The sequence below is a fragment of the Sorex fumeus genome, unplaced genomic scaffold, assembly GCF_029834395.1.
Source record: "Sorex fumeus unplaced genomic scaffold, SorFum_2.1 ptg000169l, whole genome shotgun sequence".
NCBI classification, from domain to species: domain Eukaryota; kingdom Metazoa; phylum Chordata; class Mammalia; order Eulipotyphla; family Soricidae; genus Sorex; species Sorex fumeus.
Window position 1 is genome coordinate 6918300 of NW_026606226.1, and position 72089 is coordinate 6990388.

General features: G+C 42.6%; 1 protein-coding gene across 1 annotated transcript; it reads left to right on the plus strand.

Moving 5' to 3' along the window:
- Positions 1-23709: 23709 nt before the first annotated feature.
- Positions 23710-30483, plus strand: BTG4 (BTG anti-proliferation factor 4). The gene is made up of 5 exons (XM_056107548.1): positions 23710-23882; positions 24345-24482; positions 24798-24996; positions 25409-25592; positions 30440-30483. The coding sequence occupies exons 1-5, from the start codon at positions 23710-23712 to the stop codon at positions 30481-30483; spliced, it is 738 nt and encodes a 245-aa protein (XP_055963523.1).
- The last annotated feature ends 41606 nt before the right edge of the window (positions 30484-72089 follow it).

The window sequence follows — 72089 nt, forward strand, 5'->3', positions numbered from 1 at the left end:
GACCCCATGCACCGCAATGTACTTTACGTCTGTGCTATTACTCTGGTCCTTTAGTGGTATTTTGTGGAGGAAAAGACTTTACTATTATATAAGGAATGGACAGCAAACTGAAAACCAGAGAACAGTCACTAAGAAAATTTACATTTGGCTTGAAAGACAAATAAGCCAGATTATCTTGAAAGCGATATTTTCTTTTATCTTCACATTCTGGCAATGATACAGAGGAACTTCTCTCTGTCTTTGGTTTGGCACTAGTAAATAGACTTGAAATTCTGGGCATACCTCTTGCTTTGAAATTGTAAGATGACAGAATATAAAGTTTTCCACTTTTGTGATTTAGTATCTGAAAAATACAACTTTGTAACTTTTTTTCAACACTGTTCTCATCATAATATGACATAATTCTGGTTCATCGGAGTTCCATAGCAAACTCACTTTGGAGAAGACTCCCAACTATGGTCAGTACTGGTGTACAGGTTGTATGATAGAACAGATTAGACCTCATTCCCAGTAAAGAGTATGTTTGGGATGCAGTTTAGAATGTTCTCTGCAAAAGCATGTAGTTTGTATTGACTCATGTTACAACTTTGATCCCAGATGAATATTTACAAATGTGTCATTTATATATATATATCCTTTAATAGACTGCTCTGATCTCTTCTGTCTTCTCCCAGCAAATGAATTATTCATAATTCTTTTCTTAAAGAGATAATCAGCTAAAGAGCTTTCTTAAAGGTGGCAAAACTAAAAAGCAAATTAGTTTTATGATTTCAAAAAATTAGCTGACTATTCATTTATTATAATGTTTTCAGGCTACTTTGGAACTCTCAGAGGAAGAATAATGGTTCAGTATAGTGCATATAAGGTTTCCTTTATGGACAGAGTAAGCCATTTAATCTTGACAACTCAATTGTTTTTGATTTTATGCCATGCATATCCATCACAGAAATAGTAGTTGTGATTAATAGCATTTTGTTCACTAACCAAAAGCATTTATAATGTATACCTGGAATATATTCCAAAATGGAGAATAACATTAAAGTTTAATAAAAGTTCAACAACTGAAAAATCAATATCATCAGACAATAGAGCTAAAAGGGATTTTTAGGAAAGATAGATTTTTATATTTACATTAATTTTAAGGAGAAAAGGGAAGTAAAAATCTGGAAGAGAATCAATATTAAATGGTTTTTTCTTTTCCATTTTAAGTTAAAAGTTATAATAGAAATTTACTTCTCTCTATTGCATATGATCAAAATGCATAGACGATTCTCTTAAATTAACTAGGCCATATAATTTTTCTTAGTTAAAAAATATCCACCTGGGCTGGAGCGATAGCACAGCGGTAGGGTATTTGCCTCACAAGCGGCCAATGTGGTTGACTCGGGTTCGATTCCTCCGCCCCTCTCGGAGAGCCCGGCAAGCTACCGAGAGTATCTCGCCGCATGGCAGCGCCTGGCAAGCTACCCATGATGTATTCGATATGCCAAACACAGTAACAACAAAGTCTCATGATGGAGACATTACTGGGCCCGCTCGAGCAAATCGATGAACAACGGGGAGGACCGTGACCCCCTTTATTTTCTGCCACTAAGATAAAAATTCTAGAATGATTTTGGCCACAATGCATAGTATAGTCTTAGTAAAACAGTAGTATACAGGAGTATACTTTTATTAAACTTTAATGTTGATCTTGTGTTTCAGTACTTACAGTCAAATGTTTTCCCCCTGCATAAAGACCCATGAAACCAAAACAAGACTGAGAAGAGAGATCCTATGTTAAAATGAATCCAAAGAGACATATAAATGTGCTCGTATTACATTTACAAGCAACTGGAAATATGCTTACAAAAATTTCAGGCTAGAAAAATTTGTCAAATGAATACATGTGGAAAAAGGTAAATTAAATATGACATATGTTCAATTATTAATGAAATTATGCACTTATTTATTCAATCAAAAATAATCAGAAAGGTACTAGCTTAAGCAAATAATTAGTGATCCCTGCCCTCACACAGGAAAAGAAACACGTATATGTAGAATCAGGCACTTTCTACATATCAGCCTGAGATGTCTATTATTCCTAATTTTTAATGGATGAAGCTGAGTCCCACAAAAGTTAAATTGGTTGGTTGTTCAAGGTCACACAAATAGTATGTGAAAGGGTGACAGTAAGTTCCATGCCCAACTGATCTCCAAAGTCCATTATACCATGGTGCCTTTTTTTCCAATAGGAAAAGTATCTATGTACACCAGTACCTATAACACCAACCAAAAGTTGTGGTAGATATTATGAGAGTGATTTGGTAAATGTGATTTGCTATGGGAGCACTGAAGAGGGAGCTATTCATTATGCTGGTTGCTAATTCACCTCTGATTAGCATTGCTAATTCAATGCTAGAGAACCTGCCAGAGGTGAATTGATGTTAGAGGGTCCAGACGTTGAAGGTGTCTAGAATGTGAAGAAAATTTTTAGTGGAAACATGAATGTACAGGTTGAAGAAATCCCATCAAGATTATAAAGTGTTCCTTGTATGATTGCAGCAGTTTGAATTTTAGACTATTTGGCAGCAGTATCTGTACAACCCGATGACCAGTAGTCAGTAAAATATACCAAGTCTCATTGGTTTTGGCATTAGAACACAGGCTTTATATCTAGGTTCTGACACTTATCAGTTGCGGAAACTTTTGAAAACTTACCAACCCTTATTTGATTCAATGGGGATAATCATCCTGCAGCTCTTTTAAGTGGGATATAGGTTATTCCTGTAAAGTTCTTAATGTAGTACACATAGCCTGAGATGTCTATCACTAAATTATGAATACCACATCACAATAATATCTGAGAGCAGCCTCTTATTGTTTGGGGGATCTTGATTGTGTATTGCTCATGACCATGTTTGACTAGAACTGTACTGCGTAGCACTGACTAAGCTGTCCTTTATATTCACAAGATATAGTTTTAGTAGCTTTTCTTTCCTTCTGCTTTCTTCTGTCTTGTTAGATCTCTTTTACTCTAAAATAGATCTTCCACACTGCATTGCAGGGCCACCTGACAATGTTCAATTTGGCAGATATTACAGAATTATGTCTATGTTTTGCAAAAAATATATATTTAATCCAATATATCACACATATATATATATATATATATATATATATATATATATATATATATTTAACCCAAGCCTGCTTGGATTGGGACTGGGCCTCCTCCACCCAGATCCTCCATCTTCCAGTATGTAGGCGTTACACCCACCAACCCACCAACTGCCCCCCCCCCCCCCCCGGCACTGTGTAATCCCATCAACGGCCAAGCCCCAGAGACCATAAAACCCAGCTCCGGGAAGCATCTTATTACCTAGTTCTTACTTTGGAGAACCTGGCAGGCTACCAAAAGTATCCTGCCCACATGGCAGAGTCTGGCAAACTCCCTGTGGCATATTCAATATGTTCAAAACCAGTAACAATGATGGGTCTCATTCTCCTGACTCTGAAAGAGCCTCGAATGTGGCACTTTCTAAAATCTCAGGACTAGGACGAAGGAGACGTTACTGGTGCCCGCTCACAGAAATCAATAAACAACAGAATGACAATAATACAGTGATATATTTAATCCATTTACCATTTTGATAGCACATATAGGGTGGATACAAAGTGTACCCTAGACTAGTGATTGAGAACCAACTATGAGAAATAGACTTTAAGGGTAGGTGAGAAGTAGAGGAGAGTGGTAGGAAGAAGTCAGTGAGGTTGGAAAGGAAGAATGTCAAACTGAAGGGATTGGTTTTGATCGTGCAGAAATAGAGATTCATGGAAAAATATGGAAAAAAACATAGAGAAATTCATGGAGAAATAGAGATTCATGATCACTATGGATAAGTATACTGCATGCTGAAAGTTGGTAAAGGAACATGCAAACCATCCTAAAAAGAGGAGAGAAAGGGGGAGAGGGAGGTAGAGAGAGGGAAGGAGGAAGGGATAGAGAGTGGGAGAGGAAGTGAGAGAGGGAGAGGGAGAGAGAGGAAGGGAGAGAGGGAGGGATGAAGGGAGGGAGGGAAGCTGGGCAGGGGTGGTAAGAGGGAAACTGAGGACATTGGTGGTGGGAAATGTGTACTGGTAGAGGGATGGATGTTGGAACACTGTATGACTGAAACCGGATCATGAACAGCTTTGTAACTATGTATCTCACTGTGATTTAATTTTTAAAAAAGTAGGTCTATGAAGTGAGTTGTGTTTTTCTAAGATATTTAAATTGAAGCTCCCAATGTAATTGTGTATGGTCATAGGGTCTTTAGGAAGACTAGTTTTCTTTTTTAAAAGCACTGTAGCACTGTCCTCCCATTGTTCATCGATTTTCTCGAGCGGGCCCAGTAACGTCTCCAATTTGAGACTTGTTACTGTGTTTGGCATATGGGATATATCACGGGTAGCTTGCCAGGCTTTGCCGTGCGGGCGAGATACTCTCAGTAGCTTGCCGGGCTCTCCGAAAGGGGTGGAGGAACTGAACCTGGCTCGGCCGGGCTGGCTGCGCACAAGGCAAACGCCCTACCACTGTGCTATCGCTCCAGCCCCACCCTTTTTTAAAAATATGATTTTATTTTATTTTATTTTATTTTTTGGTGTTTGGGTCACACCCAGCAATGCTCAGGGCTTACTCCTGGCTCTGCACTCAGGAATCATCCTGGCAGTGCTCAGGGAACCATATGGGATGCTGGAAATCCAACCCAGGTCGGCCGCATGCAAGGCAAATGCCCTCCCTGCTGTGCTATCGCTCCAGCCCCAACAATTTCATTTTTAAAGTGAGATCACATAAGTGAGATCATAAAGATTAAGAGTGATGTCTTTTAAAAGGAGACATCAAAGCTTGCTACCTCTGTTTGAAAAAAGAAAGTCATTTACAAGCCGGGAAGAGAGGCTTTACCAGAAATCAGTCCTAATGGGCACCATGATTTTATGCTTCTAGTCTTCAGAACTACAAGAATACAAAGTTCTCTTTCTTAATCACTAGCTTCAAAATGAAGTATGTGTAACCCCCCATGTTGGGTAATGAATACGTGAGGCATGAAAATTTTGTTTTTTATTTACTTGCAGCAAATATTTGATTTATATATCAATTTTATTACTTTTTTTTTGGAAAGTACACCAAATGATACATAGATACTGCTCCCAGCTTCGTGTTTGGGGCTACCTATCTGTGGTATTTTTTTTTATGACCGTAATAGTAAACTAATAACCTAGGAGAGCAGCATAATCTATTTTGGGTTTGAGGAAGATATTTAGTGCAGCAAAGAGAATTGCTTTGCATATTTTGGTGATTCAAACGTTCTTTGAAGCTCAGCTCTTTTAGGAAGATTTCTTAATTCCTTAAGTTTCATCATCCCACATGTGTGGGCATATTATATAACATATTATAATTCTTCGCCCATTGGAGAGTAAGCTCCTTGATATTGAGGACCACGTCTTATTTTTGATTCCCATTATCTAGTACAGTACTTAGCACATAACAGGATTTCAATAAATATCTGTGGAATAAAGTAATAAATTAATAAAAAAGCAAGACAAACCAATTCTAAGACTAATATTAATAGTAGTCCATTAGCAGGACCTTCAACGTATAATCTATAATCTTGTCTAATTGTTTGACAAAAGATAATGAAAGTTGATGTTTGTTTTTAACCTTTTGTATATAATCCTTTTCTAAATTAAATTAAATGAAACAAATTCCAAAAGTACAGAAGAAATTGTCTTTTTAATTTATGCCATTAAAGGCTGGCATAAATATCCTAATATCCTAAAGAGACGAGAAAATGCTGACTATTTCTAATCACCTAATTTGTTTGGAGGAATCGCCAATAGCAGACAAAGTGAATTAATGTGTTCAGCAAATCCAAATGTATTGTTCTGTAATTTATGTAGAATTCCCGATAAGTCTTTCAGAGTTTGGCAATATGTCTAATGATTAGAGACATTAGGCCCAAATGAATCTTCTATCTTTGCTTCTATCTTTATTGTACAGAAAGAGTTACAGAAATGGAATTTATCCATTAACCAAACAAAATGTTTGTGTGAATGTTTATGAAATATTGAGTTAAAAGTTATACCGATATCATGTGAAATGACCAAAAAAATGTTTTCCAAAAGTGGTGTATTTATTTGACAGCACCAACAACACCTAAGTCAAAGTGGTTCTAGATGACACTCATTCCTTAATCATTTAATTTTAATCAATCATGAGAGCCAACTCTGACAGTTCCAATTCTCACAGTATTTTTGCTTTTAGAGCATTGTATCTGTTTTGGAGTTTATGTGATGGGAATTGTGTACATCCATCTTTCCCCATTTCCCTCTCATTTTGACATTTCTATGTTTGGCTTTTGCAGAGACTGTAGTGGAATTTATTTTGGAATTTAATGGAATTTATTGATCTTCATTAAAATTCCAGGGGCCAGAGTGATAGTATAATGGGGTAGGGAGCTTGCCTTGTATGTGATCGACCCAGGCTCAATCCCCAGCACCACATACGGTCCTTCATGCCCTTCCAGGAGTACACCCTGGTGTGGTTTGAAGCACCTGGTGTGGTTCAAAAAACAAACAAACAAACAAAATCCCAGATATTTTCCAGTTGCTCAAGCTGTGATACCAGAAAAATTATATTTAAAAGAATGATTAAGATGATTAGAAAATTTAGCAAAACTCAGGTGATCTTTTGAAACATTGGAGTACTGCTATTTATTCAGTCACTCATTAGCTGATTGAATTGGGTATGAACTCCACCTTATTTTTTTTTCTTTTCATAATTTTATTTTTTTTCTTCTTATATTTATCTATTGAATGACTGTGGGAAAGTTACAAAGCTTTCAGGTTTAAGTCTCGGTCATACAATGATCAAACACCTTTCCCATCATCAGTATTTATTTTTCACCACCAACTACCCCAATATACACCCCTCCCACCCCTCCCAATGACTGTGAGGCAAATGATTTCTACTTAACTCTTCTGTACATTGATTACATTCATTATTTTGAAAAAAGATGCACCATTATTGTTCAGAATTCCCCCCCCCAACAATCAGAATTGCTGAAAAGGCATTGTGAAATACTTTGTTTTCTATAGTTGGTTATGAGAATCATATAATGATTTTATATGCTCTTTTCTGCAAAGAGCCAGATAATTACGAGATTGGTTTCTGTGCATCTGGCATTATGGTTGTGCCAGAGAGTTGCTCGTGGGGGGCAACTCGTGGCCTCGGTTGGGCATGAAGGACGAGCTGGTACCGCCCCCCTTCCCATGAGACTGCAGTTGCCCCGTCACTGCCGGCTCATACCTGACTTTCCAATAAGCTCTGAGGCAGTGGCCACCTTGCTGCCGGGGTGGGGGGCGGCGGGGGGGGAAAGGTGGAAGGGAACAACACCTTTTCCCTCCCAGGGAGGCATGGTGCCATAGTTTAATGCATGGTCCATTCACTTTTTCTGCCGCAAGCTTCCAGGCTCTGGACTAAGTTCTTTTGCCTCTGGAGCCATGGCCGTGCCGGAGAGCCGCTCATGGGGGACAACTCGTGACCTCGGAAGGGCGTGAAGGACAAGCCGGTACTGCCCCCCCTTCCCATGAGACTGCAGTTGTCCCATCACTGCCGGCTCATACCTGGCTTTCCAATAAGCTCTGAGGCTGCGGAACTGGCCTACCTTTTGGAGATAATATTCTTTCTTCTCAGCTTCTTGAATCTGTATAAGTTTAGTTTTGATCTCTGTTTCCTCTAAAGGAAATAAAATCAAGTTCCGGTTAAAACAGTTTTATCATGATTCACAATAATTGTGATATAAAATTGGATAGTGGTTAAAAGGTGTAACAGAGTAAGAGGGCAATCACATATGTACTCTCTTAAAACCCGATGAACAGATTCATAAATAATTGGAGACAACTGAGCAATGGCTGCAGGGAAACTATTCTCTTTAGAAAAAGAGTAAGCCACTTGTGTAGAGATAAGAAAGCATATTTCTTTTATTAAAATAACCTGTATCCCATATAAAATATTCTAATTTCTACATTTCTACTCACTGTATATATGAACTTAGGCATTTTTCTCTGGATAAACAGGGCAATCCCTGGGTAGGATGTTGGTATGCAATTCAGAGAGTTATTCCAAAGAATAAAGTTATGTTCTTAGACTTATTACCTATTATTTTGTGAAGACCCTAGGAATTAGGATGTTAAATGAAATAAAAATTGATACTTACTGTCTTTATCAAAAGGAAAAGGCTGGAGGTAAAGTTTTCCTAAAAAAGTAGAAAAGAGAAGAAATCACTGGAAAAATTACAACATTAAAATTATTTAACATTTCTCTACCTGTAAAGATTGCTTAATTATAGTTTCCACATCTTGGAGCGTAGAAAGGCAAGGCCTCACAGTTTAGGTTTCTTGGGACCTAGTTTTGATACTGCTGTCATTCAACTTGTTCCACGACTTTCATGTTTGAATTCAAGTACATAAACTATCATTTTAATATTCTTCCAGCCAACATTTCCCCAGATTTTATACTTGTTAGTCAGATAGATGCCATAAGCTAAAGTCTACTTGATGATGTACTATTTTGGTGGGGGTAGGGCTGCGGGTGGGGGTGTCACAACCAGCTGTGCTCAGGGCTTACTCCTGACTCTTAGGGATGTGTACTGCTGGCTCCGGGGATAGTATCGTTCCAGAGATTGAACCCAGGTTGGCATGTACAAAGCAAGCCTCTACACACTATGCTATTTCTCCAGGCCTTGGACTTTTTGTTGCAACAAGGTACTGCCTATATTTTGAGGAGGAAGCGATGCTTGGAAGGTTTTTTTGTATAGCACAGTTAGACATTTGAAAGATTTGTATTTTAGTATTAGGTTTGGAATTTTCTCCACGAAGGGGCTCTGGTATCTTCCTGGCTGGCTACTGGTGGTAGGAGAAATCCACCACAGGCGGTAGCTACTCACCAGGCCTGCTGCTTGAGGATGGCGCCACGGGCAGCCGCTGAGAGCTCCCTCCCGTCACTGTCAATTGAGATTCGTTGTGAGGGTACAACGACGCCGCAATCCAGAACTGTTTAGCCAAATTGGAGTCCTGTTCCGAAGAGCCTGAGAACTCCAGTAATCCAGGGATATCACTGGACTCCTTTTGGTTGCAGGGACTCCTTGCCATGGCAACTCAGAACGCTTCCCCAAGCTCCCGTGTATGCCCCCTGCCAAGCCCCAGCCCTCCAACGAGCGCCAAACTGGCAACAATCTCTGCTGGAAGCTCTCAATTTCCTCGGCAGTTGTTGGGGTCCAGCAGACTCTTGTGGGCCTTCAGATTTAAGGACCAGATCTTGGCAACCATCAACGTTGTCGGAGTATCATTACCTGTTGGAGCCAGTGGGGGAACATTCTTCAACCTTTTTTTTTTCAAAGAGCCTTAGCCTTTAGCTTTCACTCTTCTCCACCCCAGCTTCTCTCTGCACAAACTTCCTTGTCCCCCGCCTTTCAGCACCCCCCTCCTCGCAAGACACAGATAAGACCCTCAATTCCTTAACTCAAAGCTTCCCGTCCTCACTTCCACACCAGGGAAGTATCCCCAATGGTGAATGTCTATTGGTTGGAGAATACCTTACCTGCCTTAGACAGCTAAGGGCCTACCCTAAGAGGGAGAGAGAGAAGTAAAAGACAGATACTTTATGTGTAGGGTCTGTTAATAGCCCCACTAGGCATCTTAGAAACAAACCAGATTTAGATGACTACATTCACTCATCATCAGTTTCACTGCTACCCCAACTACAGTAGTTGCAAATGATTAATTCATATCTGATGACTGAACTCTTCAGTCCCTTCATGAAAGATGTTAATGGAGTCCAATAAAAATATTAGCAAATGTAAACTAATGGCTTTTCAGGGAGCTCTTGTTAAAACGATTTAACCATTTCAGCAGCCAGGAAAGCATAATTACTGTGGTAGGAATTGAGCTGGACATAAAGTCAGTTTAGAGAGGAAAGTGAAAATATGGTAATATCCACAATTTTTTTTGTCCCCAGGCACTTTATTCAAATTAATAGAATGACAGATACTTTAAAAGTTGACAAATATCAATTTGTGCAAAGACAAATATCAGTTAAGAAATCCTGTTTCGCCTATGCCTGAATATTTTTTTTTATTAATTCCGAAGGAATATTGAAGAATTACATTCTTATTCCGTTAAATATGTCAATGAAGATGGTTTTCTCTTGGCAGCTGTTAATGCGCCAACAGCAGTATTATCTCCAATACCCCCTCCACTTCCAAACACAGTTCTGTGCCCAGGTAGCTCTTTCGGATGAATTCCCAAATCTTTTTACCTGGCCGTGTGGTTAGTGATTGGTATTGCTAGCAATCAGCTAACTACACTGCCTAGTAACTAGACTCACAGAGAAAAGGGTCTACTTCGTCATAAACTGCAGTCTCCTGCCGGTGCCCAAACATTGCGGTAGGCAAGGAGTCGGCAGCTCTCAGCTGGCAGGTTGGAGTGAGTGAAAAGTGGGCGCGAAGAATCCCAGCGCTCTGCACTAAACGTTACAGAGCCGGGCTCCTCCCAGCGGTCTAAACGCTTTTAGTTCGAGCATCTGACAGGGAATGCCTAAACCCCACACCGACTTCGCCTTCCCGACTGGTGGCGCTCGGGGGGTCCGAGGCGGCCAACAGCCCAACGGACCGCAGGCCCCCGCCCCGAGGTCGTTTCGCGCTGGGGACCAGCGCGCTGGGGCCGCGCTCGGCGGGGCGCGCGCTGACGCAGCAGATGCCGAGGCGCGGCTCTCGGGTGTCCCGGGGCGGCGGGCGACGTCCTCCCGGCGGGGCGGCGGCGGATGCTGTGCCTTGTTTTGTTGGCAGTGGAGTTAGTGATTGCAAGCACCACCGTACAATCAGCTAATTACACTGCCTACAAACCGAGCACCGGGGCGCCGTGGGCTGGAGCGGTCGATCCGACGGTCCGCAGCCGCGCCGACGCGTGTCCCCGAGCTGGCCGCTGGAGGGGTCGGGGCCACTCGGGGCGTCCTCCGGGGATCCTGCCTGGGCCGCGGGCGTTGCTTCGGGTGGGGTGGGGTGGCGATGGCTGCGGGGGTGAGGTGGGGGAATCTACGCCCTCCTGCACCCTCTTTCCCCCTCCATCTCGGGTGACTCCCAGGGGCGTCCCACCGACGCGCTGGGCCCGGGCCAGCAGGTCCCCGCGCCCGGCCTCCCCATCCCGCAGCTTCTCGCACCTCCCTGGACGCTCCCCTTCCTGCCAACCCTTCCCCTTTCCTTCCCTTGGCCTCCGGCTCAGCTCCCACCGCCACCACTCCCTGCCCAGCCCAGAAAACTCTTCAGTTCTCGGCCCAGGCCCGTCTGCCGGCTCTCAACCCGCGTCCTGCGGCTCGGAGTGACCGTGGCGGTGGACGATTAACCGCCCTCGGAACCCCGCGGGCACCGGGGGCGGGGCGGGCGCGAGGTGGGCGGGGAGGTGGGGGAGGGGAGGAAGCAGCCGGGAGGGGCCGAGAGAGCCGACCCGGGAGGGAAGAGGAGGCCCAGAAGATTCTGGAGAAGTTTCTCTTCCTGATGTGACCTGAACGACAAAGGGCAACTCCTCCCATTCTTCCCCAACGTCCATCTCCCTGTCGTCCAACCTCCAGCTCCAGAAGCCCACCCAGTTTCATGCACATCACAGTCAGGACAAACATCTTGCTGGTACCTAAATTGGTGGACTTGAATTCTCCAAACGGAGCTTGGGCTGGTTGACCACTGGCAATAGCATTGCCTTTCGGAGTCCTGCCTGCGGCCTTTCCTCCCCATGGGTCCCCCCTTCTCCTCGTTGGAAGCCCAGCACTGAGGTGGAAGGCTGGATCTTCTACCCAAACAAGTCAGCCACCTGGTAGTTAAATCTGAATGAGATCTCTTGCAATAAAGGCCAGTTTGGTTCTCTCGAAGTCAGCTTTAGGCCAAAGTATTCCTACTTTCAGCAGTATCTCAGGCCATTCATTCTACCCTCCATACGTCCAATAGAAGTGGTGATACAAAGCAAACACTTTACTACTCAAGATGGGTAGAATAGAAGGGACCCCTGGGGAACTGTAGTTGGTCAGGAATGCTACAACATGGAGGTGACCATGAGTAGTAGGTCCTTGCAATGAGAGCAAATTTAGCTATTCAGGGTATAAATTGGGCAAGGCAGACAGTCACAGATTTCTGAGATACACTGTTAATTATTCTTTTCTTTAGAATCCCCTCAGAATCACTAGAGGATAAAGAATATTCTCTCATCAGACACTTGACACTCAATTGGAAATAGCTCTCATCTCTCCACTATGATCTTCCTGCTTCCCAGAAAGAGCACTCTCTTGACTCTGAATGCTTAGTTTTAAACGTTTTCTCACAGAAATTTCCCAGCTACAGACTAATTCCCTAAATCTAGCAAATAATTGATGTCGCTAGGAACATGAATAGGGGCAGGTAATTGGAAGTATTCAACATATATTCCAAACTCATACTAATAACACACCAGAACTTCCCAAGGAGGAGTTTGAGTGAGGTATAGCACACGAAAGAGAATCTTTAAACTTGGGGGTTCAAATTCATTGTTCTTTGAATATCAAAATGAAGAGTAGAAATCAAAGTAAATTATAATATGTGCAGTATAGAAATATTAAGTGTAAAAATTAACTTGTAAAATTAAATTGCCAAAGACAGGTCATTTACTACTAATTGTAATTTGTAATCATCTTTTAGTTTGTGAGAGGTAAAATAGTATAAAACACGTTATATAAATCACTCACCCTTCTTTAACATGTACAACATACCAATCTACACCAAGCAACATGTTTAAATCAGAATTTATTAAATTATGTGTTCTCTAGCGATAACTATAGACCTAAGTTTCTATTTTACAGTTAAACTACGTATATTAAGTGAGGAGTAAAATAGTCTTCATTTAAATAACAATAAAATTCTTGATTAAGATATAGTTATAAAAATCGGTTTTTCTATTTATCGGTCATTTTTTTACCTTTATAAAATATTAAAGCCTTTAGTCTGACTGATGTTTTAAGATTAATAGTTGCATGAATGTGTCTTACCTGAGCTGGATTACTGCTACACAGGACAACGATTGTAGTAGATGCCTGGAATTTATGTATATAAAAGTTCTCTTCAAAGATGATAAAAAGAATATAAAAAATTCATCAATATGCAATGTCTATTGAAATATTTTAATGCACTTTTGAGAAACAGGTAGTGCACCAGAAAAGTAAAACCCCCCCAAAATTGTGTGTGGCCTAGTTTTGTTTGAAAAACCAAGAATGCTTGTTCTTAGGGTTGCTGTTGATTTGGCCAGCAGTTACTAGAGAAACTCCAAGGATCTCATTCCCTTTACGGTTCATGTCTAGGCATGTCTGGAGTCCAGGGAGACCCATGACTTAATCTAAGTAAGAATGCTTGTGGTGTTTAAATGCCCAAACAGAAGATTGCATTTGTTTTAGACAGAACCAGGAAGGTACCTTTCAGGGGGGGATTGTTCAATGCTTTATTTAATTTCAAAGCATTTGGTGATTAGGAAAATACAGAAGGAGCACCAAAGAGAGAAGGTGGGATTGACAATTAAAAGGAAACCAAAAAGAGTACAGAAAACAATTAACTTTGGCAAACGTTACTACTCTTGAATAGATAAAAGACTAGAGTCATAGAAATTGGGAATTATGAAAGATGGAGACAGTTAACTCTCTCAACAAATCAAACTCTGAACATTTTCTATCTTCCATAGCTTTTGAAAAATAGAAAGAGTTAGATTGATTAGAAATTGGGGCCAAAGGAATAGTACAGGGGTTAAAGCGCTTGCTTTCCATGTGATAGACCCTGGTTCTAATTTCTCAGCACCACTGGGCCATCTTCTGGTCCTTGCCAGCAGTTTTAATAATTTTATAATTCTGATTTTATTTCATTTGTATTCCCTGAAAGAGAGCACCAGAATCTTACCTAGCTTCTTGCTTATGTCTATTGATTAATCAACTGTTGTTCTCAATACGAAAATATTAAATTAATTTATATTTTAGTAAATCAGAAACAATCTAAAATAGCCTTCATAATTAAAGTTGCTTTTATCTTCTTTAGAGAACATAGTCTAGGGATTTGTGGTCTGTTTGGAGATAGAGACAGTTTTATATAAAGATAATAATATAATAATGTTAATGCTAATATACAATACAATTTATATATTCGGAGTACTATGTATTTTTTTTTTTTTTTTGCTTTTTGGGTCACGCCCGGTGATGCTCAGGGGTTACTCCTGGCTCATACACTCAGGAATTGCTCCTGGTGGTGCTCGGGGGACCATATGGCATGCTGGGAATCAAACTTGTGTCGGCCATGTTGGCTTCATGCAAGGCAAATGCCCTACCCACTGTGCTATCGCTCCAGCCCCAGTACTATGTATTTTTATATTAAATACCAGAATGGTTAAATCAGTTGGTGCTTTGAGAATTCTGGCTACTAATGTTTCATTGTTGCTAACATTTCAGAAAAAGAAAAACCACAAAAGTTTGGGACACAGAGAACACTATATGGAAAATAGGGATCAATAAGCATCTAGAAGGAACAGTAGAACATGGCTGAAGGTAGAAGAAGGAGAGTGACTATTAATGGTATAGATATCAATTGCGAGGGAAAAACATACATGGCCACTGGGAAAGCAAAGAATGTTCCTGTTGGAGAAATCAGATTAGGTAGATCATGAGAAACGTTAGATGATAGATCAGATGTTGGGTCTTCATCTCATTTTCTGACTTGTCAAAAGCAAATGTAGTTAGAGAATAACTATGTGTTAGATTAAGGAGCGCTTAGTTTTTGGTGATGATATTAGATCTATGTGGCAGAAACTCTGAGGAAAGCCCAATATGAAAAGAAAGTAAAGTAAAGTAAAGGCCCTCCCGTTGATCATCGATTTGCTCGAGCGGGCCCAGTAACGTCCCCATTGGAGACTTTGTTGTTACTGTGTTTGGCATATCGAATATGTCACGGGGAGCTTGCCAGGCTCTGCCGTGCGGGCGAGATACTCTCGGTAGCTTGCCGGGCTCTCCGAGAGGGGCGGAGGAATCGAACTCAGGTCGGTCATGTTGGCAGTGTGCAAGGCAAACGCCCTACCGCTGTGCCATCGCTCCAGCCATGAAAAGAAAAGTGTTAAAATTCTCAAAGTTCTAATTTGGAGGTTTCCAAACTTACTTGGCCTATCACCCCTATCATTCAGTGCCCTCCCTCTGGAAATCTACACTATTAAGGTGAAGAAACAGAGAGTGCCTACAATTGTACCTGAGGCTGCTACTTGCCAATGCCCCTGACCTCCCCCCCATCATTCCAGCACCCTGGGGTGGGGAACAGTATTTTCCATTTTGGGAAACTTGTTTCTAAGCGTTGATGGCTTGAAGACTAATGAGATCTTCAAGAGAAGTACTTTGTCTTATTCTTCATTGACCCACTAGCTCCAGAGAAGGTAAATAAGCAGCAATGTGGTTTTTTTTAAAAAAATATTTATCTAAAAAATTTATTATTTTTTATTTTAATAAATCACTGTGAGATACAGTTACAGACTTACAAAATTTCATGATTGCGTTTCAAACAATGTTCAAGTACCCATTCCTCCACCAGTGCTCATTCTCCACCACCAATGTTTCCAGTATCCCTCCCTTCACCTCCACCTCTTCCCAAAATGGTTAAATCAGTTGGTGCTTTGAGAATTCTGACTACTAATGTGGCCTCACACTTTCTGTGGCAGGCACCTTCCCTCTTACTCTCTCTGTCCTTTTCTGTTTGCAATATAGGTATCAAGCGGCCATCATGTTTGGCCAGTAGTCTACTTTTAGCTTTGGTATATCTAAACAAAGGAATACTATGCAGCTGTTAGAAAAAATGAAATCATAAATTTGCATATTGAGAGTATCATATGGAGAGTATCAACATGGAGAACATTATGCTAAGTGAAATGAGTCAGAAAGAGAGGGACAGAGATAGAATGACTGTACTCATTTATGAAATATAATGTGTCATTCTTTGAAGAGAAAAAAGGAGAGAGGGAAGCAGCAACTCAAGAGTAACTGTGTCAGTGTGCATTTCTTAGCTGGAAGTTAGCAGGAGGAAGGCATCTTGAGAAGGGCTGGCCACCAGGAGCAGAACAGAGGACTCACCTAAGGCTCTATTGTTAGAATTAGCTCCTATACACTTTGGCACTTTGGTCATTGGTGTTAGAGCACTGGAAATGATCTTCAAGAGAAGTATTTTGTCTTATTCTTCATTGACCCGCTAGCTCCAGAGAAGGTAAATAAGCAGCAATGTGGTTTTTAGAAAAAATTATTTATTTAAAAAATTTATTATTTTTTATTTTTTTATTTTAATGAATCACTGTGAGATACAGTTACAGACTTACAAACTTTCATGATTGCGTTTCAAACAATGTCCAAGTACCCATCCCTCCACCAGTGCCCATTCTCTGTCTCCAATAGGACATTTTCTCTCAGAGCTTTATTCAGTGAGATGAAGTGTCAATAAACTTCTAGGCTGTTACTAAACATGACTTTCTTTACCACTTCCCATTGCTAACTAGCCTCTTTTTTATATACAAAACACCTCAGGTAGATTTATATGAAATGGCATTCATTTATATGAAATTACTTTTTGCCAGTCTCTTAATCATCACTCGATGTCTATTTAAACTCTTTTTAAAAAATAACTATTTTCCTTCTCTCCTCCTGTCTGTTGTGGTCTCTGCAACGATTGGGAGTCTTGCACACTTAGTTGTGGTATTTTCTGGGGATCAGGTAGTTGATTGTGGTACACTTAGATGGAGTACCCAGCAAGTCACACACTTTAGTTTCAGTACAGACACACTTGGTTGTCTTCCTCCCTCCCCTCCCTCCCTTCCTTCCTTCCTTCCTTCCTTCCTTCCTTCCTTCCTTCCTTCCTTCCTTCCTTCCTTCCTTCCTTCCTTCTTTTCTTCCTTTCTTTGCCACACCAGGTGTTACTCATGGCTTACTCCTAGCTCTAGACTCAGGAATCACTCCTGGTGACACTCAGGAACCATATGGGATGCTGGGGATTGAACCTGTGTCGGCTGCATGCAAGGCAACTTCCCTACCTGCTGTACTATCTCCCCCGCCCCACGTATACTTTGAATTGTATAGTCACATTTGACTGTGGTGCACCAAAGATTACTACACTTTATTGTGGCACCAGGGATTTCTAAGGGCAGAGCTACCTGAATCTCACTCAGTATGTGGGGGATGCTGAGGAGCAAAAATAAATGGCCTCACACTTGGAAGGCAGCCCTGGGTTCCTGTGTTTACTTATCATTTTATTTTTTTGAATGGTTTGGGCCAGACCTGGCAGTGTTTAGGGCTTACTCCTGTCTATGCACTCAGGGATTGCTCTTGAAGGGGCTCAAGGAACCATATTAGTGCTGGGGATCAAACCTGAGTTGGTCATGTGCAGACCAAGGGTTTTACCCAATGTGTTACTCTCCAGCCCCTCTTACCTTATTCTTATTTTTTTCATTTTGCAATCCCATTTGTCAAGTTAACTTCCCCCCAACCAAGGAAGACCTTATATTTCGTAGGCTTAACTTTTAAAATTGAAGTAATATTGATTTACAAGAGTATAAATGTTGATACACTATATGGATATAGTGGTACCACACCTCAAGCCAAAGTGCCATTAACTGTTTACCACAGTTCACTACGGCTCATCCTTGATACCATTCATTTCATTTTATTCATTTCATTCATTAATTTAATTCATTCAGGTGAGAGTCTAGATGCTTGTTTTCATTGGACACTATCTGTTCCCTTGCTTTGTTTCTTTATATTAGCTTGATCCCTTCTAGTTAGCCCAGGTTGTCAAGTAAAAGGGAAGACTTTATTTTGTTTCTTATGACACAGTACTATGTTACTAAATTAAAAAAAATACATAATTCTCACTTGTTTTTATTTTTTACATTATATGGTATCAAGAATTTTTATCATATTTACAATTAATAAATTTTATTTTTCCCCCTTCTTACTTTACCTATAACTTGTTTAATCTCAAACTTAAGTTCTATTTTCTGGGTAACATTTCCCTTAGTGGGCTGGAGCGATAGCACAGCGGTAGGGCGTTTGCCTTGCACGAAGCCAACATGGCTGACCCGAGTTCAATTCCTCCGCCCCTCTCGGAGAGCCCGGCAAGTTACCGAGAGTATCTCGCCCGCACGGCAGAGCCTGGCCCGTGGTGTATTCGATATGCCAAACACAGTAACAACAAAGTCTCCAATGGAGACGTTACTGGGCCCGCTCGAGCAAATCGATGAATAATGGGAGGACTGTGATAGTGTGATAGATTTCCCTTAGTGCCTATAGCTCATCTTGATCTTTCTCTTTTCTAATTTTTCTCAGACTTCATGTAGGCACTAATAATACCTTACATTAGTAAAAGAATTTTATTTTATAATAATAAAATTGAATTTTGGAAAAAGTGTTTTCTCATAATAAAAAAGTGTGCTGGTATCACTGTCACTCTCCTCCCATTGTTCATCAATTTTCTCGAGCAGGCCCAGTAACTATACATTTATTGTAGTAGTCCAAAACATTATATATATGTATATGTATATATATATACTTTTTTACATCTTGAATTATTTATAGTAGGTTATCTTGGTTTCCAACTTGCTGCATAATATATATTTTAAGTGTTCTCTAGCACAAAGCTACTTACATTGTGAGTGCTCACTGATGCACAGAGAAAAGACATGAAAAATGTTTGTGGCAAATAAAATAACTGCATGGTAATTCTATGAAAAAAGGCATTCTACAATTAAGTTCCATTTACTTCATCAATCTTAATTCTGAAGTGAGTTTCACTTGATAGACTGGGGAGTTCTAAATTTATTAAGGTTAAAATGTACATTACATTATTGTAGAATTTATTTGGGAACACTAGAATATGTATTTTAGTTTTAATAATTAACATAACTTCCTTTTTGTGTGGTTTGACCATAATTACACTGAATTCAATTGTGGTTTGTAGAGTCAGATCACTGCTTTATGAAATGGTGCTACTGTCTTGCTGTTAGAACAAATATATACACAGTCCAAAGTGGGAATTTTGCTGAAACTTTTGTACTTTCCCCCTCATTTAGCAATGACTTGCAGTGGTAAACGAAGATGAGCTTCAGGTGAAAACTGCATCTAAAATGGGGCCGGAGCAACAGTACAGCTGATAGGGTATTTGCCTCCCATGAGTACCACCAGGATTAATTCCTGAGTGCAACACCAGGAGTAAGCCCCGAACATTGCTGGATGTGGTCCCAAAACAACAACAACAAGCAAACAAACAAACAAAAAATAGAAAATTGCAACTGAAAAAAGGGAAACTAGTGAAATCAAAGAGGGCTTATTTCTAAGATTGGCTATGATATGAGAATTCCAGTGAGTTTAATGTTCAGTTTAGGTGGTGCTTCAAAATTATTTTTGCCTATTTTAAAAAATAGAATCCACTACCAGCAATACTTGGTCCAGTGGTGCAAGCCTGATGGTTTGGGTCTTGGCTTGGCAGTGCCACAGCCAGAGTTTACCAGGGCTACGTGCAGCAGTGCAGGGGGTGGGGTGGGGGAGGCACATGTGCTAGGGATCAAACTTAAGTGCACAAGCACACGTGGTTGGCATGTGCTCAACCACTTGAGTTAATTTCTCGGCCCTAACATATGCAAACATGTTTCATTTTATACCTGAAATTTAGCCAACATCAAGAGGGAAATGGTATAATTCGATTTTCAAGGTTTACCTTTAGTGCTGAATCTTGTAGCTTGAAGATACTTTAACAATTAATCCTTGAACTAAACCAAACATCCTTTAGATATGGACTCTTCTACTGAATGCAGTTATTTCAGTAACATTCTCTTAGTTACTAAATGCTTGCAACTTGAAGTAATTTTTGTTACTCCTTTCTCAAACTGTGATTCCAAATAGCCAAATAGCCGCTTGTGTACGTATTTAATTTCCTTCTCTAGAATACAAATATCTTGAAAAGGAAGTTGAGGAAAAAAACCCCAAAGGCACTTAGAAGTGTGTAATATATAGTTAAGTGGTCAGTAAGCATTCACTGAGTGACTGTTAATTATAACAGAAGACAGGGTTATCATTAATGTGTAGGTAGGGATTTAAATGTTTAAAATAATTATAAACAGGTAACTGAAGGAAGTCTTGCATGATGTTTAGTTTCTATTTGATTGTTCTTTCCTGTAATCTAAGTACATTGTTATTCTACTGTTCTATTCATAACTTCCAAGGCCTGTCTGGGCCTGTTGCAAAAAATAATGCTAGGAGATGGTTCAAAGCCTCATCACTAATGTGTTTCACCAATTCAAAGGGCAATGGAACAGTAAGTATCCCGGAAAGTGAATTAATGAAAGAACTATTAAACACCCACTTTAATGTTGTAAATGCAAACACTGACCATTTGAAAAGGAAAGATTTGCATATGTGCGGATATTTATGTTGCTTTTGGTTTTGTAGCAATTTTTATTTTTAGTAACGTATGAGTGGTTGTCCTGATTTCAATTTTGTCACTTGTAAGAAATTTAGAAAGGAATCAGAGCTGTAGGCATTGGAAGTGTCCTGGCCCTCTGATGCTCTTAGAGGCAGCTCTGCCCCACCAGCTGTCAGTTTGTGACTAAGGCAATGGATTTGGGAAAAGACCCCCAACTGTCGTATACACCCGTAGGCTCTACTTGAGGGAGGAGGAGGATAGTTCCAGGCTCTTTTTTTGTGCCCACAGTGGCTTCAGGAGAGGGATTGGGATTGGAGGGGTGGGTGGGGGTGGTTAGCTGGAATTCCATTCCAGAATAGGATTACTACTATGTAGGCAGACCAATCACTGTGCAGCTTGGATTTTTCTTTCTTAACTAATAATGTGGAGGAAATTCTAAATATACCCAATTCTTTTCCTTTTTTGAATCTTACTATCACAAGTGCTTGGTTACAGAAATCTAGGACTCAGAACAATGGTAGCATGGGCTTCAATTCAGCTCTAATGTAAAACTCTCTAAAATTCACTAATCTCCATTTTTTGAGTTTTAAATAGAATCGAACTAACCTTACTAAATTGTGTCAGTGTTTTATAATCAGCCCTCCATTGCCATAATTATTATATTACCATTTCTTAGAACACTCTTAAGCAAAAAAAAAAAAAAAGAATGTAATGTAACTTACTTAGTTAAGTGGAAGTAACTATTGAAAGTCCCAAGAGAGATAGCTAAGGAATTTGTCAAAACCCTCTGCTTGGTCATTATCTAATTCAACTATTTATTATGGAATGACACCATATTATTATTATTACTAAAGATATAGATAACAGCTATCCCCAAAGATAGAACATACTGGATAGCAAAATCAGAGTCAAAGATATCTTGATTCTCTATAGTAATGGTCTGTGTAATATAATGAAACATTTGCAATGCATGTGCTGTACTGCTTGGGTCATGTCCTGGCATGACCTGGCATATGTAATCTTTGGTGTAATCTTTACTTCACCATTTACAACATTTTCACTGGATAAGAATGTAACTTACTGTGCTGAAGTGATAGCACAGCGGGTAGGGCGTTTGCCTTGCATATGGCTGACGTGGGTTCGATTCCCAGTTTCATAGTTGTTCATAATTGGGTTTCAGCCATATAATGTTCCAACACTCATAGTTCACCAGTGTATATTTCCCACCACTAAAGTCCCCAGATTTTTTTTACTAGGTACAATTTTAAAGATGAGGGGGTTGAGAAATTCCAATTTTTCTAGGATTTTCTCCTGGTTTGAAAATGTAAATGGGTTGAAAACCACAGGTTAACCCAGTGATCACTATGGACAAGTGCTCAGACAGGTGCCAGTCCTGAGAGAGAGAGAGAGAGAGAGAGAGAGAGAGAGAGAGAGAGAGAGAGAGAAAGGAGAGAGAACATACAGAGAATTAAGGATGTGGATTTGGTACCTCAGAGGGAGAAAGGACTAACTGTATTTGGAATTTCCAAAAAATGAAATGGGTTTCCTTGTAGGAGAAAGAATTCTTTCTCACTGAGAAGAACCTGAATGACCAATTATCGTGTATATTGAAGACTTACATGTCAGGTGTGGATTCTTAAAATTTAGTAGGTATAAGAATTTCCTGGAGAACTTGTTCAATACTGATTGATGACCTTACTCTGTAGAAATTTTGATTTAGTAGATGAAGGATAAGGCCTAAGAATCTTAATTTTAGTGTTGGCAGTGGGCCTTCCACTCAGAGACAGTGAGCCTAATTAAACTCTGGTGTGTTTTATACTTACTTTACAAATAAGCATTTTAGTAAAAAAAAAAAAAGTATCTAGTCAACATAATAACTATGCAAGAGAAGATTGTCTTAAGTTTGATCAAAGAACCAAGACAAAATTCCGCAATATGTTGACAATATAATTACAGGTGAAATCACTGGAAATGAGAATATTAAGATATGGAAGGAGAAGGTTTGATTCTCAGTTGCTGACATGAATTGAAGCTATTAACCTTATTTGGCCTGCCACCCTCTTTTCAGAAAAAAACATCAACTCCCCCCCCCACCCCGCCCCAATGAAAATCTACTTCTTTAAAAACACAGAAAGTACCTTAAGACTCTTGTAACCCCCACTCTTACTATAATTTCACTGTGTCCCAGGAGGCAGACTTAAATACCTTGCACTCAAAAGACATGAGTTTGGTAGCAAAATAAAATTTATACCAGTTTGAAATTTTTGTTTTGTTTTGTTTTGGGGGTCATGCCAGGTGACTATGTTGTACCAGGAAACAAGCTGGGGTACCTGCACTTTGAGCCATCTCTTTAAGTCCAGTTTGAAAATCTTTAAATGCTCTATGTAGAGAATTCACTCCCCATATACCAATGGGCAATCTGATGAATGATGTGGAAAAAGCTGTCTGATTATCCTAAATAACAGCATCTGTGTAAAGTTAAACATCCATCAGGCTTTGGGACCTGGCCTAATATAAATTTAGCCTCACAGCCTCAGAGAAGGCGTGGGTGAAAGTGTCTCCTAACTCAGGTCTGCATTTTGTTGGTGTGAAAGAGCTGGCAAGTATAATATATGTTTGATTACTCTTAATCTCTGCTTAAAGTGTGCAAGCGGAGAGCCAAATTTTTAGAATTACTGTATCCTAAAACTGTTCTTGCTCTCTGTAAATGTGTTTATAAAGAGTGATTCTTGGTGTAATTTACTGTCCCTTCTTAGGAATTTTTTGGTTTGATTTTTAAGTTTTTAAGTAGTTAAAAACCAACTATTTTGAAGACTTGGTATTTTGGCTCTTTTTTTCTTTTCTTTTTTTTCTTCTTCTTTTTATTTTTGGTCACACCAGTGATGCACAGGGCTTACTCCTGGATCTGAGCTCAGGAATTGCTCCTGGCCGTGCTCAGGGGCCCATATGGGATACTGGGAATCAAACCCGGTTCGGCTGCGTGCAAGGCAGACATGCAAGGGAAACGCCCTACCCGCTGTGCTATCACTCCAGCCCATTCTTGGCTCTTTTGTTGATCTCCTGATATACTTATCAGATCCTTAAAGATTAATAAATGACTTTAAAAAATTTTGATACACAAAATATAAATGGCAGTTTGATAAATTTAGCTGATTTTTAAAAAAAAATTAATTTCTTTTTGTTTCCTTGTAGTTGAATCATGAGAGATGAAATTGCAACAACAGTTTTCTTTTTCACAAGACTGGCAAAAAAACACGATAAACTGAGTAAACAGCAAATTGAAGATTTTGCAGAAAAGCTAACGACAATTTTGTTTGAAACATATAAAAGTCACTGGCACTCTGATTGCCCTTCTAAAGGTCAAGCCTTCAGGTGAGAACTAGTCTGCAATGTGGTAAAAGGAAGCACCAAACAAGCAAAGATCACTTGCATTGATTTTGTTGGCAATGTGGAAGAAGCCAACATTTTTTGGAAGGTCTCTTTTCCTTAATAGAGCGCTTGAGATAAAGGGATGTGGTAGGTGAGAGCATAGTTGAATGCCACAGAAACCCCCTCTTATGTGATGTACATGAAACAGTTTCCAATTTGTGTTTACTGTGCAATATATACAGTGAACATCAGGTGGACTATTTATATGACTTAGTAATGCATCATGTTCTGAGTCACTGTGTAAGAAGTCCATAGTTTAGTCTTGTGAAACTGTGGCGGGGAGGGAATGGTGAGATTGATGTGGGAACTGTGTAAACTAGAGCAGTATGCCCACAGCACGAGTATCTAGCTACAGGTCCTGCCCTCATGTCTTTGTTGCCCTTTCCTTGTTATTTTTTTTTAAAGGTGTATCAGGATAAACAATAACCAGAATAAAGATCCCATTCTAGAAAAGGCTTGTGCTGAAAGTAATGTGGATTTTTCTCACCTGGGACTTCCAAAGGAGATGACCATATGGGTAGATCCCTTTGAAGTGTGCTGTAGGTGAGTCATCTCATTACAGCTAGAGTGTGCCCTGTGACCCCTAGAAATTGAAGGTGATTTGTCAACAATTTATTGTGAACCTCTTTGTGAAAGAAGGTGCTCTAAACCCTTGGGTTAGCAGAGGTTAAGATTTCGGGTGCACGTTTTATAAGACAATACTCACTTCCATTAGTGGACGAAATGCTCTTTCAAATTGTTCTTTCAACTACCTTTTTGTAAGTCAGCGAGTTGAATTTAGAAAAGAGTTGATTTTAGAGATAAAATGTGGAGAAGTTGAATTTCTAATGAATACCTTTATTTTCCTTTTCTCTCTAGATATGGTGAGAGAAACCATCCGTTTACAATTGCTTCCTTTAAAGGCAGATGGGAGGAATGGAAACTATCCCAACAAATCAGTCATGCTGTGAGTAGAGCTGCCTTAGACTACTCCTCAGGCACTTCCTCTGATGAAGAAAGTTGTAACAACGAACCACAGCTAATTCCTAAAGTCAGAAATCCAAAGAGTGTTTATCAGGTAAAGTGATCTTGTTCTTCATACTTACTTCTTCTTCAGATCCTAATTCTAAAAATTTGCATAATTGTTCTGTCATCTGGGATGTTTAAAATGGATCTTTCTCAACCAGCCTTAGATAATGATAATTCTGGTTGGTAATGGGATTTAATCTTTAAGAAATAGAATGAATGTGCTCTTAAAATATTTTAGTTGAATTAAAGAATTTATTTTTAAATGTAGTAACTTTATAATGCTAACCAAAGTGCTAATTTTAAAATTATGATTATTTATTTTGATTTCTGTCCATTTATACTTCTCAGCTTCTGTAGTATAGGCTTTACTTTTAAACTTTGGGTTTGTATTGGTCCTCAGCGTTAGTGTTTTCATGAAGAAATTTACATACTATTCCCTTTTCCCTTTTTTTCTTCCCCAGGTTGAAAATTTGAAACAGCCCTTTCAGCCTTGGTTCCAAATCCCCTGCAAAATGAATGGTCATGTGGGCCTCTTAGAAAGTAATTACTATAGGTTGCATAGGAACCCTAAATGTTATAGACCTGTTGCACTACACAGGGTGGACAGATACCACTGGGTCAACCAAAATCGAAAAAGAAGTGACTGTATGTTTAGTAGAAAGAGCTCAGAGGAGACTATATATTTCTAAAACAAAAATCAATCCAAGATTGAGAAGTCTTGAAAGAAAAAATATCCATCTCCTTAGGGATGAGGGTTTGAGACAGTAAATGATGATGCTTTTAGCTGTATTTCTAATTATTTTAAAATATTGTATGATTTTTATTAAATACTAATGAATGTACTTGATAAACTAATAGAATGAAGATAATGACCTATGATAAGATTTAATGAAGTATGAAAAGTTTAAATAAATATACTGTTTTTAAATACATTTCTAGTTAAATTTGCTGTAAGTTTTAAAAGTTCATGTTTCTTCATTATCTATTGAACAGTAGATAAACATTAAGGGTTAAACTGATGCTTATTATATTCTGCTTTCTTCTTGTACTTAAAGACAAAAGCTAATTTAAAAATTACTCTTTCAACAAAATTTCTTTGTATGTCTTTTGATAAATTTTGTTTTTTAGCTGAACCTTTTATAGAATTGCTAATTATGTCCTTCTGGGGGAGATGGATCACGCTGTAATGTGCAGAGTTTACTTATAGCTCTGCACTCAGAGATCACTCCTGGCGGTGCTAGAGGGACCATAGGGGTGCAGGGGATCAAACTTAGATTGGCTGTATGCAAGGCATGTGTCCTACTTGTTGTACTCGCCAGCCCAGGGTTCTCTTTATTATTTTTAAGTATTATTTTGGTTTTGGTGATCGATGATCAACGGGAGGGCCTTTACCTTTTTATTTTGGTTTTGGGGCCATACCTGGTGATGCCCAGGGCTCTGTACTTGGGGATCACTCCTGGTAGGGCTGGGGAAACCATATGAGGTTTATAAGTAAAAAGTGCTCATTATAAACAATTCAAATTAAGCAGAAAAAGATACCATGATGAAAAATCCCAACATCTAATTAAAGGTAAAGGTAAAGGCCCTCCCGTTGTTCGTCGATTTGCTTGGGCGGGCCCAGTAATGTCTCCATTGGAGAGTTTGTTGTTACTGTGTCTGGCATATCGAATACGTCACGGGGAGCTTGCCAGGCTCTGCCCTGCGGGCGAGATACTCTCGGGAGCTTGCCGGGCTCTCCGAGAGGGGCAGAGGAATCGAACTCGGGTCGGCCATGTTGGCTGCGTGCAAGGCAAACGCCCTACCGCTGTGCTATCGCTTATTGTTAACACAAACCTTTCCAGTTATCCTAAATGCATATACATATGTAAGAACTTCTATGCAGTCTAACAAAGGCATACTACATAAACTATTTATTAAATGTTTGTTTTTAATTGATACTGACCATTATGTTTTTTACATTTAATTAGGTGAAATATATTTAAATTTTTCTACCACAACATATTTTATGTACTGAAAGATTTCCCTAGGGTAAAATGAGGCTGGAACTATTCTTAATGCCCCCCCACCCCAATTCTGAAAAATATTGATTATTGCCCATACAGACTTTAGAACTTTATCTTAATATTTTCCTTCTATTTCCTATGCTATTACTATTGTCATGATATATCATTTATAATCTGTCCTGAGTCAATTGTTCCTGTAGTACTTTTGTCTTAGTTTTATATTTGAATTGAATGCTCATCAATTACTTTGTGTAAATGTAAAAATCTATTTGCTACATGTTTGATTAGTTGACTATTTTTAAAGCCACTTCTTCCCAAATGGCTCATAGGGGTTATATTCTGAGTTTGTGCATAAGCATCTCTCTTTGTATACTTGAAAGAAAGCTTGGCTTAATGCTAACAGTTTAGGTTAATCTCTTATACTTTATAGATCTCACACTAATCTAATGTCTGGCATTATACATTACTATGGAGAAATCTGAGACTAGATTGATTTCCCTAAGTCCCTGCCACTTGCATAGATGTGTGGACTTACTTTTATAGGTAGCTTCTTTGTCAGTATGAAAAATGTGAGGTATATGTCTTAGTCAATTATTCTGATTAATTTTTTTCCTAAAAATCAACAATTTTAGAAATACCAATGCTCTTTATCTTGTATAAATGTAAAAATCATCTTATTTCTGATAATTGCTACTAATCTGATTGCTTTAATATAAAAAAATGCCATGATTGACTTAAGACTTCTGTTAGTTTAACTCTCAGCCCTGTCAGGTCTTTGTTTCTACAATATTTATTAATTTCACAGTGAAGTTATTTTGAATTTCAGTTAGTGAATTTTTCTGTAGGTGTTATTCCTCTGTAATAGTTGTTGGACTGGAAAATGGATAAAGAATATTGGTCTATAGTTTTTTTTTTTGGTTTTGATATCAAGGTAATAAAAGAAAGACTATAAATATGCTTAACACACATATACATACACACACTATTAGCAGTTTGTAAAATTTGATCCATTCTTTTTTATGGAGAACAGTATAATGGAAGAATTGATCTAATTATATTTTTAAATGTTTGGTAGCATTATGTGTTGAAGACATCTGGGTCTGGAGATTTCATTGGAAAATTTGAAATTATGAATCCACTCTTATTAATAGAGAACTATCCAAATTATTTTATGTTGCTTGAGTTGTGTGAGCTGGAAGTTTGTGTAGCACTGTTGTCCCATTCATCAATTTGCTTGAGCGGGTACCAGTAACGTCTCCATTGTGAGACTTGTTACTGTTTTTGGCATATTGAATAGCCACGGTAGCTTGCCAGGCTCTTCTGTGCGGGTGGGATACTCTCAGTAGCTTGCCAGGCTCTCTGAGAGGGATGGAGGGATCGAACTCGGGTTGGCCGTGTGCAAGGCAAACGCCCTACCCGCTGTACTATCACTCCACAGCATTTTGAGGAATTTGTTTATTTTTAAAATATGTAAAATTTATATGAAATTATTTGTATTGTTTCCTTATTCTCCGTTTGGTATATGCCAGTTTGTAGTAACTCCTATGTTTATTTCTGATAATGATGCTTTGTCTTTTAACTGTCAATCTTACTACAAGGCTGTCAGTTTTTGTCAACATTTGTAGTGCTCATTCCAAAGATTGCAGCAATTTTATTCTGTTTTTCATTTTAAATGTTATTGAAATTTCTTTATTTTTCCTTTTGCATGCTTTGGATTTATTTTGTAAAGTTATTGAAGTCAGTGCTTATTTTATTGATTTGGGACTGTTCTTTCCAATTTATGTATTTAATGCTATACATTTTCCTCTCAGCTCTATTTTTACTGTGTTTCTCAAACTTTGGTCTGTTAACTTTTTCTTGTCATTAGTTAGATGTATTTAATTGTTTCCCTTGATTTTTTTTTTTCTGATCCTTAAGATTATTAAGAAATATTAGCTTTCTTCGCCCTTGGAGAAGCCTGTGTTCTTTTTTGAGCGCATTTCCCTCTCTCTCTCTCTCTCTCTCTCTCTCTCTCTCTCTCTCTCTCTCTCTCCCCCTCCACACCTTCAAAAACTCTCCAAATGAAATCTGTTTTACTTCAAAGGAAAAAAAAGAATTATTAAGAAAAGAATTATTAAGAAGAGTGCCATTCAGTTTCTAAGTGCTCAGATTTATTTGTTATCTTTCAGTTACTGATTACTAATTTAATTTTACCCTGATTGGAGAATTCTGTGTTTTTTGTATTTTCAATGAAATATTTTTCTTATTCCCTAATACACACACACACACATCTTGATATATGTTCAATGGGCACTTAAAAAATAATGTGTATTCTACTGTTTGTGGGAAGTGTTCCTTAAATATCAGTTATTTGAGAGCATTGAGTTGTCTTACATTCTCCCTCCACCTCCCTCCTTTTCCCTCCCTCCCCTCCTGCTCATTCCTCCCTCCTTTCTTCTCCTTCCTCCCTTTTTGCTTCCCCTTCCTTCTTCCCTCCTTCCTTCTTCCTCCTCCCTCCTTATTCCTCCCTCCCATCTTTAGTTCCTTCTCCCCCCCCCCCTTACTTTTCTCCTCTTTTTCCTTCATCTTTCCCTGCTTAATAGTTCCTGGGTGAGATTTACTTTTTAATTTTTTTTCAAATATGTTCATGAATTTGTGCTGACGTATTTTTTTGTGATGGCTCCTTTAAATATTTGTCATATTATTCTAAAATCTTTGTGATATTGGGATGGTCTCTGTTGTCTATTTTTGACTCAGTCTAATTTTTCCTTTTCTTTAAAAATTTTCCACTCACTTAAAAAATTTTTAAATTTTATTTTCATAAAGTCGTTCACAGTAAGTGTTTACATTCAACATTTCAACACCAATGCCACCACCATTACACCATCCTACCACCATTATTTTGAATTTTCTCATCACCACGCAAGCCTGCCCCATAGGCAGATGCTAAATAATTTATTTTGTATTGCTTGTTATGAATAGTCTGAGATGTCGTGTGGCTGTGTGCTCCTAGAATTCTAAAACTTTTAAAAATATTTGGGGTCCGGAGGCATCTCTGCAGCGTGCTGCTTTCTTCCAAGATTCATTTGTGAGTCTCTGAATCATGGCTGTTAATGTGCTTAAATGGCACCCAGAGGCAGTTCTTGGGCATGACTGCCAGGGAACTTGAAGGACAGAGAGAAGTGGGGAGGTCGCCCATCCCCAACTCTGTGAAGCTTGGAGTTTTCAGTCACTAATCCTGCATACTTGGGTTTATCAGCGAACTCTCTCATGCATGGAGGGCTCAGATGAGACTGTGAAGGTAGGCTGTGAGCATGGTGGTGGTTGGGTTCTGGAGGTTTGTGGCTGCCAGGGTTCATTTGGGCAGGCAGAGGTGCCCGAGTGAAATCAGCCTGGCACAGGGTGGGGAGACATCTTTGTGGCATGCTCCGCTCTTCCGAGATTCATTTGTGAGTCTCTGAATCATGGCCATTAATACCCTTAAATGGCCTGATTTTGATCTCTTTCAAGATTTATGGATCTCTGCAGGAAAGCCAACAAATGAGATTGTATAGCTGAGCCAGAGGTGGTTTGTGGACGTGACTCTCACATATCTAACTTTTGACTGTTTAATTTCTTGGGAAACTTGGTCCCAAGTTGTTGGGGTCCAGCCAGAGGCAGAGCAGCAATTTTGGGGTATCAGAAAGTCTGAAGGCACTATCAGGCTGCTGATGCATGCACCCCGCAGGTACAGGTTGACCTGCTAGGCAGCACCTTATCCTCTCCCCTCAGTTTTTAGCCTAAACTAAAACATATGATCTTGACTGAAATGTTGTCTTTCCCTGCCCAAACTCTTGAGTTGATGGCTGACTTTGAATAGATTGCAGTGAGGGAACTGTACTGCTGTATACAAACCCCTGACCCAGAAGCAAGTCCTCTATGAATGGTTTAGCACCTGGTTCCCCATGAGTGTGTGTGTGTGTGTGTGTGTGTGTGTGTGTGTGTGTGTGTGTGTGAAGGATGAGGGGGATGCCACCTTTCTGGTTGCATGACTGAAAAGTTTGACTCGGACACATACATTTTTTATATTATAAGACATGGAGCTTTATTTAAACTTTTAGCTGATTCCTGTTGATAGCATTATAGTACGATGGGAGGAGGTGACTACCATGTTATCCTATCAGAGATAAAACATTCTAAACTGCCATCTGGTCTTAATGATACCTGAGAAAGGGGTTTCTTGGGCCTGCTCAATTGATCTGAGAATTTAAGTCCTGAGTGGTTTCCAGGAACACATTAGGGAGAGTGACTGTTGGGGAACAGTTATCCCCAACATGCCCAGACACATTGCATAGCGGGTCAGGGCAGGAGCCTGGCTGTGGGATGAAGGAGGACAAGTGCCTGAAGAAACCCCTCTAGGAGCAGTTGATCACAGCTCACTTAGTTGCCAAATACGCACATTTTTATAGAGTTTTTGCTTACAGAAGGTCCAATCTCATAAAGTTTAACACTATGGGCCTATCACCTTTTCCTCTCTGCTTTGCCCCCAGTCTAGTCCCTTTCAAGGCTATATATTGTGGTTAGGATGACTTTCTTAAGGTGTATGTCATGGTTTCTGCATTTTTAGGTGTATGTAACTAGGGGGTCGAGTGAGGCTCAAGGCCGAACACATGATGCAGGTGCCCTGTTTTGCTAACTTTGCCCAGTTATTCCCTCTTGCGAGGTTTCACTCCAGGGCTATTTTGCAAGGTCGGGATTTTTAGGTGACTAATTACTAATAGACAACAGTGAGAGTCCTCCCTATCCCTTTCTCTTCTGATCTACCACTCCAGCATGGAGGCTGTTGTCAGAGGACTCATTAATTGTCACATGCTGGTAGCTGTCCAGATTTCTCCTGTATTTCTCTCTGCCATTATGAGATAGAGGGGGTTGTAATGATTCCATGAAAATTCCTAGCTCTGTTTGGTCATCTCTTACTGCCCAGAAGGAGGATGGGATGATACGCTATAGTCTGTATTGAGTATATGTCTAGACATGCTACTAAACTTTTGCTGGTTGTGGGGCCGGTATTTGGGATGTTTGGCTAAGCTAACTGTTTTCCTGTTTTTGTATATACGGTCTGGGGAGTTTTAGTTACACTTGGTGGGAAGAATAGGGAAAAGTAAGGATACTCCATTTTCTGTAGTAAGCAAAAGTCTACATACCATTTTTTAAATAAAAATAATTCTTTTTTCTTTTTTGCAGGAGAGGGGCACACACAGCTGTATTCAGAGCTTACTCCTGGCTCTGTGCTCAGTAATCACTCTTGGTAGTGATCCAGGGAACAAACCTTGTTCCAGGGACCAAACCTAGGTAGTTGCATTCAGGGCAAGTGTGCCTTACTTGCTGTATTGTCTCTTTGACTCAATTATTAAAATACGTATTTGGAAGAAGAATTTTTGTTAGTAGTCAGTAAAAAACAGCTTCTATATCTATTGCAGTTTTCTTTTCCTTCTGGACAGTGGACTGTGAATGTGTATGCTTATGGGCTAATTCCTTAAAGAATGTCAAAACGTTAAAGAAACTTGCTATTGATTTGATTCAGCAGTAAATAACTGAAGCAGAAAGCAGAGTGAGATCTTTGTCTTTAATCTGTAATATTCCCATTAAAAAGCTTGTGCTTGCTAAACGCCTATAGATCCTAGTTATTAATGAATCAGATGGAGGTCACGAGAAGTCAGCCAGGAAGTTAATAGGATCATACTTTGGTTGGTAGCAGCTAACTTAGCTAAAGAATATAGAAGAAAGATCTTTTAATTTCTGCATGACTTTTTCTTTGTGAACTCTGAGATCTCTCTTGACCTGACTGTCCTAAATACTTATGTGTGTCTGGCTTAATTAATCTTCACTCTGCTTTCTGGGAAATACACTTCATAACTTATGTGGATGGTTAATGTTCTCGAGGACACATATTCAATATAACAGAAAAACCAAGATTCACCTTTTTAAGAGTACTGGAGAAGTCTTTAATCTATAAAGTGATTATGCATTGGTTACAGAGGGGGTCGGGGGTATTCTGAAGAATTCCCAGTTCCTGGAAAAGATAGAGCAGTGGCTTCACAGTTCATTCCACTGGGCACCTACCACGCTATTGGCATCTTTGCTGGGAAGGCAGCAAGGCTTCTTTTTATTTGGGGTCTTTTGTTTTATATCCAGCTCAGTACTAAGAGGGCTACTCCTGGCTCAGAGCTTGGAACTCTCCTGGAAACGTAGTCATTTCCAAGTGAATTTAGAGCTCTTGAATCCAGAGCTTATCCTCCAGTCCTTTGTGCGATCTCCCAGTCCAGTAACTGATAGTCCAGCCAATGAAATAGTTTTACAGTAGACACATCTGGTTTTCATTTGGACTGGTGGATAAGTTAATGATTTAAATGGAATGACTATGTTGACTAAGTGATCAACCTCCAGTAGCAAAGAAAAAACAATATATCTCAATGTAAGTTAAGAGAAATGGAGAGGTCAGATCTGGTAAATTAATTCTGGATAGATGATCTTCATGACTTGGTTTAAAACTTATTAAACCTTAAGTGTAAAATTTGTCATGTTGTATTTTTGCTTGTTTTTTTTTTTCTAATTCAACATTAGTATTTGGCTGGATTTAGAGTTAAAATTTCAGCATGCATCTCTTAATTATGACAAAAGTCCTATATGGTTAAGAAAGAAAATTCAAATAGTGAGGAAAATGTCACAGAAGAATTCCTACAAAACAACAAAAGTAGGTAAACCAATGGAAAATTGAAAAAAGACTTTAATAGGTCCTTCTCAAAAATATTCAAAAGGTGTTTAAATATGTTAAAGTTCTAAATTTTCTTAGTCATCTGGAAATATACATTAAGCTGCATACCCCGCAAGAGAGGCAAAATAAAGAATATAAGTGCTGGTTAAGATGGAAAACAACCAGAACTCTTACACACTTGCCAGATGCTTTTGTCCTCTTGCAGTCAAGGGTACAGGGCAAGTCAGTCTCAAATCTGTCAAAAAATTGCTTTTTTCTTGGGTCCTTTCTAACTGGGAGATTTTATTGGAATTGGGAAAGATTTTTAAGTGGTGATGAAAATTATTCTAGCATTAATTTTCAATCCTCCATTCTGACATTTTTCAACTGTAAATATGTCCCCAAACACACAATTAAAGGTTCCAAGATGTTTAACAAGAAAAAATCTTGATACCACAGAAAAGGGCATCTCACCATATCATTACTTCATAATTAATCTCTTGGCCTTCTTGGTACTTGTTGCTCTGCAGCAAGGATGCTTTTCAGGAAATGTTCCATATTGGTGAAGAGGAGAAGATCTTTGTATTTTTTAATGTACTGTAGAGAAAGTAAAGATTGGAGTTAGTATCATTCATTTAATGCTATGATTCAAGTAATTTTGGATCTCAGCTAAAACGTGAGGGTAAAACCTACAATTCTACTTCTTAGTATAAAATAAAATCTATTCATAATAGCTATTGGCAGACTTCAACAACTAGCTCTGTTGTTGGGCACATTGTTTAAAAACTCCTTAACCTCAATTTTCTCATTAGTGAATTAGGAAGAAGGCTAGAATCTATCTTATAGTTGAGCCACGTGGAAAGATTCAATGAGGCAATGCATGTAACTATCTTGACAGAACATATGGCATATGGCTAGTGTATAGTAAAAGCTTGCTTTTATCTGCTTTACAGTTATAGTAGGTCAAATGCTTAATTTTAATTTTTTGGGGAACTGTACAAATAAAATGTTGCTCAGGGGCTACTATGGTAAGGGATCATCCTTGGCAATGCTCAGAGGGATCATTTGCAGTGCTAGGATTGATCTGGGACCAGTCAAATGCAAGGCAAATTCCTTTGCCTTTGTACTATCTCTCTGGCACCTGGAATATTTCAGTGTTTGTCATTATGCACATATAAATCTTTTCATTGGCATAGTAAAAGACATTGACAGGGTACCACTATAAGATGGGAACCCAGAATACACCAAGAAACAAAAAACTCTGCCCTCATGAGTTTTAGTAGGGGAACAGGAAGAATGTTAGAAAGTGATATAGGTAAAGGTAAAGGCCCTCCCGTTGATCGTCGATTTGCTCGAGCGGGCCCAGTAACGTCTCCATTGGAGACTTTGTTGTTACTGTGTCTGGCATATCGAATACTCTCGGTAGCTTGCCGGGCTCTCCGAGAGGGGCGGAGGAATCGAACTCGGGTTGGCCGCTTGTAAGGTGAACGCCCTACCGCTGTGCTATAGCTCCAGCCCAAAGTGATATAGAACAAAGCGAAGTAAGGGAGACCTGATAACAAGGTTAAGAAGGTTGCAAATTAAGGCAGGCTCTCATGGTAGGCTTCACTGAGAAAGCAGCATTTGAACATAAAGGAGGTTCTGGGAATTGGTCATGTGTGTTTTAGAGTTTGAGTCTCAACCTCAACATTATTAATGTTTTGGATAGATAACCTTTGGTTGTAGAGACTGTTCTATGTTTTACAGGTTGTTTATCAGTTTCCCTAGCCTCTAAACATTGAGAGTAGCCTCTGGCTCCCATTAACCAGTATATTAAAGCACATCTCTGCCAAATAACCTTCATGGAAGGCCCCAGAGAACCAGTTCCTTAGAACAGCATTTCTCAACTGGGACTACTTGTCTCCCAGGATATTCCATGGAGGACCTAGAAGAAATTGTGTGACTGTGGGTCCCTGACATGACCTCCGGGGTCAGCTGGTAGGATATAGGGGTCACAGGAAGGAAACGAAATTAAAAGGAGGCCATAGTCGAGACAGTGAGAAACACTTTCACAGAGGAAGGAGCACTACCGGTGGATGACCTGCTGTGTCTGAAGAACTGCAGGGAGGAAAGTATGGCTGCAATTGAGCAAATGAGGGAAATTGTTTTGTGATGGGGTGGGAGATATTGGAGACCTGGCTTCTCTAGCTTTTAAAGGAAATGGGGAATCCATAGTAGGACTTCAAGCGCACAAGGTCTTTGTTCTCTTTAATTAAAAAAATTCAATTAAGGTAACATGTTTACAACAGTGTGACATTTTTGGTCTTGTTATACAGTTACCTACTCCTCCACCACCAAGGTACCCCCCCTTTCCCCCCTTGTGTCAGCTCCAGTCCACTCACTCCCCTTGATCTCAGTCATGTATTCTTGATTTGTACGCCAGTACCCAGAGTTTATCAATTAAAAAGGGTCACTTTGTCTCGTTGAGAATAGATTGAATAGAGGCAAAACTGAAGACTGGGAGAACATTTGAGTAAATATAGTATCTAGGTGAGAGATTATTGTGTTTTTTACCAGTCTGGTGGCAGTGTAAGTGGTGAGAAATGGCAAGATTCTGGATATACGTTGAAGGTAGAGCAGTAGGTTTTCCTGATGAATTTGTTGTGATTGTATTTGTGTGATAAGGTTTTAAAATATATATATGTATATATATATTTGCCTTTAAAAATGAGAAGACTAGAGTTGCTATCAACCGAAATGAAGAGGTTTCAGGTGGAGCAAGTTTTGTAAAGATCAGTTTGGGCTGTGTGAAGCTTGAGATACTTATTAGATATCCATGTGGAAATGTAAGCAGTTGGATATATATGAGTTGTGTTAGAGACTTGAATTGGGGCTGGAGATAAAAAATGAGAGATGTTGATATATCAATGGCATTAAAAGCTAGAGGACTGAATGGCATACTCAAGGGGGTTGAATATAAACTGAGGAAAAAGGAACAGCAGTGAACCTTGGCCCTCCCACATTAAGAGGCCAGGGAGAAGGGGAGATTGAGCTTGAGCTTGAAGAGAAACAGGAAGGAAAACTGGAGAGGAGCCAAGTAAAGAAATGGAGGACAAAGTGAGCAGGTGTGTCAGAAGTTGCTGATGTGTGAGGATAGAGAACTGCTATACTCTGTGACCTGTGGGAGCTAAAGTATAATAGAATTCTGGACATATTTTCCCACTTGAAACCTCTTTTTGCTTGAGAACTTTTTATGTGACTCAAATATATATGTATATATGTACAAAATAGGAATGAAAATCATTTACTTATAATGAATCAAACACATTTGTTGTAAAACTTTTTTTAAAGTTCAGTGACCCCAAATGGGGTCATGGTCCACAGTGGATGACCCACACCGCTACCACTAACCACATGATAAATGTTACCCAGTAACTTTGTGATGGAGATTTGATTATATAGAGATATATGTGGAACATTTACTTAGGAGTCAGAAATGTAGATTCTAGTTTCAGATCTATACTACAAATAGCTTTAGTATAATAATGAAAATCACATGCTTTTGTTTATAACTCAAGAATAAAGTAACATTTAATGATGATCATTGTAAGATTGTAGATTTAAATCTCAGGCTATTTTAAATATAAAATGAGAAAATAATATTCTCATAAAAATTCAATATTCAGAATACCATTATTAAGGCTGCACAGGGAAGAGCACATTTAAAGTTTGAGTAAGAAGGCCTCCACCTGGGCGTTTAAATTTAGCCTGGGTTTTGTGGATGGAATGCATACTTATAATGTTAGTTGGACATAAAGTTAAGTAACTATAGAGTCATATTTGTACTCTTTAACACATTGATGCAAGCACATATTTCGGGGGTTCACACTTAGATGTGGATTAATTAGCACAAATTACAATGCTGGCATCAAAGTGTTGATGAGTCAAAAGAGCTAGCTACTCACTGCCACTCTGTATAATTAGGAATTAGAACATATTATCATTTATGGGTTTGAGAAACAGGTCAAATGTCAAGGCAGTGTACCATCTAGAAAAGACAAAGCTGTCTAGAATTACTCAGACTCTGAGATATTAAATGTGAAGGAATCGGTTTTAATCAAGACCATATGCTACAAAAGTTAAATCTGATTACCTCTTCTGATGATTCTGGTGTCAAAGGGGACTCACACCTGGCTTCAAAGAGTTTGGAGAGAAGATCTCTTCCTCTTTCAGAGATGGGATGCTCTTCCAACAGAATCGCACTTATGTTTTGGTTCAACTTACTGTCCCAGGAAGCTGCTGACATTTGCAGTGTGATAGAGAATGCTTCCTGGAAATAGGCCTTCAGTCCCTGCTCAAACAAAAGGGGGTCAGATCAACATGGCTTCTAGACAATTAGCATCAAAATTTCAGAATAATTGAATAACAATAGGGCTTGGGATTTAGCATCTTTTCTTATGCTCACCATGAATTTTTATCATCCTATGTATTTCTGATGATGTTTATGTTGACAGATACTCATAGAAATCTGTGATGCTCTTGCCAGAGCAAGACCACTTATCTACAGAATTCTTACAGAACAGGGCATGCGCGTATCATATGCTGCCACAAGAAATTCAATCAAGAAAATATTTTTGACCAGGCAGTAAGAACCAGAGGTTACCAGTGGAACTGAAGCAGGTTTTAAATGCTGCAAAGTTTAAAGTATTTATCATTTTGGGGAATGAAATCTGAGTCATACAGAAAGAAGCAAAAAATTTTGGGCATGTTATCTTTTACTTATTAATGCATACATAAGCATTACATATATAAAATTTTGTGGAGTTTTAGGAGTTTAAATATATATGTATATATGTATATTTATATATATACATATATATATATATGTAGCACTGCCTCCCATTCATCGATTTGCTCGAGCAGGCACCAGTAACATCTCACAACAAATTGTGAGACTTGCTACTGTTTTTGGCACATTCAATATGTCACGGGGAGCTTGCCAGGCTTTGCTGTGTGGGCAAGATACTCTGGGTAGCTTTCTGGGCTCTCTGAGAGGGGTGGAGGAATCGAAACATTCCCTTTTTAGGATAAAACATACTCTTATCCTTTATAGGTCAATTCAGATTTTCCTTAAAAATTTCTCCTAGCATAGCGGTAGGGCGTTCGCCTTACAAGCAGCCAACATGGCCGACCCGAGTTCGATTCCTCCGCCCCTCTCGGAGAGCCTGGCAAGCTACCGAGAGTATTCGATATGCCAGACACAGTAACAACAAAGTCTCCAATGGAGACGTTACTGGGCCCGCTCGAGCAAATTGACGATCAACGGGAGGGCCTTTACCATTACCTATCACTCTTACTGAATTGTATGTAACTTTTCAAATGTAGCACTGCAGCACTATTGTCCCATTGTTCAGCAATTTGCTCGAGTGGGCACCAGTAAAGTCTTCATTGTGAGACTTGTTACTGTTTTTGGCATATCAAATACACCACGGGTAGCTTGCCAGGCTCTGCCATGCGGGCGGGATACTCTCTGTAGCTTGCCGGGCTCTCCCAGAGGGACGGAGGAATAGAACCCGGGTTGGCGGCATGCAAAGCAAACACCCTACCCACTGTGCTATTGCTCCAGTAGTCTAACTTTTCAAATGTATTATAGAATTATACTATTTAAAACATTTATATGCCTGTAAAGATATGCAATTCTATTTTTTGGTTTCTTGTTTTGGGGCCATATCCAGCATGCTCAGGGCTTACTTCTGGCTCTGTACTCAGGCATCATTCTTGACAGGGCTCAGAAGACTCTATGGATGGCAGGAATTGAATCCAGGTAGGCCACATGCAAGGCAAGCACCCTACATACTGTAACATTCTTTGACTTATTGATTTATAATTTGGTGGAGTTTTAGGAGTTTAACTTGATTCATCTGTATATGGTTAGGTGTCACTATGTACACAATAAATTAAATTGTTTCCTCTCTCTTTGAAGAAACATAGTAAGAGAACAATAGATGGCCAAGGTCATCAGAACTGGAGATTTTCCATAGAACTGAGGTTTCATGGGAGAGAAGGTGTCTGGGAGGGGCCTTTGGGACATTGGTGGAAGGACATGGGCACTCTGCTGATGGTGTGGTGTTGGAATGATGAATGCATGAAAAGTGTAATTAACAGTATTGTAAATCCAGTTACCTCAATAAAAGTGATTTAAAAAAAAAACCCTTGTGTATGTTATAAATACCTTGTAAAATAACCTTTGAAAGGTGGAACTGAAGTCGGAACGGAGGTCTTTGGCAGTAATGTGAGCCAGGGAGTGGATCAACAGAAGGATGAAGCTTCCCACAGATGCCAAGCACTCTCTCCTAACAAACAGTGTGTTTTCAGCACTCTGATGGAAGGAAATAATCAAACATAGAGATATTAACCTCAGGGAACCTTTCTACTGCCTTTCCTTTTTTTTTTTTTTTAAAAAAAACAGTTTAACTTTGGGAATCATAAAGGACAGGGACTCCCAAATTTAATGAATATTTATTCAAAGAAAAATAATTGTTCTAGTTTAACTCTCTGAATAAATCATGTTCCTTGATATCTTCCAGCCTTTTCTTTGTTTTACTACTCCTAGCTTCCAGAAAACTGTTGGAAATGCAGAGCAAATTTAACCACATATCAATTTCTGTCAATGTTCTCCAATCACTGTCCCCTTAAAGAGTAGTAGTCTCAGACTTTTGTGACCTCAGAATTTCTGGTTTCATGGTTTTAGGTGGGCCTCCACCTTTCTACTTTTATCAAATTGTCCAGGTGTTCGATACACAAGGTCCAAGGACTAGAATCTGTGTATCATTGCATAAGAGGGATTTGTGTCTTTCATAATTTTATTGTAATCAAGTTATCAAATCTCCTGTATTGCCTAATTATTATTTTTTTTTATCTTCAGGAATTTATTTGAGTAAATATAACAATCCCTTCAGTATGAGGAAAAGGAAACAGATGGGATGTGGATAACAGGGTGGGAAATAACAGTGTTAGAAGTATTTGATATGCAAAAATCAAACTTTTCAGTCTTCGGGGTGTTGGATTATAGCACCAAGAAGTAACATAAATGTGTATTTTTTATAAGTAACCTATAGATGAGCATCATGGATATGAGAAAATCCAGATTCCTTTATGACTTTCCACTTGCTCATAATTTCTTATTACTCTTTCCAAATTCACTCTAAACTTGACATGGCCAGTTTATGTATTGACATGGCCAGACTCCTATTGTGGTGTGGGAATGGGGGGCATTTTTTGTTTATTAGATTCCACATATTTGCCTCATTATTTTTGAAATAACTCCCTTGATCATTCTAAGAGCCAGTAGATCTGCATAGGGGCAAGCCTGTGATTTGGAGTAAGTTTAAGAGCTTTTCCTGGAAATCAACTGGGTGACAGCACAGACTAGTGGTTAAAAATGGCATTTGGTGTCAAGTATATCTGCAATTTCAACTCTTCTAATGCTGTTGATTTTTGCCTACCTTCCTTGGGCCTAATTAAAAACTTGAGATAACATGAGTGCCCACTGCATAGGGTTGAGTTGCTGTAAATTATAAATGAGATGATACATAGACTGGTTCCTGGCACACAGTACTCAACAGAATCCCAAGTTTGTTTTCCAAATAGTAACATGGACTTAAAATTTTCCACTTCTTTGTGCTTTAAGAATAAAGCAAAATGATACCTGGGGAATACCTTATATGAATCACCTTTTGGTCATACTAGGGCTGGAGCGATAGCACAGCAGTAGGGCGTTTGCCTTGTGCACAGCCAGCCTGGCTGAGCTGGGTTTGATTCCTCTGCCCCTCTCGGAGAGCCCTGCAAGCTACTGAGAGTATCTCTCCCGCACGGCAAAGCCTGGCAAGTTACCCGTGACATATTCGATATGCCAAACACAGTAACAAGAAGTCTCAAAATGGAGACGTTACTGGGCCCGCTCGAGCAAAATCGATGAACAACGGAGGACAGTGTTTGTTTTGTTTGTTTGGTCATACTAACTTCCCTATCAATCTACTTGTGTCAAATATGTACCCATCTTTTATCCTAACACTGACTAGAAGTTCTTTCCCTCACGTTCATTTAATGATGAACTATCATTCTTATCTAAGGTTTCTATACACTTAAGAGTTCAGTGAAGGTGCTACTATTCTATGTGTTTGAGAAACTGCTAGGATAGCCAGGAACAGCTTAACTCCCTTTCTGTAGGAAGAGACTGACTCTTCAGGATTTCCTGAAGCTGCAATCATGACTCTTACAGGAAACCCCGATCTGGAGCCACCACTTTGGTACTGACAGAGATTCATGGGGGACACAAAGCCATTTTGATTCCCTGGGTGTAAGCCAGGAAATATTCATTACTCTAATTAGAGAAAGCTCTTACATGGGAACATTTATTATGCCTTCTCTCAGTGACTTATTACCAAGAGGGAATGCAGTATGTCAAGACTTGAGAAAGAAAGCTATTCTATAGCATTTGTTTTTATTGCTTCTGTTTATCTTTACCAGACTTAGAATTCTATAAATCTGCACTTGAATCTGCAGCAGCACCTGATATAAGAATGAACCCTGGAAGGCATTGTCTGAGGCTTCCATGGCAGGAAGATGAGAAGCAATCTGCAGGGTGATTTCTGGAGCCTGAAAGGAATAATAATAAAAAAAGAACAAAGCACCATACTTTTGCTAAAATTTTTCATGCAACTCAGTTACGTCTCACAAACCAAATCAGTGAGAACTAAATACATTGGAGCATCGTTTAAATTATACAGAGTAATCAGTATATCTTACAGAGAGTAGAAAGAGCATACATACTCTTAATGTTTATCATACACTTTATTAACATACACTTAATGTTTATCATAATTACAATTGCACTGTCCTCCCGTTGATCAACTTGCTCGAGCGGGCCCAGTAACATTGTGAGACTTGTTACTGTGTTTGGCATATGAATACATCACAGGTAGCTTGACAGGCTTTGCAGTGTGGGCTACAATTAATTTACTGTATTTCTTCATAGAGATAGACTATAGTACTCAGATATGAGGGTCCTTCAGTTATGCTGTCTGGTTTCTAACCTGCTTCTCCTCAAGTTCCCCTCCGTCCCATTACTTTTGTTATTATTGTGATATCAAGATCATACACTTAGTCATGATGTCCTCATGCTTGTTGTGCTTATTAGAGATCACATGCCTTAGTACTTGTATGTGCTTGGTTGTGGTATACCGGAGATTGCATATTTTCGCTACAGAGTTGGAAATCACCCGTGGTGCCCAGGACTGGACTCATAGCCTAACGTTTGCAAGGCAGGTGCTTCTACCACTGAGCCATCCTCAGCCCCCTATAATCTTGTTATATCATTTTGGTTGTAAAATTACACAGCCACTCTATCTTTCCTTTTCCAAGTTTAGGAAAATATTTGGCATAGAATTTTGTTGTAGATTAAATGAGTGAATTTATGTAAATAAGAGCATCTTACGGTAAGTGTATATTTCTTGTTGCAGTCTACTTCTTTTTATATTTTATTTTCTTGCATGTGTTTTTGGGGGATGGGTTTAGGTCATACCCAGCAGTGTTTAGGGGCTCCTGAATATGTGCTCATATCAAGCCCAATAGTGTTTTGGGGACGATATGTGGTGTTGGGAATTGAACTGGTTGCAAAGTACAGATATAATCCCTGTACTAACTCTTTGGTCCTAATTTTTCATATAATTTGAAAGATTTTTAGATTGGTAATTTCCTTCAGTTCTCTTAAAGCAGAGACCACAAAGTTTGATGCTCTGCTGCTTAATATATTCACACGATTCTAATATAAATTCACAGCCTGGAAGCTTTCTCTCATGGTCATTCTGATCTGTATGTTTTTGGGTGGGGAGTTTGAGTCACGTTTAGAAGTGCTTGTAGGGCTACTCCTAGTGTAGTACTTGGGACATACTATGCAGTGCCAGGGATTAAACCTGAGACATTAGCATATATTCAGTCCTTTGATATGCCTGCAGCCCCAGTACCAACATTGTTTCCATGGTTTATTCACAGAGGATCCAGAGATCAGACTTACATGAATCTGGGGGATGAGGAGGTGCAGGACAGAGAGGCCATACTGGTAAACCACAAACTCCCTGGCAGAAAGGTCTATCGATGGCACAGTTACCAGCTCCTCCTTCTGCATTGTATGAAGTTTCAAGGGATCATGTAAAGAGCTTTTGGGGGCTACAGAGAACAAGAGAAACTAGTAATAATATCACTAACTTTCCTGTATAGTAATCATGTATATTAAGAAAAAAACCCCACACAATTCAGTTTAGGAAAAAATATATTTGCAGGCATGGTTCCATTATTCTGTACTATATAAGTACTATGCCTTAGTTTCTCTTGCCCATCATTGTGAAAGAAACATTCCCCAGGAATATTCTTATTTTGATATGACTTCCATCATTTGATAATGTAAATCTACTCTTTGCTTATGATATGTACAAAAACAGAGTAGACTGGTAATTGCCGTGGGCCACAGTTTGCAGACCTCTGGTCAAGTCCAAGGATTTTCATGGAACTCTGTTTTTCTAGTTGTATGACAGTCAACTGAAAAGTATACATTAATTTTCTGTTAATCAGCTTCCACCAGACCTAACTCCTCAGGGCAAGACAACTCCCTTCTCTTGACATCAGTACCAACAACTGGTATTGGTAAAATGATCTGGAGTTCCTTTGGGAACAATAGGGTCTTTTCTGACTTTATCTCTATCTCATCCTTTACATTAACTCCTTGTAACAGGTGGGCAACTAGTATTAGGCAAAGTTTCAAGAAATAGATTCAGTGTTTGATTGGGGGTAGAAGACTTTTAGGAATTCCCTTTGGAAAATTGGTCGCATTGTCATTATAATAGTCTTGATTTAGGTTGTTATTACATATATTACTTATTCACAAAGTCATTGTGAATCTTAGAATTGGGGTAGGGAGTGAGAAATCATTGGAAATGCTGGATTATGATATTCCTGGTCCTAAGTGGTCTCAAATACTTTCAGTGCCCCCATGATAATTGCTAACAGGATCTACCAGGGAAAGGAGCTTACCTGGCCCCTGTAGTTCGGATCCCTCCAGATGGGCTTTGAACCAGACATCTCCTTTATTTAGGGAAGAGAGGAGTGATAAGATCCACTGGATATCAGATCTTTCTGCCTCTGAACAGAGCAGAAAGGAGTTGGAGTAAGGTACAGCACTATGGCCAAAGTTGAAAAGAACCAAACTTAGCATGGGTGTGACAGGCAGCTTCACAGAGTCCCCTGTCCATATCCAAGCCCTGTTTAATCCCCTCATCTTGAGTTGGATCTAGTGATATGCTTAAAAGAAGTAGAATATGGCAAACTTATGAGTTCAGGATTCAAAAGGACCATGGCTCCATTTTGTTTTTCTCTAGTTTTCTCTGAAAGAAGTCAACTTATTGGAAGCTGCCTTCTCCGACCATGTGGCAAGAGAATGATGTCTCTGGCCAACAATCAGTGAGGACTGAAGGTCTGCTAACAGCCACCATAGTGAACTTGGATGTCTCGGTCAAATCTGATATGACTGCAGCCCCCCCCACCGGCATAACCTGGGTGTAGCCCAAGTGAGATCCTGAGCAAAGACCCTCAGCTAAGGTGCACCTGGATTCTTTACTCACATAATCTGTGAGGTGATGAATGTCTGTTATTTTAAATGAAATTTGGGGTTAATACTGTTTTTTTTTGTGAAGCAAGAGAGTTTTGGTTGAAAAGTATTTAGAAAGATGTGAAGGGAGAGGAAGAGAGATCCACAGGCTTTTCCAGAATGGAAATAGGTCAACAACAACAAAAACGAGACAAGCAAGTGATACGTATGTTCAAGGGAGCACACAGGCTTGAAGGGCAAGCTTGGTTTAATTTTTTGCATAGCAATATATAACTCATGGATTGGGTTTCTTCATGACCTTCTAAAGCACGAACTTGGATGTTCTCTGTAATGTGTCCCAATTGTTGGGCTACAGATCTCACCAGAACGACTGTCCAAATTAGAAGCTACAGACATGTAAATTACAGGAAAAAAGACTCATTACTGACAAGTGCTTGCACATGGAAAGCATGTGATCCTTTTGTTGTTGTTGTTTTGGGTCACACCCAGTGGTGCTCAGGGGACCATGTAGGGTGCTAGGGATTGTACCTGGATTGGCCGTGTGCAAGGCAAATTCCCTACCCTTAGTACTATTGCTTTAACCCCAGGATGCGATCTTTAGAAGGACATGGCCACACTCTGTTGTACCTGACACAGAGCTTACTAAAACCTGACAAGCACTTGCAGCAGAAAGGAATGGAGGACAGTGATAAATTTTACCTGTTCCTGGTCCCTGATCTTCCAACCCTAGACCATGACCTTGAATATTCACTAGTGCTGCAGTGAGGCTCTTCAGGAATGGGATCAGCAGTGGGCAGGCAGCAGCCTGGCCCCTGAGAGAGGAAGTGATTGTTCCATAAAATCTGTCGCCAGGATAATTTTCCAAACACACAGGTGTTCCTGAGACAGCAATCTAGAATGAAATTGTTGGATCCTCATTCTGAGCTTCTTTCTCACCTGTCCCAGCTAACTTCTTTTTCTTTTTTTCCTTTTTGGGTCACACCCCGTGATGCTCAGGGGTTTCTCCTGGCAGTGCTTGGGGAACCATATAGGATGCCAGGGATTGAACTCGGGTTGGCTGCATGCAAGGCAAATGCCCCACCCACTGTATTATTGCCCCAGCCCCGCTAGCTACTTCTTTCTCAAGCGCCATCCAAGGTGACTGTACAAGTCTCAAGTATAGAGATGAGTACCTGGGTATGTAAGAGCTGGAGGCGGCTTAGCTCCCTTTGGTACTGCAGCTGACCCAGGGCCCTATCCAGGATGTTCTGTCTCTTCCTCAATACCTCTTGAAACTCATCAGAGAGATGCTGAACCACCTGGAACACGGGAAGAATAACATCCAAATTACAAAGGAACCTCTTTCTCTTTCTTCCTGCTTCCTTCCCACCTATCCCTGAATAATACATGGTCCCCAATGCCATATATGATCCCATGGGAAGATATGCTCTTTCAGGAGAATGCTTGCCGGCCTCTCCGCCTCACCTTCCTTGGAGGATTCCAGATCTGTGGACTCTGAGACTGACTCTGCTGCAGCCGTGATTCCTCCTCCTGGCCCTGCAGCCGGCTCACTGCTTGCTTGAGCTTTTCTGCCACCTGTGCTAAACTCTGCAGAAATTTCTTCATGGCCTGTGCCACTTGTGCCTCCTGTTCCCACTCCTCTCTGTCTGCTGCAAGGGAAGAGAGAAGGAAAGAACCAGTTGCCACCTCTGTGGAGGAGAAAAGACACACGTATTTATCGGAGCAGGGAAACCTGACTACCAGGTTCAGGGCATGGCTGGGAACTGGGGAGATGAGCATATTAAGAGGACAAGAAGGGCCTTGCACTGGGCAGCTATAGGGGGCATGATTCCCAGGGGCTGTGCTGCCTACCTCGAGAGAGCAGGCTTGGCATGGGGCTGTCCTGAGTGCTCAACGCTGTGGCTCTCCTCTCAGTCTCCTGTAGGCAGCAGGACTCCAGGGCTGTGCATGCCTCCATGAGGACCCTCAGCTACACATGACAGGAAGCACAAAAGAATGGACCATGGACAGGGCCACCTCATGTTGATTCCTCTTCCCCTACTCCATCGCATGAGACATGTGGGCACAATAGAAATCCAGGGCTTGTTGCTGGGTTTTTTGGGGACTTGGCGCTGAGAGGGATTCTATTCCCATGGCCAGGGAGAGACAGAGGCTCACCCTTCCAAGAGAAACTGTTTTCGTCTGCACTGATGGGTGGGATGGACAGTGCCTTGGTACCTGTGGGGCTCACCTGCTGCCCCAGGTCTTTGCCTGGAGTGTAGTGGAGCTCCTGGCTCAGGCTCTGCAGATCTTCAGCTAGCTGCTGCTCTGCCTGCTCCTGGCGGTGCCAGTACTGCTCCCGGACTCTCAGCTCCCTCTCCAGGATGTCCAGCTGCAATATCCAGCTTGCTTAGGGCTCATGCACCTTGGTCTGTCACAGCCCCACACCTGGCGTGACTGAAGATCTCCAACGGTCCCCTCTCACACCTTGAGCATTTGTGACTGAGCTTGTGGGGCAAGTTCTGTCTACAACTGGTTTGTAGATAGAAAAATAATGACCACATCCTTTCTTCAATCTCACATTGCCAACTTCCTCCCAACACGCAGACTCTCCAGAGTGCCCTTACACCTGCTGTGGGAGAGGGCTTGTGACAGTAAGAAAATGTTCTTAGTTCCTCCATATTGTACCTTAATACTCATTTGTGAAACTGAAAGTTGGGACTAGAATGTTAATATCTTGGGCTTCTAACAACAATCTTTTAAAGCATATCTATCTTTGTTTCTGAAACTATAATTAGACAGAGAATGTATTGGAGGACCCTAAATTATTTTCATTTTCGTGGAGATCTGCCAAGGGCTGAATTATCACAATAACCTCCTGATGAGGCTTCCTGTAAACCTGGCTTTGTGCCCATCTACCTTTGCACTGCTGCCAGAGGGAGCTTTCTAGAGTGCTGACTATTACAGAAGTGTAAAACTGTCTAAAAGGAGGCGTACCAACCTGTTAACATAGCTGCCTTGGTTGGGAGAAACTGGAGGCAAGATGAGTGATCGGGGAGCATTGTGGGGGGTGTTTGTGATGAAGGGAGATAACAGGGAAGTTTTGCTTTTTCATCTGCATATTTTTGAAAATATAGGTATGTTGTTAGTTTTATTTTTGTATTGTTTCTTTAAATTTAAAAGTGTTAAGAATATTTATATCTGAATCATATCACATCTACTTATAAAATCCTTAAGTGACTTCCCAGCGCATTCGTGACATTCATGGTCTTGGCCAAACACCTAAGGCTGTTCATGCTTTGTTTCCTGTCTTCCTTATGACCGTATCGCTGTATTTGTCCCTATGCCTTCCTAATTCTGGAACATTCGTGATTTCACACATGCATCTTTGCCTTTGTTGTTCCTTCTGGCCTTTGCTAACTACTTCCTAAAGTTTAAGCCTAAGTATTCTCTCTTTAGGGAGGCTTTCCTTGAACACTCTATCTTTCTGAAGCTGTCACTCTTTCTGAAACATCACACTCTGATGCAGATACCTCTCCTCTGTGGTCTCCTATTGTAAACCATGATCATGGCTGGAATCTAGGGCTAGTCAGTTCTCTATGGGCAGGAGTCCCGTCTAGTTGACTTGACCTCTCAATGTCTGGAACATCGGTTATTATTATGTAGTTGCTGAATGAATAAAAAAACAAAACAGAAGAAGTGATTCCTACATACCAGTCTAGGATCTCTCACTTCCCGAGGTAAGGCCTCTAGCATCTGGACAATGGGCACGACCACTTCGGAAGAGGGATCTCTTTGAGCACCAATGACAGGACCAGGTTCCTCAGTCAAGGGGTGTATGGCTTGAGCTCCAATCGAGATCGGCACAAGACCTGTAGGATATCAGCTTTAGTAACTAGAAATGAGGGAAGGAGAAGAGGGTTCATCGCGGGAAGAAGGAGACGTGATGGATGGAGCTGAAGTATCTTTTCTAACCCTTTTACATTTCAAGGCACTCTGAGCTGGGTTAGAGGGATATGGCATTGCCACCAATCCTGGGGTGTGTGGTGAGTTTCTGAAGTACTGGTCTTAGAAAGAATCCAGTTATTTCAGTGAGGAAAAACGTCCTGTAGTTCTGGGTTTCTAAGATCCATGAGTACCTTTATTTGGGCTTTTGACAGCTCTAAAAGAAGCATCAGAACTTCATTGCTTTGTTCATGAGTGAATGGACTAGGGGTGAGGGTGTTCCTCCTTGCATTTTAGAGTATTTTTCTATCCCAGAACCATCACATTTCTGATCCTCTAAATGGTTTTCTTCATCCCTCCTACCTTTGCCGTTGACATCTTCCATTGAGCCTGCCAGGGGTGTGGCGTCAACAGAATATTCACCAATCTCCATGCCCAGGATGGGCACTGAGAGCCCTGAGCCTTCAGGGTCTGGGATTTCCATCCCATAGAGGACTGGGATCCGTATCTCTGTCCCAGGATAACACATTGTTCCTAACATGGGGAGAGAGCACAAAGGGGAGGAGGTGAGGGTTAGGTTCCACATTGAAGGTTCTGCGCATCCCGAAAGTTATACACCAGACCAGAGACATTCCTTACAGACCGCTTTCATTCCCTTTGAGGCCCAACACAGCATTTTTTAATACGGAAGGGAGAAGGGATAAACTGAGGGAGGACTTCTGGGAACCTAAGTACAGTTTCCAAAGCATGCGGTCCATCTTTTGTGCTAGCTCCCTGCCCATATGCACCTTTCACATATTTTATTTATTTATTTTAAAGTTTTACTTATGTTTTGGATGTTTGGGCCACACATAATGGTGCCCTGGTTTTGTGCTCAGGGTTCATTCCTGGAAGTGCTCAAGTGATGTTAGTTACATGCAAGACAAACACTATACTATAAAGCACTATTCACAAGCACAGTACATATTTACATATATGTATGCACACAAGATAAGCACTATTCAAGACAACTTCTGTGCTTCTCCCTTCCATTTGGTTTAAAAATGGCAAAACAGAGGCAGTAATCAGATTTAGTGAGTTTCCAAAGGTCACTGTCACTGTCCTCCCGTTGTTCATCTATTTGCTTGAGCGGGCCCAGTAACGTCTCCATTGTGACACTTGTTACTGTGTTTGGCATATCGAATATGTCATGGGTAGCTTTCCAGGCTTTGCTGTGTGGGGAGATACTCTCGGTAACTTGCCGGGCTCTCCGAGAGGGGCGGAGGAATCGAACTTGGGTGGGCTGGGTCAGCCATGTGCAAGGCAAATGCCCTACCCTCTGTGCTATTGCTCCAGCCCACAGGGTAAAAGAGTTTATAAATGGTGGGATCAGTCTTCTAAATCCATTTCTGACCCAAACCCAGTTGTTCCTTATTTTTTGTTTGTTCGTTACATCATGGGCAGAGGGAAGTTTCTAGAAAGAGTGAGGGAGATAAGCTTCAGGAAGATGCCACTCCTACTTCCTCTCCAAGCCCTTCTTTGCTTTAGTGCTACGTGCAAGGTGGAGTGGGATGGGCTCCCTTCCTGAGTTTATTATTGAAAAGTTGAAGGCGGTTGCAGGAATAGAAGCAGCAAGAGAGAAGGACTCAGGAGACAAAGGTTCAGGCTTGACTGTGCAGATGGGTAGCTATCAGACCTTGGTTGGGCAAGCTACTTGATTCCCTGAACTTTGGGTTCTTCATTGTAAATGGGTCCTAGTACCTGTTATGATGTTTGGGAAACCTATGAAATAACAAGAGTTTATATATTTTACAAGCATAAAGGCTGATACATAGTGGGCTTGCAAGAGATGACAAGATATGAAAAGTCAAGCTTTCAAGATTTTAAGACCCAAAGTCACAGAATTCATTTGCTTTTCCATTGGTCACATGAGGATCAATGGTACCAGGCCAGTGGTCAGCCCCGAATCTCCTGGCAGAGAGCCAGTAATTAAAGTTCCAGGTCATATATTCCTGATGAATATGGATGCAGAGATCCTCAATAAAATATTAACAAACTGCATCCAGTAATGCATCAAAAAGACCATACACCAGGATCAAGTAGGATTTATATCCCAAGGTGATTTAAAATACACACACAAAAATAAAAATTACACAATCACTTGAACACAGGAAAAAATAAAATCATAATCATTTCAATATGGGCTGGAGTGATAGCACAGCGTTAGGACGTTTGCCTTGTGCGCGGCCCGCTGGCCGAGCCAGGTTCGATTCCTTTGCCCCTCAGAGAGCCCAGCAAGCTACCGAGAGTATCTCGCCCGCACGGCAAAAGCCTAGCAAGCTACCCATGACATATTAGATATGCCAAACACAGTAACGAGTCTCACAATAGAGACGTTACTGGGTCCGCTCGAGCAAATTGATGAATAACAGGAGGACAGCGACAGTGCACTCATTTCAATAGGCACAGAGAAAGCATCTAATAAGATTCAACAGCTATTCATAATAAAACTTCTCATTAAATAGGGATAGAAGGATCTTCCTCAACATAGGTTAAAACCATTTATCACAAACCCACAGCATATATCATACTCAGTGGCGAAAAATTGAAAGCCTTCCAATATCAGGCATAAGACAAGGTTTCCTACACTTCCACTATTATTAATATAGTATTGGAATTCTTTGACATAATTAGGCAAGAAAAAGATATTAAGGGTATTAAGATTGGAAGTAAGTCAAACTATCACTATTTACAGATAACGTGATGCTTAGAAAACCCTAAGGATGCTATGAAAGCTCCTAGAGACAAAGTGGCTGTAAAGTGATAGGCTACAAAATCAACATGCATAAATCTGTGGCATTTCTTTGTACACGATGAAATAGAATTTTTAAAAAAATCACATCACATTCACAGTTGTGCCTAAAAAAAAAATAGAATCAAGTACCTGTGAATCAGTAAATAAAAGACTTGAAATATTTATTCTTTAATAAAAGTTATAAAACACCATTAAAAGAAATAAGACACAATTATACGGGAACAAATCCATTGTAAATGTATTTAGAAGGAGGCTGAACACTGTCAAAATGATAATCCTACCCAAATCAATATGCAGATTCAATTTGGATTTAAAAAACCCCATAAATCCTGACACTTTTTAATGTATAGAACAAATACTGTTGAAATATTTTTGTTTTGGGGCCATACCTGGTGATGCCCAGTGGTTGCTCCTGGCTTTGCATTCAGGAATCACTCCTGAAAGGGTTCGGGGGACCATATGGACTGCCTGGGATTGAACCTGAGTCAGATATAAGACCTCACCTGCTATACTGTCTGTACAGCCTTACCGTTGAAATTTATATGGATTAATACACCTTTCTGCTCTGCCCTTCCCCTAGCCAAAGCTAGCCAAGGAAAAGAGAAGGTGGAAAGGCTTCTCTTTCCCATCTTTAAATTATACTGTACAGTTATAGTCATCAAGATAGTGCGTATTAAAATACAGACTCTCGGGCCAGTGGAATAGTATTGCGAGGCCAGAGACAAATCTTCAAGTATATGGACAGCGAATCTTTAACAAAGGAGCCAAGAGTGTGAAGTGGAGCAGGGAAAGCCTATGTAACACATGTGGTTGGGGAAACCGATTGATCACCTGTGACAAAAATGAACTCAGACACGTTTCTCACACCATATACAACAATCAAACTCAAAATGGAAGAAAGAGCTCAATAAAATATAGTGAGGAAAACAAAGGCAGAGCACTTCATAACCTTGAATCTAGAGGCACTTTTCATGATTCAGTCCACTAGTTAAGCAAACAGAGGAAAAGATGAACAAGTGGAACTATAAAGTAAATTAAAACAGCAATGAGATATCACCTCACAACAATGAGATGGACATATATTTAAAAAACCCACAGTTTTGGAGAAAATGGAGCCTCACCCTCTCACTGACTGAGAATGTTGACTGGTTCAAGCACTTAGAAAACAATATGAATGCTTATCAAAAAAAATCTTAAGAATTATTTTTCATATGACCAATTAATTCTGCTTCTTTACTCCAAGAGCCCAAAAAAACTCCATAAAAGACATCTGACTCCTATATTCACTGTAGCATTGTTCACAGTGGCCCAAATCTGCAGACTACCTGAATATTCAAGAACCGATGACTGGATTGAAAAAAAATGGTATGTACAGACACAGTGGAATACTAGTTGACTATAAGAAAAGACAGAAATCATCTCATTTTACTATCATATGAATGGAAGTAGAGAGTATCAGGCTGAGTAAAGTTAGCAAGAAGAGGGGACAGATACAGAATGGTCACCCTCACACGTGGGCTATAGAGACATAGTAAAGAGAACTGATCTGTAGAACTGAGCCTAGGGCGTGAGGGGTAGGATGGGAGATGGGAACTGGTACCGTGGTGGGGGACGGAAGTGGGCTCCCTTAGGGAGGGTGTGGAAACATTCCAGTCACACCACCATAAAATTCACAGTGACAGTATTGTAAGTCATGGTGCTCAAAAACAAAACGTTGTAGTTCACCTGACAGAAGAAACCCAGTAAACCTCGTATTTCAAATCCAATGACAACCAACCAAATGCAAAGTACGAGGCCATTCTGTACCTATCCTGCCACCACTGGCCTCAATGCCATCTGCTAGCTCCAGCTGCTTCTCCAGTCTCCGGGCCTGCTGCAGGGCGTGGTACAGACTCAGCGAAAGTGCTTTCCTCATGTCCTTGTTGGCAGCCTCCAGGAGCCCCTGGACCCTCAGCCCTGGCTTCTCCTGGCACTGCCGGAGCAAGGCAATCACTTGCCTCTGGGCCACCAGCACATTGGCATTCAGCAGGGCTTGTGGCCCCCCCGGATGGGGCAGGGTCTGACCCTTCTGTCGACAGGCCCCTTGGACTTGGACTGGCTTCCGGCTCAGTGGCTCCACAAAGCTGTCCCCTGGCAGCAGGAGGTTCCCCGAAGCATCACGCAGCCCTCCTAGTGGGAGCACCTGCCCTGGAAGCAGAAACCTGAGAGGTTAGAAGGCAGAGATTGGAGATTGGGTGTTTGCGGGCTTAGGTGGAATGGGGGGGTTGAAGAGCAGCGTGTGGAGCTGGCAGAGGAGGAAACATCCCTTTACCTTCACTGCAGAACCAGCCCACCTCCTCGCTTCCCTCCCTCAGGCACAGGTTGGGAACAGGAGGATGGGATGGGATGGGGCGCGGGTAAGAGGCAGAGATGGGTGAGGGGAGGAAGTTTTCCCTGGTACAGTTTGTAGCCTGGACCAGAATTTGCAAGACAGGAAGAGCAGGTGGAGGGACAGTGGTGAGGGCTGCCGCGAGACCTGTGCTCTCATCCAGCCCGACTCCCAGTATGGGTGCGATGCCTCTGGTGACTGGATCTTCCATGGGGCCCCCCAGCTCAAGAGGGGTCAAAGTCTTGGTGAGGGGATTGCAGTATGTGCCCCCAAGAGTGAGCCACTGCCTTGTTTGCGGGTGCAGGGTCACGGCCAGCACAGGCACCTCGATGCCAGTTCTGGGGTCTGTCATGAGAGCCCCCAACTGTGATGTCCTTCTTGGCTGCAGGATGGGCAGGCAGGGAGCGGGTGGGGAGCCGGTGTCTGGACAGGTGGGGTACGGCACATAGGGAAGGATGGCGGCTTCCGATGTGCGAACTGCACCTGGACAGGAAGACAGTGGGGTTGGAACCTGGTCTCACACCTGCCTCCCTCCCAGGCTCTGGGGCACTGGGGCGGAGAGACGCTTTCTTCCCCTGAAGCTCTCTTTCAGGCACCCCTGGCAGCTTAGCAAAAATGTTCATGTCAGGGAGAGGTCCCCCCAACCCCATTCTGCTTTCCAAGGAGAGAGGCTGACTTCCTGGGCTGGGGATGTGAGTAGGGTGCAGGGCGTGGGGGGTGGGGTGGGCGATCCGTGCTGCTTAGTGACACAGGCTCACCAGCACAGACGTCAGTGGTGGGTACCAGGGCAGCACCCTGCAGGTCATAACCCAGATTTCCGGCCTCGGGCAGCACGCGCCCTGTGTCAGGGTGGAGGAAGTAGCCAGGAGGAATGGGCCCTTTGTGGCCCTCAGCTGGAAGCAGCTGACATTTGGTGCCAGGGACTAAGAGCTTGGTGACAGGATTCACACTGATGTCATCGCCGTCCCCTGCAGGGAAGCACACACCTGGGTCTTAGCCCTGGCCAGGAGGAGCTGGGGAGAACTCCACACTCGGCAGCAGGAGTTCCCCGACGCTGGGCACCTCGTCTTTGCTGAGCTGAGGGCAGGGCTTTCTGCAGGCTGCCCGGGACTGATAGAATTCTGGGGCGACCTAATGGTGGTCTGACAGTGGGTCCACAGGTGCTCCGGGCCCGTTTGTCGCCCAGTCCTGCTTTCCATTTTCCAAGCGTGACTGTTGGCATTCTCCTGTGGGCTCCGACTCTCAGGAAGCGCTGCTGACTCTGAGTGGTGGCTTTACCGGTTTCTCCTCCCTTCTCCCATTTCCCAGGTCCCTCTTCCGTTCCACCGGTTACATGTTTGCTCAGAGCTGAGTTCTGCACAGGAAGCTCCTCCTACTCTTGGGGTTCCCCCCCCCCCCTTCTCAGCTTCCTCACAGGGTATTTTGGGGAACGATTCTAGTTTCTCAGGACCTGACACCCTGAATGCAAGCTCAGGTTTCCTTGGCAGAGTGAAATGAAGGGGCATTGGGGGGGGGGGGGGAGGTGACCGAGGCCTAACTGGGCTCACCTGGCCGCAGCAGCTCTGCTCCAGTGCCAGAGCCCAGGACACCCCAGGCCTTCAGGCGGTGACCTTCCTGCAGCAAGGCCTGGGACAGGTGGTCCAGCACCGTGTCCAGCTGGGGGGCGTGTCTGTGGGACATAGGTGTGGCTCAGTCAGGGTGAGAAGGCACTTAGGGACGGGAAGTTTGTGCTTGGCTGTGGTCCCTGGTCTCATCAAGCAGGTCCCACTCCCCCAGAGACTCACCCTTCTGGGTTCTGCCCAGCCTGACAGGACCGCAAGGGCCTGAAGCCTGTCTGTGACTTCAGCAGCCGCTGAGCTGCCGCCAGGGCCGAGCTGAAGGAGGCCCAGTTCTCCTGCCTGGCTCCGAGGTCTTGGCGAAGGAGCTTCAGCTGCCGTCGGAGGCTTGCCGCGTACTCTCCCGCCAGCTGCCTCCTCCTCCTGGCCTCCTCCTCTGCTGCTCTGGCAGCAGCCTCCGCGGCCTGGGTCAGACACAACACTTCCTGCTGATCTCCAGCTGACAGGGACAGGGGCATGGGAGCCTGGGACACTAAGTTTCCCTCAGGGCATGCTGTGTACAGGTATGGCAGCAAAGGCAAAGTGGTGGGTGAGCCTAGGAGCTGGACCCAATGGGAGGGTGGGAGAGGAGCTAAGGAAAGAGCCAGGGCATGGTGAGGGGAGAGTCACCGCTGGACATTGAGCGGGGCCATGAAGGAAGGTGTGAACCCATCTGACCCGTTGCTGCTCGCTCTGGGATTTTCCCAACCGGTCACTGGAGACAGGGATGCGCTGCTTAGCACCCCACAGCTGGCGCAGAGCTCGGACTTCGCTCACTAGTTTGAGGTAGAGCAGTTTGAGCTGCGAGAGAAGGCAGACATGACCCAAGCCACCCCTCAGTCACCGATTCCAGTGGCCACTGTGGCCACTTTGTCCACTTTGTTATGGACTCCCGATGACTAAACGCTCTCTGCTCTTGGAAGGAACGGGAGCAGCTGAGAGAGCCCCCGTATGCCCATTTCAGCCAGGGATCCCAATGTTGTTAAGGTCTTTAGGTTTCTAGTGTGCTTTTCTCATGATGACTGTGCACCTGCCAGTCATCTATGGGCCTGCATACCCAGCTGTGTTCTCAGGAACAGCGGTCTCAGAAACTTCAGATTCTCTACCATTAATCCACATTCCGAATTTCATCTTCTATTTCCCCTCCTGGACTCTCTTTCCTTCCAAGGCTCTGTGGGCTATACCCTCTTCTCCTGAGCTCCCAGTCTGCACCCAGCCCTACTTGCTTCTCCAGCTCCTCCACTTACCTCCTCCTTGGTCTGGCTCAGCTTGGTTGTCACTGACAGAGACTGCCTGAGCAGAATTCCAAAGAAGGTTTCTGTATCAAATGACTCTAGATCCACCTCCTCCTCAGCCTCCCAGTTCCCACCTACATGGATAGAAGGTGATGGAAGGAGGAATTTTCTCCTGAAATGCAAATAGGAGCTTCCCCACAGAACTTAAATGACTTCTTGCACACCCTCAGTGAGCTAGACACAGTTTTGATACTAAAATGTGATCACATCATCTTTGAATGGGAGGCTTGCTTTACTTCACTGAGGAATTTTCTAGAAGTGTAGGCTCTGAGGCACCTCCTAATTCTGCATGGAAAGATCCCTCCAGGTGATTTGAATGGCCACTGAATCTTGAGAAGAACAAATGGATCCTGCCATATGGGGGGCTATACAAGTGTTGAAGGTACAACATTTCAGCATGGCATATAAAATCTGCACTGTTTTGTTTTAGGGCCATGCCCAGAAAGTTCTCAGGGATTACTCCTGGCTCTGCACTCAGGGATTACTTCTGGTGGTGCTTGGGGGCCCTATGGGGTGTCAGGGATCAAACTCTGGTCCGCCTTGTGCAAGGCAAGTACCTTACCCACTGTACTATCTTTATGGATGCTTTTTTGGGGGGTAAAATCTGCAGTTTGATCTTCTAGGTAGAACTAGTTAGTTCCTGACTTGGACATTTGTTGTTGTTGCTGCTTGGTTACAGTACTGCTCTTCAGGAAAGTTGTTTGATATCTTTATCCCCCTCTGTACTGCCTACTCCTAGAAACTGACAGTGTCTTACATACAGTTGCCACTCAATATTTGCAGAGAGAACAGATGTGTGAATTGAGGAAGGGAGCCATGAATGGTCTCGGCCAATGAGCAAGGAGAACAGAAGCTGGCCATTTGGATTTGGGGGTACTTCCGGGACTCTAGCCCAACGTCTTTCACTCCCCATGAACTCCCTCACCTGTGAGACTGTCAGGGGCTTGCTGTGATCTGCCTCTTCTCACTGATATCAGCCCTGTTCTTCTTGAAGTGTACACATCAAGGTTATATCCTTGCTGATGTTTCCTGAAGATGGGGTTGGGAGTGACCTTCCGGGCCCAGCTTAGGCTGTGACATTGAATCTATAGGGTATGCACAGGGGTGATGTGAAGGAAAGAGGAAAGTGAGGGGAAGCATCCTTTCTCATCCAGTGAAGGGAGGACCATCTCCTCTGACTCTGGAGTGCCTTATCTTCTTTGCTTACACCATTATATTCGCCTATCTCTTGAAAGCTTTTCCCCTCTCAGTGCATCTTTGTCCTCCACCCTATTGACAGAGTAAAAGTCTAATCACTGTGTCCTCCTGGTTCAAAATTCTGAGTGCACCTCCACTTCTTAGAGGGTTAAGACTTCTTGGCAGAACCCATGAGACTTGACAAGTTGTCATCTCTGCAATCCTTTTCTCTCCCATATACTTGTCTCTTAAACTGCACCACAGGGGCCAAAGGTGAGGTCCTGCTCATGCTGCAGTGCTCTCTCTGCCTTTGCCCAGAGTCCTACTCTGCTTCTCCCCTTTCTCGTCCTCCCACACACATTGCCCTCATCTTCCAACTCCAGCCTCTATGTTGGCACATTTGACACATTCTATTCTTATTGGTGGCCTGTTTCAAGCCTATTTCAGAAACCACCTCTTGGGCAGAAGTGCTCACCCCCAAAGAGTACAGTCGGTTGCTCCATGCAGCAGGGCTCCCTGGACAGACACTGACCACAGTTCTGAAGCGCTCACTGCTGTTTGTTTCCTTGTTCAGAGTCTCCCAAGGAGGCCTGAGGCTGCCCAGCATTCCTATGGAATCCTGGGAGCTATTCTAATGCTCCTGCAAATAGCATCCAATCCCATCCCCAGGAGGGAGAGGTGCTCTTGAATAGAAGTTAAGGTGTCACTTGTCCAACTTTACTCACCAGCAGCAGCAGGCAGAGCCCCAGGAGCACTGCAGTCACCCCCAGAACTATTGGCCAGTCAGACGGCTTCTGAGGCCTTGGGATCTTGGCGATGCCAGTTTGGATGAGGTGCCTGGGAGTTGTGGTGGTAAAAGGCCCTTCTCCCAAGCATAGGCCCCCTGGTGGGAGGGTGCGGATATACTGGAATAGGGGTGGAGAAAGTAGATTTAACTTTTTTTTTTCTTTTTGGGTCACACCCAGTGATGCACAGGGATTACTCCTGGCTCTGCACTCAGGAATTACTCCTGGCGGTGCTCGGGAGACCATATGGGATGCTGGGAATTGAACCTGGGTTGGCTACATACAAGTCCTATCCACTGTGCTATCACTTCAGCCCTGTAGATTTAACTTTTGATTCTGCTGTCAACCAGGTATAGGACAGAGAGGGAACCCAGGGCTATTTTTGAGTAGCCAGATAGTCAGAGATTTATGCAAATTGTTGGGGAGTGGGGAACAGAATCTGGGTTTCCCATTACTTGGTGTGGGCCTTACTCATTGCAGATAAGGCTATACTGGTGGTCTAGGCAACACAATCCCTTGGAAGTGAAGATGCTGAATATTGTTTGTCACCAGTGGTGACATGGACCTGAGCTTTGAGCCTTGAGGATGAAAGGGTGGTGGGAAGGAATGAGTGGAGGGCTTGGGAAATGGCCAGACATGCTGATCTCCTTGAGTGCATTTGCACCCTCCCTGTCTTCCTCCCCTTTCCACATCACATGCTGGATTGCTATAAGGTGGCATGACCAGAATTAGAAGCTTTTCTGGGGATACCTAGAGGATCTCTTTCCATGGAGAAGAGTCAGGGTTGGTTCGAAGAAGGAGGCATTATCTATATATTTTTCTTTTTGGGTCACACCTGGTGATGCACAGGGGTTACTCCTGGCTCTGAACTCAGGAATTACGCCTGGTGGTGCTCAGGGGACCATATGGGATGCTGGGAATTAAGCCTTGGTCGGCGGTGTGCAGGGCAAGCGCCCTACCCGCTATGCTATCGCTCCAGCCCCAGGAGGCATTATTTTAAAGTGGAAAGTGGAAAGGGGGGAAATGACATCTCATGCATGGCAAACTTGAGATGGCAAACATGTCAAAGACAAACCATCTTCCGGTGCCGGTTGCTACTCAGACGAAAGACATAGACCCCGGGCTGCTGGAACTGCTGTAGAAACAGGTAGGGATTTTGCTGCTGAAGCCGAGACTCTTCATCCAGGGCCCGGAAACGCCCCCAATCAAAGTTCCTCTGTGTGTTGTAGTAGTGGCTTCTGGGAACAGAGAGAGGAAATGGGTGGGTTTCTCGGAAGGGGGTTGTGGCACAGCAGTGCTTTCTCGCCAGGGCTGGTGTGATAGCAGGATGTGTCCCCTGGACACTCACAGGTCATACTCAGGGTAGTGCTCTGGGGTCACCAGGAAGGCCAGGGCATCATTGGGTTGGAGGCAGACTGTGGGGTTCCGGATGCCCAGTTCTGGGGGTGATAGGTCTTCGGGGTGTGTGGAGTTGGTCAGAGGTCCTTCCTCTGTCCTTTCTGGGGCAAGATTCAGAACATGAGGGTGAGTAGCCACTCTCTGGGCAGGTCCGTGCCAGGCCCTGAGAAGCGGGGGGAGGGAGAGGAGGTGACAGCTGGGACACTCACCTACCTCCTGGTCTGGTAGCTTGGGACCACCAAGGGACAGGCCGAATGAGAGCAGTAGTTCTCTCCCTGGCCTACGCAGGGCCAGGAAGCCATTCCCTAGGACAAGATGAGGATGTCTCGGATGTAGCAGCAACTGCCCAGAGGGCTTGGCCTCTTGCTGGGTGTCAGAAGCTAGTCATGTCTAATTTGCACTGGGCACAGTTCTATAAACTGGCCAGTTTGGAGCTCATTTCTTGGGGAGCCCGCCCACCTTGAGGAAGGGAGTGCCCATCATCCTGCCTTTGCTGCCTGAGAGGTCAGTGCTCAGGCCCAGTTAGGGAGCAGGCTTGTCCACACACGATCCTCCCGCCAGGCCCCTGGGGGCTACTCTTTTGTCTGGCCCTCTTACCATCCAGCTTGATCACATATACAGGGACAGAATCCTGCCCGTGGCCCAGGTTGCAGGGATGGCCCTCCGCACGCGGTGAGGAAGGCCTGTCCAGCAGGTAGAAGTCCTGGGAGCGGAGAGTGTGGGTCAGCTCTTTGCTAAGAAACTGAGTCACACACAGGCCTAATGAGGAGGTGGGCAGATCATGGAGCTTCAGACGCAAATGTCAGGCTGGGCCTGGAGGTCAGAAGGTGGTGGTGGTGGTGGGAGTAGATCTGAGAGCCTTGTGGGGACAAGGGCAGCCTGGAGTCCTCTGTGTGTGTGTGTGGGGGGGTGGGGGTGGGGCTGGGGGTAGGGGAGTGGAGGGAGGTGAGGAGGATGGGGGCAGACACTTCCCTCTCTTAAATGAGCCCAACAAATTCTTCTAGGAGTCCTCTAGTGTGGAAAGGAACAGACCAGGGGCCTCTTCTCTGGCCCCAGGTGATGTGGGTCTGTAGGGCAGGGGGCAGGAACACTAGCTTGTCATGGGCTCTGCCTTCGGCTTTTGGGGCTGTGTGTGTGTGGCTCTTGGGAGCTGGATGTGGGCGCCTCTACCTGGCTCCCTGCATCTTCCCTGAGGGAAATCTTGGGTATGCCCTCGGGGCAGCTGAGATGCAGCATGTGCTTCTGTTCCTCTTGGCATAGGGCCCCGCACGCCTCTCCTGACTGTTGTCCCCAGCACAGACAGAGGCCCAGGACTGGGTCATAGCCCCGAGCATCTTCGGGAGAGGCACACACCTGCACAAGGATGGACATTGTGTGGGGGGCAGTCCCTGGGGGTATATTCACCCCTTCCCCCCCCCCCCCCCCCCACACACACACCACATACTCAGCATTCACAGTGCAGCTCTGCCTGTCTCCAGAGCGGGCAGTGGAACAAGCCCTGTGGCCCTATTGTTAGGGACAGTTATGCAGGGCTGGAGGAGAGCTGAAGTGCTGGGTGGCCTCCTACCTCGTGGGCACAGTGGTCACCCCACTGATCCTTGGTCAAACATAAGCCCTCCTGGTTCGAGGTGGCCCCATCTTTGCAGATCTTGTGTTCACGCTGGACACATCCCCTTGGCTCTCCAACATCTCGGTAGCCTGGGAGGCAGGGGCACTGCCCGTCGCTGGGCTGGGGGGTTGGGGAGAGGAGCACAGTATCAGGGACACTTAATACCAGCGAACTAATCCCTGACACTAAAATGGGCCAGGAAACAATGGTGGTAGGCAGAGGGTGGGCTGCAGGGCTGTGCAGGAGTCAGAGCAGACAGACTCACCCTGCACCGGCTACTCAAGGTCAGTCCAAAGGACCTGCGAATCACACATGCTCACTAGTAGGCTTAGAAGGGCAGGTTGGAGTTGGAAGAGCTTGTGCTGGGCGGTGGCACGTGAAGGGATGTGATAGAGAACAGTGGAAAGTTAGCCTTTCACTTTGGGCGGATTGTCAGATTGAGAAAAAATAAATTACAGGGATCCTGGTTTAATTTAAATTTCATGTAAGCAATAAGTACTTTTTTGGTTTAAGTACATCAAATCCCATATTTGAGATAAACTTTTATAAAAAAAATTATATAGACCCACCCCTCAGATTTAGCCTGGCAACCTGTACTTTCATCTGGCAACCTAATCCCCAACCAGACTCTTAGAAACCTGAGTAAACAGGTTAGGTCACACCGAATTTGACCATAGACCTAAGCAGTCCTGGCCCTGCAGCTTGACCTTGGGTCCCACCCTCAGAGGACATACCTGGAACACTCGCCTCGGTCCCCGGCAGACACAGGTGTCCTGGCCCTCCTCCGGCTGGGTAGCCTCCGAGCCGCAGGGGAAGCAGGCGTCCTGGCCAGGCCAAGAGTTGAAGAATCCCCGGGGACAAGGCTGGCATAGGGGGGTCTTTTGGGGATCCAACTTGGAGAGGAAAGTTCCAGGGGGACAAGCAGCAAGTGGAGTACTGGGGCAGAAATGACCTGCATGGAGGGCAGGAGTATAGTAAGTAATTCAGGCTAAGACTCAGTTTTCAGTAACTGCAGTAACTCGAGTGATTTCTCTCCACTGGACTCCTGATAATGCTCTTCCCATATTAGGGATCCTCCTTAAGCTATTTTTCTCTCCCCCACACCTCAACTCAACTCCTTGGCACATGTTTTGCCCCAGCCCTTACCCTCTGAGCACCCTGGTTGATCCAGTCCTTCTGCACAGGGCGTCTGGTTTCCACAGTCTTGAGGGTTCTGTGTACTCTGGCACATGGCATTCTGGATGGCAAAGCAGAAGAGAACTAGCCAGATCCAGGTCCCTGGGATGCCCCCAAAGGGGACAGTCCTCACCCTCTGGATAGGGGTGAGAGAGGCAGACATGGAGATGGGAGAACCACAATATCGAGATACACCTCTGCACATGAAAGTGGAGAGACAGGAGAAAGAAGGACCATGTACAGTGAACAGCAAGAGCAAGAGAGGAGGCCGGGGTGGGACAGCGGCAGAGAGCTGGGCGCAGGGAGCTGGCGGTGGGGAGAGAGGCGTTGGAAGGCCGGACCCTGCCCTAGACTCGAGTTCTAGGCAACTGAATATTTCATGACGGTGAAACAGGAGATACGGATCCATCCTCTGGCAGCTTTCGCACAGACATCTTTCCACTCTCCTGCTTCTACAGCAGCTGCCATTGGGGTGTGGGGTGTGGGTGACGGTGCAATGTGGGCTTGATGGTTCAGTGCTCAGGTGCTACCCCGGCCCTCCTGGCAGGGTGTCTTATGCAAGACCAGGATGGAATTGAACTCCCTCTAGCATATACCAGACATTCTTTCTACCACCACTTGAGTCTAATTCCCGGTCTTACTGTTGGAACAGTTTTACACAAGCAGTCAAGTCTGTGGAAGAATCTTCACCTGGGAATGATAAAGGCTGTGACTAGAACTCACAGCAGGCAGTGGGGAGCAGGGCTTCAGTCTCCCTGGATATTGTTGATAATCACCTTCGGAAAATGGATAATCAGTTCACTTATCACCTATATGAAAAAGTGATAATGCATATTACTTCCTGACTTCCTTCATAGCAGTTTGGCAACATCAACCAAGCTACCAGGTGAGGAAGTGCTTGGAAAATTATAAAGTGTCAACAGCAGTAACTGTCGCTCACGGGTAAGGAGTGGCAGCACATGACAGTTCTGGAACTTTCAAGGCCACCCAACTTATAAATGCAACTTAAAGCCTGTCAATGACTTGGTAGTTTGAGCCTCTTTTTTGAAAGTACTATGAAGTCTTCTGACTCAACGTGTTTCATGAAGTTCATCAAATTCCTCTGGGTGAATATGACTTGGTTGCTTCTAAAAAAGAACGCTTCCATCTCCTGCCCTCCACCTAGGACACTGTGTTCCTGCACGCCCATATTTATTTTCCATTTCACGGATAATCACTGCACATTTGCTAAGAAACAAGGCTCCCCTGTGGGGCAGGCACTACCCATAAGAAAGTACAGCAGATTCTGATTATGGCACTGGAGCTGGAATGATAAATCTTGGTGTACAGAAGCAAATACAGTCTTTGTAGAACTGTATTTGACGGGAGAAATTCTAAGATAGCTGGGAACCCATACTCTGAAAAACATAGCTTACATCAACGGAAATATGAGACATATGAAATTAATTTTTTAGTAACCACATAAGCAAGTGAAATTAATTTTTTAAAATATTTGACTGAGCCAAATATATTAAAAATTCTTTTGTCATGTAATCATTATTAAAACAAGTATTGTGATTATTGTTATTTTGGGGGCACTAAGTCTAAAAATGCATTTTATATTTACAGCATGCATTAATTTGGATTATTTTTATCTTGAGTTACTAATAGTCCTAAGTGGCTACTGAATACTTTATTAGACAGCACTGACATCTCTTAGTGAAACCAGTTCTCTCCAAAGTTTCCTAGGCCTGTAAGTGCCCTCTGCTCTGCATTCCACCTCAGAGAACAAGCTTTGTTCTGTCTTGAGTGGCTGTCATTTTGCTCTTCTTTCCAGAAGGTGGCACTGTGAGCTTGCAGAAAGTGGTAGTGAGGGACCTGGTAGGTGAAACAGGAGGAGGATGCAAGGGAGAATGTGTGTGTGTGTGTGTGTGTGTGTGTGTGTGTGTGTGTGTGTGTGTAAATTAGTATCAGCATCTTAATTACTAATTTAATTAATTTTGGGTGGCATCCAATGTGGTGCTCAGAAAACTTCAAGGCACTTCTTGGCAATTCTAGCCCCCAGGCGGGAAGTTCATTGCCTAGGTGCCAGAATGAGGTGCTGCTCATGCCCTTGGGTGCTGGGGATTACTTACATGGTGCTCAGAAATCTCCCAGCTACACCCAGAAGTTCTTAGGGGCCTCTGGGGTTGCATGTGGTAATGTTCAGGGGACCATGTAGTGCTGGAGATCAAACTGGGGTCTGCTATATGCGAGGCAAATGCCTTTACCCCTATACCATCTCTCTGGTCTCACCTTCATATTTTAATGGAAATTAATGTCTGGGCAATGCTTTCCAATTCCTATACTATCTCTCTGTTCTGACCTTCATTATTTTGATAGAAATTAATGTCTGTGTAATGTTTTCCAACAATTCTGTCTGTAGCACTGTCCTGTCGCACTGTCCTCCCGTTGTTCATTGATTTGCTCAAGCAGGCACCAGTAATGTCTCCAGTGTGAGACTTGTTACTGTTTTTGGCATATCGAATACATCATGGGTAGCTTACCAGGCTTTGCCATGCGGGCGTGATCCTCTCAGTACTTGCCGGGCTCTCCGAGAAGGGTGGAGGAATCAAACCCGGGTTGGCTGCGTGCAAGGTGAATGCCCTACCCACTGTGCTATCGCTCCAGTCCAATAATTCTGAAATTAAAAAAATAATTTTGTATTAAATATAAAGGCACCGTGATTATGTGTACGTAGGTATACGTATAGATAAACTTGTATAACCAGAGTCATCAATACTGCAGGAATGAGATAAAAACTGCAACAATTCTGAAATTTTACTGTCCTCATTAGTCACTGGAAACATTGGTTGACATTTGGTGTACAAGACAATCATATAAACTTTTTCTTTTCCACTCTAGAGAAGTCTGTGTTTTCTCTTGGACACGTATTTCTCTCTCTTTCCTCTGCTTTTTCCAATCTGGAGAAACCTATGTTCTCATTTTAACACTTCTCTCTCCCCCCCCACCCCATATCTCTCTAAATCATTTTCGATAAAACTATTTTGCTTCACAACAAAGTAATCATATGATATACACACATAATAAAGTAATTACTATAATGTAATTAGTATGTCATATCACACATTACTATTTTCCTTGCGACAAGAACCTGAAATCATCTCTCTTAGAATATTTTTATTATTTGATGTATTATTATTATTACTTTTGTGTTTTGGGGGGCTACACCTGTGAAGTTCTGTGAAGTTGTCTGACTCAATGTGTTTCATGTAGTTCAACAAATTCATCTGAGTGAATATGACTTGGTTGCTTCTAAAAAAGAACCCTTCCATCTCGTCCACCTAGGACATTGTGTTCCTGTGTCAAAGGACCATGTGGTTCTGAGGATCAAACCCAGGCCTCTCCTATATGCAAAGGATGCATTCAGCCCTTTGAGCCATCTCTCTGGCCCTAAATACATTATTAGCTACAGTCATCATGCTGTACTCTTCTGGAGTTTTGCCTTTATCCATAACCTTCCTATTATCCCTGCCCTTAGTAACTACATTTCTGTTCTCTGCTTCTATGAGCATGACTTTTTGTTAGATTGCTCATTTTAGTGAGAGCTTTCGGTATTTACCCCTCTGACTTACTTCCTTGGTTTAACGTCCTTCAGATTTACCCACGAATGGCTGGATTTCCTTCTTTTTCATAGCTGAAAAGCATTCCACGTCTTTCTCCATTCATTCACTGATGGATACTTGGGTTGTTTTCATACTTGGCTATTGTGAATAATGCTGCGATGAACATTGGAGTGTAGATATCTTCTTAAGACATTGATTTGAGTATATACTTAGAAGTGGGATTCCTGAATCATATAGCAGTTCTATGTTTAGATTTTCAAGGAAACTTCATGATGTTTTCCATAACCTGTACCAATTTACATTCCTACCAGCAGGGTTCAAGGTTTCCTTTTCTTCACATCCTTACCAATACTTGTTATCTTTTGTCTTTTTGATAACAGCCATTCTAACAGGTGTAAGGTGTTGTGGTTTTGATTTGCATTTCCCTGATGATATCATGATGTTGAGCATCTCTTCATATATCTAGTGGCCATTTGTTTGTTTGTTTATTTTGGGGCTCCACCTAGTAACGCTCAGGGGGTTACTCCTTGCTTTTGACTCAGGAATTACAGTGCTCAGGGGACCCTCTGGGATACCAGTCACACCCAGGTTGAGCATGTGCAAGGAAGGATCCTATCTAACCCCTACCTCTCTAACCCCTCTAATAGCCTTCTTTTGAGAAATGTTTATTCAGACCCTTTGCCATGTTTAAAATTGTCTTTGAGGGTTTGATGGGAAATTCTGATCACTAGAGTGAACTTGATAGTATCTCAGATCCTTTATTTTTTAACAAGTTATCAAATAAGGTGGTGGGTGTCACCAAAGCAAACTTTTGTAAGCAAGTTAGACACGCACTGTGCTTTTTATATAATAATCATGTGAGAGAAATGTAGTGAATGTTAGAAAGCAGACTTATTTCATCAGTATTCCTTCCTCTGGGAGAAGACAGGTAACATTTCCTGCTCCGAGGACCTCTGGGAAGTTCTGTATTCTTCTGAGCTTTCTTCATTCTGTTTGTTATTGTCATGACCAAAAGCTGTCTTCATTTCCTTTTCTGCTGTGAAATCCCTCTAAAGGCCACTCTACCTGGTAAATGGAGCAGTGAGATTATACTTGGCTAATAAAAGGGGCTGGGGACCTGAGCAGAATCAGTTTTCTCCACTGAGTAGAGTATTAAACCTGTAAAATATCCTAGGGATTATGTTCTTCAACTCTGTTATTTTTCAGATGAGGATACTAGGTCCAGAAGGGAAGTGACTTATTTAAGACATGATGGAAAAGCATCATGAGGTCAGGTCATTTGATTGGAATAACAAATTAGAAAAAGAAAAATATGTTTAGCCTACTCCTCAGACCAAAGGGTTTTTTGAATTTCTCTTGATTTTTCTCTTCTTTGAAGTATCTGTTGTTCGGGGTCTTTGGCCACTGGAGATTATAGAGGCCTAGAACACGGTGAAGCCTTTTCTGAGGCCCAGTTCTATGGGAACAGAAAAATTGCCTAGGGCATGAATGGGCTCTGCTGTCAAAGGCCACACAGATGACAAATAAAGGCATACTGAAAGATGTAGTATCAAGTTCTAGGTTGTGAGGATGGCTATATAAGAGAATGCGCCCTGGAATGAAAGGCAACAGGAGAGGGAGAAGAGATGTTGGAGACTACAGTAATAAGACCTGCTACTCTCGGGGAATGGTATCAGAAGGGAGCAGCAGATACACGGGTTCCAAACTCATTTTCTTTAAAAAAAAAAAAATATATATATATATATATATATATATTGATCATCACACTCAGCTCCTGGGAGAGAACAAGACAGAGTCTCCTACCCTATGCCTGACTGTCTCCACCAGGGCCCAACAGCCGAAGACCACCGAGGCCCAGCCAAGGCCATGCTGGGAGCACTCTCCACACACTTGGATGAGCCTCACGCATAAAAGAACTGACAGAGGAACCCAGGTGTGTGGGACCCGGGGCTGAGATCTCCAATCCTGCACAGTTTGGGACTGGACCTGCCAGTAACTAGACAGTTACACCCACCAACTGCCGTGTAACTCCAACAACGGCCAGGATCCAGAGATCATCACACTCAGCTCCTGGGAGAGAACAAGACAGAGTCTCCTACCCTATGCCTGACTGTCTCCACCAGGGCCCAACAGCCGAAGACCACCGAGGCCCAGCCAAGGCCATGCTGGGAGCACTCTCCACACACTTGTATGAGCCTCACGCATAAAAGAACTGACAGAGGAACCCAGGTGTGTGGGACCCGGGGCTGAGATCTCCAAGCCTGCACAGTTTGGGACTGGACCTGCCAGTAACTAGACAGTTGCACCCACCAACTGCCGTGTAACTCCAACAACGGCCAGGATCCAGAGATCATCACACTCAGCTCCCAGAAGCGTGACATCTTATCATCTCATTCCTAATTTGGTCAAACTGGCAGGCTACCAAATGTAACATGCCCACACGGCAGAGTCTGGCAAACTCCCCGTGGTATACCCAATATGCCAAATACCAGTAACAATGATGGGTCTCATTCTCCTAACCCTGAAAAAGCCTTGAATATGGCACTTTAAAAAAAAAATCTCAGGGCTAGGACGAAGAAGACGTTACTGGCACCTGCTCGAGGCAATCGACGAACAACAGGGTGGTCGTGATCGTGATCGTGATGTATAATCACTGTGAGATAAATCCTTACAAAGCTGTTCATGATTAGGTTTCAATCATATAGTGTTCCAACACCATCCCTCCACCACTGTACATTTTCCAGCACCAGTGTCCCGAGTTTCCCTCCCATCACCCCCACCCCCACCCCCACCCCCTAGACTGCCTCTATGGAAGGCACGTTTCTTCTCTCCCCTCCTCTCCTCTTGGGCAATGTGTTTTGCAATACAGGTACTGAAAGGTTGTTGGGTATATCCCTTTACCTACTTTTCAGTCATTTCTTGTCCAGTGTGATAATTTCCAACTATTATCGTCATACTGGTCCCTTCTCTATCTTACCTACCCTCCACCCCACATGAATGCTACACACACACCCCTGTGCCTAGGGAAAAGGTGTGAGTTACACTCATGGTGCATTTTATCCCGGGGAGGAACCCATTCTGATCCCCCCACCCCCATTATTTTCCATTGCCATCTCTCCATAGATAACAGACCCCAAGTGTTTGTGGTCAATTCCCACCATTCACCAGTCCTTCTAGCCCCCGTTTTCCTTAGCCTTGGTTGCTAGTCTTCTACTCTACATTCCAACTTATTTTAAAGATGAGAAAACGAAGACTCAGTGCAATTAAGGTGTTTCCACAAGGTCACATGTAGTTTGCTGGAACATTGAGGGCGATTCCCATCAGGGTTTTGTCAGAGCCCCATGGCTGGAACTGTAAATGATTCTTTGAATGCTCCTCTTTGCCAATGCTTCTCCTCCCCCCCCTCACCAGTATCTCCCCCCACCCCTGTTCCTTAACGCTTATATCGAAACGTACTACGTGACAGGCAAAGGCTATGGCTTTCAAAACAAATTTCCTTGGTTGACAGATTACTTCACTTTTGCTCTTCCTCCTTCTCTTCCTTCCAAAGAGAGAACGCTCCCCCCTCCACCCCCACCCTCTGGCTTTAGATGCTGTGCTCCCTTATCTTCCCTGCTGGCAAGGCCAGCCTTTTCAGATCCACAATTTCCTTCTCTCCTGATTTTCCTCCATTTTAAAAACAAATCTAATTATATTATCCCTGCTGGTTCTCTTTCCCCCTTATTTTTCTCTTTCCACTCTTTCTTTTCTTCCTCTCTTTCTCCCTTTCTTTATCTTCAGCTCTCCACCTCTCTCATATATACATCTGCGTGTGCAGCTCTCTACCTCTCTCTCATAGATACGTACACATGTGTGTGCACGTTGCACACACACCCCTTTGCCTTGGGAGAAAGTGTGAGTTACACTCATGGTGCATTTTTATTCCGGTCTGGGCATGAACCCATTCTGATTTTTTTTCTCATTGTTTTCCATTGCCATCTTTCCATAGATGCTCTTTCTGATACATTTAACTGGTGCTTGCAAGTGTTGTTACAAAATGATGACTGTTTGCGGTACATGCAATGAAAAACTTATGCAAAGGTTGGCATGTGAGTTTATCATGTTTTTGAGTTTTCCTTTTAAAAATGCATCCGTGTTAGTGGGAAAGGGTGTTTGTCCCTTCTGCCTCCCCCCTCCCCCCTGCCCCCGTGCATGGAGATAGCCTATTGGACAGCCAGGTATGAGCTGGCAATAATGGGGCAACTGCAGCCTCATGGGATGGGGGGTGGAAATGGCCTGTCCTTTCTGCCCCGCCGAGACCATGACTTGCTCCCCACAAGTGGCTCTCCAGCATGGCTATGGCACCAGAGGCAAACAGACCAAGTTTTGAACCTAGTGGCTTTTGGCAGAAATGTGACTGATCTATGCATTAAGCTTCGGCACTGTGCTCCACCAGGTGGGAAAGGGTGTTTGTCCCTTCCTCCTCACCCCCCCCACCCCTGCCAGATGGTGGCCGCCATCTCAGAGCCTATTGGACAGCCAGGTATGAGCTGGCGGTGACAGTGCAACTGCAGCCTCATGGGGTGGAGGATGGAACTGGCCTGACCTTCCTAGCCCACTGAGACCACGAGTTGCCCCCCATGGGTGGTTCTCTGGCACAGCCATGGACCCAGAAGCACACGAACCCAATTCAGAACCCAGTGGCTTTGGGCAGAAATCCCTCCTTACCTCACTGTATCACTGTCATCCCGTTGATCTTTTATTTACTCAAGCAGGTGCCAGCAACATCTCTATTCTTCCCAGCCCTGAGCTTTTATTTTATTTTTTTAAAGTTTTATTAGTGAGACACCATGAGTTACAGTTGGAGACTTACAAATTTTTGTGCTTGGGTTTCAATTATACAATGATCAAATACCCATCCCTCCACCAGTGGCCATTTCCCACCACCACAGATCCCAGTATCCCTCCCACCCCCCATCTCCCCCATCCCACCCTGCCTCTGTGGCAGGGCATTCTCTTTTGTTCTCTCTCTCCTTTTGGGTGTTGTGGTTTGCAGAAGAGGCAATGGTTGACAATCATGTT

What these genes read in the sequence shown, in the direction of transcription:
- BTG4 (XM_056107548.1), top strand. Translation starts at nt 23,710, where the DNA reads ATGAGAGATGAAATTGCAACAACAGTTTTCTTTTTCACAAGACTGGCA. An exon ending in CCCTTTGAAGTGTGCTGTAG is followed by an intron (nt 24,483 to 24,797) that starts GTGAGTCATCTC and finishes TTTTCTCTCTAG; the next exon opens with ATATGGTGAGAGAAACCATC. An exon ending in AAATCGAAAAAGAAGTGACT is followed by an intron (nt 25,593 to 30,439) that starts GTATGTTTAGTA and finishes ATCTCTTTCAAG; the next exon opens with ATTTATGGATCTCTGCAGGA.